The sequence below is a fragment of the Saccopteryx bilineata genome, chromosome 1 (genome assembly GCF_036850765.1).
Source record: "Saccopteryx bilineata isolate mSacBil1 chromosome 1, mSacBil1_pri_phased_curated, whole genome shotgun sequence".
Taxonomy (NCBI): Eukaryota; Metazoa; Chordata; class Mammalia; order Chiroptera; family Emballonuridae; genus Saccopteryx; species Saccopteryx bilineata.
In genome coordinates, this window is record NC_089490.1 from 41155831 (window position 1) to 41227919 (window position 72089).

General features: G+C 35.4%; 1 non-coding gene and 1 pseudogene across 1 annotated transcript; one reads left to right on the forward strand and one right to left on the reverse strand.

Moving 5' to 3' along the window:
* The first annotated feature begins 11476 nt into the window (after positions 1-11476).
* LOC136319200 (ubiquitin-conjugating enzyme E2 W-like) lies at positions 11477-12152 on the forward strand (annotated as a pseudogene).
* A 25457-nt stretch (positions 12153-37609) lies between these two features.
* On the reverse strand, positions 37610-37716 carry LOC136321606 (U6 spliceosomal RNA). The gene has a single exon (XR_010728753.1). It is a non-coding gene; the product is annotated as a U6 spliceosomal RNA (small nuclear RNA).
* Positions 37717-72089: the final 34373 nt, after the last annotated feature.

Sequence of the window (72089 nt, forward strand, 5' to 3'; positions counted from 1 at the left end):
TCTTATTAAGAAAATGAGTTCTTAATAAGAAAACTAGTTCTATTAAAAGAAGGAGGAGGAAGGACTGTATTAGAGAGAAAAACATAAACAAAAATATTATAGTAGATTTGCAAAGGCTGGTTCTCCTCTAGCTTGTACATGAAGCACCATATTCACTAACATAGGCTTTTGTATTTTAGGATTTATTTGACCTCAAGTTTAATCTTCTACTTATCTTTTCTTTCTCATTTGATTGGGTGTCCACTGGCCATGCCTGTGGGGTTAGAAGTTGATAATGCCACTCATCGGCATAGAAATAGATTTCAGCATTTGAGTGGTGGACAAAGGATGAGGACAGTGGTGGCAGGACACCTATAAACTTAATTTACTATCTCTATGATATATTACAACTTCTAAAATGAGACTAGCCACCAAAAGTAGTTGGAAGGTATGTTAAACACGTAGTAGTCATATTTATCTGGAAACAATGAAAGATATAATAGTAAGCTATATTATTTTTAATTAAAATCATTTTTTAAAATATAATGCTTCATTTAGACACTAAATGTCATAGTATACAGTTCCCATTACCTGTTCAAATTTTTCTTTCCCCCTTCCTCTAAGCAGGATATATAAAAAGGTCAGGAATACCAGATGATCAGCATTATTCAGGGAAAATTTAATTCCTCCTTCAGTCAAATGAAGTTAGAAAGGGATGGTATTTAAGTCCTATATAAATTTGTAATTCTTCAGCCATTAAAGAAGCAAACATATTTCTAGCCAATAAACAATAGGCGTAGCTACCGCTTTTAAAAGCATCATTTGTTAATGGTAGTATTTGCATTGACAAAAATATCAAACAAATAAAAATAAAACCATTGTCTATATTTTAAAACTAATTTTAGTGCATATAGGTAATAGATGAGATAAGCAATGTATTTGCTTAATGAATCATAGAATTCTAAATTTAAATGATTAAAAGCACTACTCTATTTTTCTAATGTCTTCAGAAAGAAATTTTTTACAACTAAATAATGTCTATTTGAAAATCATTATTCTATAAGGTAAATAGTTCTAGAATATTTTAAAATACATTTTTCTTATCAGGTTACTCTCCAAAGGTCACTTGATAGGGAACAATAATCCCTAGTGCTGTGTCTCACATGACGTTTTTTCTAGTTACAGGAACAAGAATGATATGACCTCTTTTTGTTGTTCTAGCATACAGTTTTAGAAAAAGTTCCATCCAGGGTAGTGCAGGATTTTTCCCAAATGGGAGTATCAGGACACGAGAGAAAGCTCCAATTAACCTAAGACATCAAAGGTCATATAGTTCAAGGAAAACAATTTGTATTCCAACTAGGGCATAAATCCAGCTCGAGAATAGAATATCATGAGTATCCTAATGCATTCACATCCATTCAGAATACCTGGTTTTTTTCTAAAAGATACAGACAGAAAATATTAAATTGAAAGAATAATTTTAAAGTAAAGCTTTAATGAAAAGTCAGAATTTGAAAAGAAGTCACTTCTGTTGGAAAAAAATTTAATATATTGCCTGCTACAGGATTCTCTGATTAAATTTTAAATGACAATATGGTTTGGTATCAATAACTTTAAATTCTTTGGGTTGATTATCAATAAATAATTTATACTTTTAGATAATCACTAACATTTCTGGAATAATGTCATGTAAAACACAACAATAACTTGTTGCATGGAAATTTGTCAGCAGAGTTCTGTCTCTATTAGAAATATGTTTAAAAATAATATCACTTGAAGTGCATGTGTATCTTATATTTAAAATCTAGAACTTAATCTTATAGTAATGAGGTTGGTCACACTTAGTTATGACTAATTTATCTTTCTCTGCCCAAATCTCTTCTTGACTTTATCCGATTTTTTTTAATTAAGTGAGAGACAGGGAGGCAGAGACAAATTCCCACATGTGTCCCAACTAGGATCTACCCAGCAAGCCTCCTAGGGGGTGATGCTCTGCCCATCTGGGGCTGCTGCTCTGTTGTTCCGCAACTGAGCTATTTTAGTGCCTGAAGCAAGGCCATGGACCAACCTCAATGCCCAGGACCAACTTGCTCAAAGCATTTCAGCCATGGCTGAAGGTAGGGAAAAGAGAGAGAGGGGGGGGGGGAGAGAGAGAGAGAGAGAGAGAGAGAGAGAGATTGAAAAGGGGAGGAGTAGAGAAGCAGATGGTTGCTTATCCTGTGTGCCTTGACTAGGAACTGAACCCAGGACTTCCACAGGCCGGGCCGATGCTCTACCATTGTGCCAACCAGCTGGGGCCAACTTTATTAGATTCAATAGTAGACAAGAGAATTCTTGACAGGACCACTTAGAACTTATTCACTTTCAGTTTTAATCACTATTATTTTACTCAATTTTTTTGCTTTGTTATACTAAACATAAAATAAAACTAATATAAAATGTAAAAAGAAACTAAGAGTGAATAAGGCGTTACCAGTTTATGCCCTTTTAAGACAATGCTTTATGTTTTAACTGTGTATCAGTACCATGTGTGAAGTCATGGGATTAACTATATTTTACATAAAAGGCCACTACGTAAGGCCTGATTACCAAGGTATAATGGGTTTACTCCCTTTTCTGATAACACCATTTGTCAACCTTATCAAGTCCATATGTGACTTATGTTTGAAGTATGGTGATAATGTAACTATGATGTGATGAGTGGCCAAACCAGATAAAAGTAGCAGGTTTTACATCACCCACCACAACTATTTGTCAATTGCCATGAAGCACTCTGCCTCTCCAAGCAAGTTTGTTCAGGGTCCCACTGAAGCAAGGACCTAGATTTACCTGGCCATTCATCTTAACCGTGAGTGAATTAAAGTTTATGTTATTTAGCATTCTATGAGTGTCTTTGCCTATTCAATTGATTTCTAATTACCTTTATATTACATTGTGAACTAACAAACCCAACTATAACTTAATTATAACCAACTAACTAGTTTATCATGACACTCTTCTTCAAGACTTCAATCTTTAATAGTTCTGTTAATCTTCAATATGCCTATTAAGCTCCAATAACTACTCTATAGTGATCTTAAATATATCAGACGGCTAAAAAGGGGCCCAGCTGTAGAGAGTTCTGTAGAAAGGGAGTGAGACTTTGCTTGGAAGAATCATAGGACTTTAAAATAGAAACATAATATTTGTGTCTCGAACTGCAATTCTTTGGAGTAATTTTCATTTGGGTTATAATGCCGCATATCTTATATTACTTGTATACCCCAAAGTTTTTAAACAGGTATAAAAATTAAAACTGTAATTATTCAGGAGACACAGAAATACTCTAAATATGGGATGGCATAACCAGCTTTAACTCAATATCAGTTATGTCTGCAAGGGATGGATTGAGAGACTAGATACATAGATGAATGGATATAAAGATAGATATAGATAGATGATAGATGATAGGTAGATAGATAGATAGAGGATAGATAGATAGATAGATAGATAGATAGATGTTAGATAGATGATAGATAGATGTTAGATAGATGATAGATAGATGATAGATAGATAGATGTTAGATGATAGATAGATAGATGATAGATGAAAGAAAGAAAGAAAGAAAGAGAAAAAAATTTAAAGAAACAATGTTCTACTATCCAAGCTGCTCCATGAGCTCTAATTTCAGAATTTCAGTGCAGAACCATACTTATCTGGGCTACATGGACTACATGTGTATGTCTTTAACTAGTAAAGACAGCGTCACTCCCATAGTAGAATCAAGCAAGTGTCTGCTATTTTTCTAAAACCACTTTCAAATCTGAAAGCACACTACTTCAATTATATAAAAGTCAAACCCACTAGCCTCAAGAAAATGGAGACATAATTTCATTGTCTCCTATAAGATTTATAACTGAGCTGAGCCTGGCCTCTTTTACAGCCTCTGTTTCAGTTATGATGCCTTCTTCTCTTCACGTGATACCTTATGTGTAATAATCTAGAAATTAATATTTTTTCATATTACAATAAGTTTTTAAAAATTCAATTCCAAAGTTGGGTCAGTAATTTAATTATATCATCAAAGACCAAAAGCCACCTCCCTTTTTTTTTAAATACTTTGATCATATCTACACTAATGGCACCTGCAGTAAGAAGTATTACATCCACATAGGATACTTCTTATGCAGCAAGATAGCTGATGATGCAAAAAGAACATTTTTTTTTCTGTTTTTTTTTTCCCTTTTATAAGTAAAAGAGAGACAGACAGACAGGGACGGACAAGAAGGGAGAGAGATGAGAAGCATCAACTCATAGTTGTGGCACCTTAGATGCTCATTGATTGCTTTCTCACATGTGCCTTGACCAGGGGGCTCCAGCCAAGCCAGTGACACATTGCTCAAGCCAGCGACCTTGGGCTCAAGTCAATGACCACTAGGTCATGTCTATCATCCCAAACTCAACCTGGTAACCCTGTGCTCAAGCTTGTGAGCTCATGCTCAAGCCACCAACCTCAGTGTTTTGAACCTAGATCCTCAGCGTCCCAGGCCAAGGCTACATCCACTGCACCACCACTTGGTCAGGTTGAATGGATATAAACCTGTGCTTGATTTTACTAGAGAAAAAACTCCCCATATCACTACCCCCCCACCCTCAGCAGACTTCCTTTTACATTTTATTGATTGGATCTGGGCCATATGCTGCTCATAGACTGGCATAAAGAAACAGGATTCCACCAATCAGGATTCATTTTCTGGGGCTGGGCATCTTTACTTATGTCCTACCCCTGCCTTTTTTAACTTTCAATCTCAAACTTGCTAATAGGACAAATAAAAAGAAATGCTAGGAAGACAGTACATTAAAGGATTGTTCTCGTGAAGTAGTGAGTAGAAAGGAATCTGAGGAGTTAGAAACTCGTGGAGTTTTGGCTCTCTGACTCTCCCAACTCCATAGAAATAAGGGAAGCAGAAGAATTACATAAATATATAAAACTGGGGTAATTAAACTTTAAATTTGGTATATGTATAAATAATGATCTATATAATAAATACATTTTTTAACTTGTTATAACCCTTTTCCCTGGTAAGGGCTTTATTTGCTCTATAATTCACTCTTAGTTTTACACCAAAAAGAAAAAAAATATCTTGGTAATCTTGGTATCCTCTTAGAATATGATGAATGGTGCATTACAAAGGTGAAGCAAAAATATATTTTAGATCACCTTTATTTTAGTTAATAATGGGACACAGGAAGAAACTATGGAAAGTCTTTTAAGAAATAAAGAATAGTTTGCCTTCCAAAGGCCAAAATCTTTTCCAATGCTATAATATAGAAAAAAATAGATTTATAAGCATTACAAATATCTGGAATACATGAATTAACAGTTTTAAGAAATAATTTAGTTTTACTAAGAAATTGGTTATAAAAATACAAAAAATTTGAACTGTTCTCATAAAATGTACAATTTTTCAAAAAAAAAAAAAACTGATAGAGGTTATATCTTTCCCAGCTACAATTATTCTGTGGAATAATAGAAAGGTGTTTAGAGCTGAGGAGAGTGAATTGGTAAAGTGGGCTCAGGATATATTGGAATAGAAGATACACACACAGGTACACAAAACACCATCCTACTGCAAAGTTGTTTCATAGTTGATGCACTGACTCTGAATTACAAACTTGGAATATGTTTTTCATCTTCACCTGCTGAATGAAGCAAGGTCAGAGAAGCTAGATAAATGTCTTTTATTTCCAGAGTTAAGAGCATAACAGAAAAATGCCAATTAAGGAGATTCTACCCCTGACCTTTGTAGACAATATTTTAGACTGATATCTAATGTCACTTAAAATAACCATCGTTATGGAAGCAGTCATGTAATTCAAGTTCTAGAGCAGGAGTCAGGAACCTATGGCTCATGAGCCAGATGTGGCTCTTTTGATGGCTGCATCTGGCTTGCAGACAAATCTTTAATTAAAAAAAATAATAATGTTAAAAATATAAAACATTGTTCATGGTTGTGGGTGGCTGGAGCCAATCACAGCTGTCCTCCGGGATAACACCAAATTTTTATTGGATTATGTCTAACGTACACGGGTCGTTGTATGGCTCTCACTGAATTACATTTTAAAATATGTGGCCTTCATAGCTCTCTCAGCCAAAAGGGTTACCGACCCTTGTTCTAGAGAAAGTGTAATAATAAAGTGGTCATGGATTAGGCTGTATATCAATGGATTTGGCAAAGGAACCATCTTATATTATTAGCTGAGCCTTGACGTGAGAAGAAACCTTTCACCATCAAGGAGGGGGGTTAGTATTTTTATTACATAAAGGGCTGTTTCCTTGTTTCCATGATTCAAGCCAGGAAATGCAGTTGCCTTTGAATTAAAATAAGAATCAAATCTTGACCTTTACTCTAGGTGAAGCAAGGATTCATCAGAGCAAGAATTCTAAAATATGAAAAAAACAGAAGTCCAATGATTCAGACCCAATAATCAGCCTTGTCAGAAACATGACTAATAGGAAAAAATATATAAGCCCTATTTTGGAGTACTGGAAGATTTCTGTTGAAAGCTCAAATACAGTAGGTATTTCAAAGGTTTCAGCTGCATTAGCTATAGCAGCAGAAAAATAAAAGAACAAGAAGATTGAGTGGGGTTTGGAGGAACCTCAGCACAGGCACGCCTGGGGCACTGAGCTGAAGAATGAGTAAAATACTTGGTAAGCAAGATGAGGAAGTGATAGTTTCTGAAAAGGAGAGCAGTTGGTGCTTATATAGAAATAATCTGTGACTGTATTTTGTGGTAGCAGGTTGTATTGGCCAAAGACATATGAGCTAAATGGTAATCTCTCACAAAATACTATCTATAACCCCTTTTCTATTTATTTTTCTCCTTAATTAATATCAAACACGATATGAATTTTTATAATTTTTTTATTTATTGTCTAGTTCCACATTGCAATATAAACTGCTTGAGAGTATGATTTTTTTTATTTATTCATTGCAGTATTTTAGCATCGATAACAGTGCCTGGAACAGAGTAAGTGCTCAAATACTGTATTTATTATAAATGAACTACAATGACTTAAGGGGCTAGAATCTGCATCAAAGTAGGAATATATCTTTTTCTCACCAGACCCATAGTAAGACAACAATTTAAAACAAGAGGATGGGAGTGAGAAGAAAAGGAAGCACATCAGCATTCTCCTATCTTCTCAAAATTACAATGCTTTCTCAAAGAATTGAAAAAAAAAAAAAAAAAGGCCCTGAATTTAAGTAGAGAATGAGAATGATTCTGGTTCTGATTAAAGAGTGGAGTAATTTATATTAGACAAGCCAATCTTCAGATAGCAATTATAAAGTTTGGTTATAATTAAGACACAAGACTAAAAATGACCCAAAGTAAAGAGAATCTGCCAGAAATTATACTCTCAAAATAAGTTTGATATCGAGCTTTCCTCAAAAGGTTATTTCTTGGCCCATTTAGCATGGAATGGCTGGGACTTATTAAATTGGAGTCATATTGCCTGGAAAGTAGAAAGCTATATTTGGGATTCCCAGATTGATCATAAATTTTGTGGGGGGTGGAATTACGGAAAGATGGTCATAGAAGAGCTAGCCCCAAAATACAATTATAAACTTTCCTCAAATTTTTAGTTTACTCCTGAACTGAACATACATGGGAAAAATTCCAAACAACTCAGGTGGAAATATAAGTGGCAGAGATTTACTATGGCTCTTAACAGTGAAGATAGGGTTTGAAGTTTGATGCCTGGCAAGTTTGACGGGTTTAAAATACATCATGAGATTTATACTGAAACTCTAAAAGAGACATACCTTAGGAATAAAACAAATATCCCAGTCTCAGAGAGTCTCCCTAGGACTATAGAAAAGCCAAAAATGAAGCAGTAAAATAAAATATTTTGTACCTTCAAGAGTTAAAGTGATCTACTATTAATTTAGCCTCTTATATAAAGCATAAATCCTTTCAGAGAAAGATACGAAATGAAAATAAACAATAAACTGTAATCTACAGTCAAGAGAAGAGTAAGTCAGTAGATGAAGATCCATAACTAAATAATCAAATGTTAAAATATAGCAGATAGGAACTTAAAATGATGACAAACATATCAAAGTTTATAAGTAAAGATAGATATGATATAATGAATAGAAGAAGAAACTGAAAAATTTAGTGGAGATTTTTAAAACAATGTATAAGAATCTATGCAATATATGAAATTTAAAAACATATTACATGGTAGTAATGGCAAATTACACCCTAAAGAAGAAAGGACTGCCTGACCTGTGGTGGCACAGTGGATAAGGCGTCAACCTGGAAATGGTGAGGTCGCCGGTTCGAGGCCCTGGGCTTGCCTGGTCAAGGCACATATGGGAGTTGATGCTTCCAGCTCCTCCCCCCTGTCTCTCTCTCTCCTCTCCTCTCTCTCTCTCTCTCTCTCTCTCTCTCTCTCTCTCTCTCTCCCCCCCTCTCTCTATCCTCTCTAAAATGAATAAATAAAAAAAAAAAAAGAAGAAAGGACTAGTAAAATTTGGGGAGAAGTATGTGAACCAATTCTAAAGTGAGTTTCAGAGAAAAAAGAAAAATGATTTGTGCAACAATGTAAAAAATTCTAACATATAATAATTAGAATCTCCAAAAACAAAAGATAGAAAATGGAGCAGAAGAATATTTAATGAATATCTTCACACTAAGTGAGATAAGTCAGAGAAAGACACATATTTTATGATATTATTTATACATAGAACCTAAATAAGTTAAATTGATGGAAAGTGTAGAATAGAATAGTGGCTGTCAGAGGTAAGGTGGTGAAGATATTGGAGAGATGTGGTCAAAAGATATAAACTTACAGTTAAAATATGATTAAATTCTGGGGATTACTGAATAGCATTACAATTGTAGTTAACACTGTACTTCAAAGTTGTTAAGAGACTAGATCTTATATATTCTCACCACAAATAAGGAATAATAATATAAATAGATGAAAGCGTTAGCTAAGACTTTGGTGATAATCATATTGTAATATATAAATGTATCAAATCACCACATTGTACACCTAAAACTTATACAGTGTTATATATATATTGGTTATATCTCAATTTAGAAATACAATAAAAATCATAACAAATGAACATTTATACTAATATTTTTCAAATGTAAAAAAAATGAACTAAATATATAAGGAATTCAATGAACTCCGCCCAAAATAAGTATAAAGAATATTACCTCTAGGCACAATCTAATAAACTTGCTAAATAACAAAAGCAAATTTTAAAAACTTTAAGAGCAAAGATAAAATTAATAATGGCAGCTGACTTTTCATCCAAAAAATATGTAATTCAAAATACAGTGGATAACATCTAGAGTATGAAAAGAAAGCAAGTCAACTTGGAATTTTATATTGGGTAAAAAATATATGTCAAAATGACAGATAACATTTTAAATATATAAATAAAAGTTAACTTAGGGTGGTGTGCAGATAATGCAATATGTAGACCATATATCATAGAATTGTACACTTGAAATTTATATAATCTTATTAACTAAAGTTACCCCAATAAATTTAATTTTAAAAGTAGTTGTTTATGGTATGTAAATGTCAAATAACTATGCTGCATACCTGAACTAATATAATATTGTAAGTCAACTAGAATTAAAAAGTAAATTATAGTAAAAGTAATAAAAGCTGAGAGTATTTGTTGTCAACAAAATCTCAAATAAAAGATAGTTAAAGAAAGTTCTTTGAGATGAAAGGAAATGAGACAAGCTGAAATTACAGGTTTATAGGAAGATGAGAACTGGAAATGGTAAATATGTAAAATATCTACTCTTTCTCTTCTCAAATCTGTTATAAGTCAATTGCCAGTTCAAAGCAAGAGCTATAAATATATATTTAGTGTTTATAACATATGCAGAAGCAAAATATATAGCAATAGCCCAACAGATGTAAGTAATATAAATTATATTACACTGTTTTAAAATTCTTACATTGTATATGAAATATATATTAATTCAAAGAAAGATATGGCTACAGCAATTAATAAAATAAAAACAATATAGCTAGAAGACAAAAATTAAATATTGAAAAATACTTCATTAACTTAGAAGAAATGAAGAAACAGAAACAATAAAGGAACAAGTGGTAAACTTCATATCAACACTTATGTAAATTAAAATGGATAATTACTTTAATTAAAGGGCAAAGGTTGTAAGATAAATACAATAATGATATCCAATTTTCTGTGTTTTATAATAGACACATGTAAAATATAAAGACAGACAAGTTACCTGACCTGTGGTGGCGCAGTGGATAAAGCCTCGACCTGGAAATGCTGAGGTTGCCAGTTTGAAACCCTGGGCTTGCCTGGTCAAGGCACATATGGGAGTTGATGCTTCTAGCTCCTCCCCCTTCTCTCTCTCTGTCTCTCTCTCCTCTCTCTCCCTCTCTGTCTTTCCTCTTTAATAAAAAGTAATAAATAAAATATAAAAAAATAAAATAAAAAAAGATAGACAAGTTGACAGTAAAAAGATGGAACAAATAATGTGCTAAGTAAAACCTAAACATAAGAAAGCTAGGCTGGCCAGGTTAATATTATGGTGAACTTTTACAAAAATGTATTACTGAGATAAAAAGGATCATTTCTTAGTGGCAGGAGTGTTAATACAACATGAATTTAAAAATATGTGTACTTCAACAGTGTCAAAATACAGGAAATAAGGATTGACATGACCAATGAAGAAATAGGCACAAATATATATATATTTGGAAATTTTAGAACCTTTGCCTTTGAGATTAAAATACCGGTCAAATATTAGTAAAGTTATAACATAAATAAACAATAATGTCAACCAAGTTAATATTATTGCTTTTATGAAACACTATAGCCAATAACTGCAAAATGCACATTCATTTTGAGGGCACATAAACATTCAGCAAGACAGACCATATACTCGATCATAAAAATGTCTCAATAAATTCCAAAACATTAAAATCATACAAAGCATTTTATCTGACCCTGGTAGTGTTAAACTGGAAATCATTTTTAAAATATCTGGGACATTTTCAAGCATTTGGAAATTAAGTAACACACTTCCAAATAACCTATGAAAAAAGAAGAAATCACAAGGGAAATTAGAAAGTATTTCAAGCTGAATGATAATGAACACACAACCTATTAAAATTTGTGGAATGCTGCCAAAGTAGTCTTAGAGGAAAATTTATTGCTTGAAATAGTTATACTAAAAAAAAAAGAAAATTGTAAAATAAAAGACTTGCCTTACATCTTAAGGACTTAGTATCATAGTAAATTCAAGGGACAAAGACAGTCTTATTGACTGAACTTTAGTCAGGCTTTTCTAATGCCTCTTCCCAGTCAGATTTCAACCTTGTGCATTAGTTTCCACAAATGTTGGGTCTGCATTGCCTGGTTTTAGCAAATATCTTGCTAAGTCTTTTTTGGAGAGAATCCTCCACGCTCAAGATCAAAGTTTTCATTCTATTATGGCATCAGTGCAGAAATGGCTGCAGAAAGAACTCTTGGCTTTGCCAAATGACCCACCTCATGGGATGACTTTAAATAAAAAGAGTGCTCAAAATTCAATTACACAGTGGATTGTAAGCATACCAGGTACCTTCCATAAAGGAAAAAATAATTCTGCGGCTATTTAAGTTTAGTAATCAATATCCTTTTTTTTTAAATTTATTCATTTTTAGAGAGGAGAGCGAGAGAGAGACAGAGAGGGAGAGAGAGAGGAGAGAGAGACAGAGAGAGAGAAGGGGGGAGGAGCAGAAAGCATCAACTCCCATATGTGCCTTGACCAGGCAAGCCCAGGGTTTCGAACCAGTGACTTCAGCATTTCCAGGTCGACGCTTTATCCACTGCGCCACCACAGGTCAGGCTAGTAATCAATATCCTTTTGATTCTCCTCAGGTCATACTTAATGTTGAAAATTCTCCCGTTCGTACTCATGTTTGCAGCAACAGTCATATCTGTTTTATCATTCTGACAGAAGACTGGTCACCAGCACTCTCAGTCTAATCACTTTGTCTTTGAATTATTAGCAAGTTTTCCAGCTGCAAAGAAAAAGGTTGACCACCAGATAATTCTTTTTATGTTCGAACATGTAACAAGAATCTAAAGAAAACCAAGTGGTGGTTTCATGAAGATATTCGTTAATACTATTATTATCATCCTCTTAGCCAAAGATAGTCCTACTGAGAAAGGGAGCACTTTGATCATTCAGTCTTTAAACTTTAACCTTTGACTATATGTGACCTATAGGCAATAAAGAATACCTTGTTTTACTGCATTTTTACCCATGTGTATTCTGGGCACATGCTGATTATTGGATTAGTCCAGGCAACTGATGATTTTGTTAGTCATACAGTAATAATGCAGGTTTAAGAAAATGTCAAATATAACTCCATTATTTTTACTTTTATCTTTTTAAGATTTTGGAAAAGATCCAGGTCTTCATGTATTGTGCAATAACAGTGACTTCCTTGGCAGTTTTGAGACATTCATTGCCAGCAATAGTCCTTGTAACAAAAACAATTTTCATTAACTCCTGCCACTCAGTGATTAATGCATTATAGGGCTATGGAATAAACTTACTGTTTCTAGTGGGATTATAAATAAAGTGAGGAATCCAACATAACTTTGGAAATCACCCAAACTTGTTTCTGTTTGGATTCTATGCACTGTGATTCTAAGGTTAACAGAATGAATTATTGTGCATATTTAAATGATTGTAATGAGATATCACTGCATATTTATTGAATTGTTTATATCTACTGTCAAATTGTCTTGACATGGAAAGTTTTCAAGTGACATTGGCAGAAAGGTACAATATGCTATCCTTTTGGTGAAAATAAATTTATTGTATATAGTTCCTTAATCTCTAAAGTAATGGTATAAGTAACATAGGGCATGAATTGTTTAATCAAGATTTTATTTGGGAAGTAAGAAAGATGGCAATGATGATTCAATTTTTTCAGTCCATAATTTGAGATTTTTGGACATTGATTTTTTAAAGTAGAGTTACTTTCTGCTAGCTATCAGTATGAACCCTATTGCCTAAACACTATTTCATTCACCTATGTTTGGAATATCTATAAATCTTTTGATTGCAATTTTGTTTCTTTTTTTATTTTTAAGTCAATTTTGAATGTTATAATACTTTTTGTGGCAAATTTTCTTTACTTGTATCATCATGACCTTCAATCCTGTGTCTTAAAATAAGAAATAAATTTTTTGAAAAAAGCTTAATGTTTTAATAAGAGTGTAGACATTTTTATTTTAATATGTAGGCAAAAATACAATATAGAATTTCATGTTTGCTTATTTGTTTCACACAATCATAGAGTTACTCTTGCAGAGATTTGTTTTGTTTTGTTTTCTTGTTTAAAAGACTTTGTTTACAGCCAGATAAAATTTTTTTATAAAAAATAATTGAAATAATTGTTGAAAAGTCTAATTCTTGGTACCATGTAAATTAATGAAATAGCAACTAGATTTTCTTTTTAAAGAGCGAATAATCACCTGACCAGGCAGTGGTGCAGCAGATAGAGCATCAGCCTGAAATGCTGAGGACCCAGGTTCGAAAACCCTGAGGTCATCAGCTAGAGTGCGGGGCCATCTGGCTTGAGCAGATAGGGTGGCTAACTTGAATGTAGGATCACAGACATGACATCATGGTTGCTGGCTTGAAGCCCAAGTTTACTGGCTTCAGCAATGGGTCACTGGCTCAGCTGGAGTCAAGGCACCCAGTCAAGGCACATATGAGAAAGCAATCAATGAACAAGTAATGTGCCACAACAAAGAACTAATGCTTCTCATCCTCTTCTTTCCTGTTTGTCTGTCCCTCTCAATCTCTCTCTCTCAAAAAAAGGGGGGGGGATTAATTTATTTTATAAATTACCTTTCCACATATGCAAAATCTGGTTTTACAATGTTATTTTTACTAATACATACTGACACACTCTTTTTGACATAACGCAGTGAATTTATGAATCATATTAGGATTAAAAATAAAGCTGAAAAGTGAAATATATACCCCAGCAAGACCATCCAATTTATAATTGGCAAAGACTATTTTAAAATTTGTTTTTAATTTCTGTATAGATGACATCTGGTAGCTTTGTACATATTGTTATTTAAGAGCATATAACTTTAAATTCTAAAGTATAATTGTTGAACTCAGGGGTGGGTAGATTTCAAAAAAAAATGTTGGCTTTTGAAATAACTTGATCACCAGTTTGATTCCCTAGTCAGGGCACATACAGGAGCAGCTCAATGTTCCTGTCTCTCTCCCTGCCTCTCTCAAAAAAATTTAAAAATAATTAATTAAATAACTTGAAAAATTTAAAACTATAGCCAGCCACCCAATTGTGAACACTATTTATACTGCTAATTATCAACTACCATTGTTTAAAATTAAAAGCAGTTTATGTTATAGCTTGTCTAAGAATACATAAATTCTCACAGTAGTCTCTATTTTACTTGTTGGCCTGTTTAATCAAGACAAAAAATGTTGCCTGACCTGTGGTGGTACAGTGGATAGGGCGTCGATCTGGAAATGCTGAGGTTACCAGTTCAAAACCCTGGGCTTGCCTGGTCAAGGCACATATGGGAGTTGATGCTTTCTGCTCCTCCCTCCTTCTCTCTCTCTCTCTCTCTCTCTCTCTCTCTCTCTTCTCCTTCTCTATAATGAATAAATAAAATCTTAAAAAAAAAAAAAAAGACAAAAAATGTTTTCGGAGATGCTTTGAACTACTCTTAGTTTTTAACTGCCTTTTTTTTTTTTTTTACAGAGACAGAGTCAGAGAGAGGGATAGACAGGGACAGACAGACAGAAACGGAGAAAGATGAGAAGCATCAGTCATAAGTTTTTCATTGCGACACCTTAGTTGTTCATTGATTGCTTTCTCACGTGTGCCTTGACTGCGGGCCTTCAGCAGACCGAGTATGCCCTCGCTCGGTCCAGCGACCTTGGGTCCAAGCTGGTGAGCTTTGCTCAAACCAGATGAGCCCACGCTCAAGCTGGCAACCTCAGGGTCTTGAACCTGAGTCCTACACATCCCAGTCTGACGCTCTATCCACTGCGCAATCGCCTGGTCAGAAAGTTTTTAACTGCTTTTTAATTTGAAAATTACAGCAGTAAATTATGTATTTTTTATATTTTATATAACTGCTCTAAACTACTGATTGACTCGAATGTTTTCAGGGGAGGAGATGGGGGAGTTTCTCTTCATTCTCCTTGTTCTCTTACTAAAATTCCTTTATTAAAAAAATTACAACCTGACCAGGTGGTGGCGCAGTAGATAAAGCATCGGACTGGGATGTGGAGGACTTAGGTTTGAGATACTGAGGTCGCCAGCTTGAGCACGGGCTCATCTGGTTAGAGCAAGGCTCCCCAGCTTGAGCTCAAGGTCGCTGGCTTGAGCAAGGGGTCACTCAGTCTGCAGTAGCCCCCTGGTCAAGGCACATATGAGAAATCAATCAATTAATAACTAAGGAATCACAACAAAGAATTGATGTTTCTCATCTCTCTCCCTTCCTGTCTGGCTGTCCCTATCTGTCCCTCTCTCTGACTCTCCCTATCTCTGCCACGCACACACACACCCACACAAAAAATTACATGTGACATTTATTCAGCATAAGAATAAATGTACCAAGTTAAAGATTAAGAATATGATACTATAGATTGATGGGGCATATATAGCCTCAGTTGAGTTTTTAACTACGAATAACAATATTTTAACATATCTCTCTCTTTACATAGAGATATCATAAAAATTAAAATGAAGCAGAAGAATGTAAAGGAAGATCAAATAATGTCAGTGCATTTTATGATTTAAAGAGAAGAAATTAAGATGAAATATCTTAAAATATAGAAACACTAACCATTCAAAATTTGCAATCAGATAGCACTTTATTTCTCTCTTGAACTTAGGAATCATTGAAAAATCTTTCACACTTAGATTTAACTAGTTAATTTTAAATGTAAGTTACATTTTTTTGAAAGATATGTTTGCCTGAGTCATTATTCTAGAGAAGGCAATTAATCACTTTATACTAATAAAATGAATACTTCTCTGTGATATGTTGGTGAAGACAACCAGGATACCAAGAAAACGTACATAGAAGCATGCTTCTCCCTCTTTCCTGCTGCCCCGCTCACTGAGTCCTGCTAAGGCATACAGAATTAGACTTTCGTATTTGACAATGTGTTCTTTCTTTCTTTCCTTTTTCTTTTTTTTTTTGTTTTGTCTTCCTTCCTTCATTCCCTCCTTCCTTCCCTCCTTCCTTCCTTCCTTCCTTCCCTCCCTCCTTCCTTCCTTCCTTCCTTCCTTCCTTCCTTCCTTCCTTCCTTCCTTCCTTCCTTCCTTCCTTCCTTCCTTCCTTCTCCCTTTTTTCTGTTACTCCTTCATTTCTCCCTCTCCCTTATCTCTCTTCTTTCTTTCTTTCTTTCTTTCTTTCTTTCTTTCTTTCTTTCTTTCTTTCTTTCTTTCTTTCTTTCTTTCTTTCTTTTTCTTTCTTTCTCTCTCTCTCTTTCCTTCCTTCCTTCCTTTTCTTTCTTTTTTCTTTATTTCTTTCTCCCTTCCCTCCCTCCCTCCCTCTCTTCCTCCCTTCCTTCTTTCCTTCTTTCTTTCTTTCCTTCCTTCCTTCCTTCCATCCATCATTCTCATGGTTTGCCAAATTGTTAAGACAGTTATATATTCAATTCCTTATTTTGCATGCTTAGATCCAGAACTTGGTGCCCTTTCAAAAAAAACTATATGCCAAGTAGGTATTAATGTAAATTTTAAATAGAAAATATGGTTATCAGTTTTCCAAGATAAAATTTTAAAATTTTTATGGACATTCTCTTAAGGAACTTAATATTCACCTCTAAAGAACTTTACTTGTTTTTTTGTTTGTTTGTTTTTGGATTTTATTTATTTATTTTAGAGAGAAGACAGAGAGAGAAGGGAGGAGGAGCAGGAAGCATCATCTCCCACATGTACCTTGACCAGGCAAGCTTAGGGTTTCAAACTGGCAACCTCAGCATTCTAGCTTGATGCTTTATCCACTGTGCCACTACAGGTAAGGTGGACTTTACTTGTAACACACATATTCTTTTAGCTCATAGGGAAATAAAGCACTTTTTACTCCCCAGGAAAACTGGAATGTAACCACATATTACTTTTTCTGGTAACCAAATTTTTTTTTTTTAAAAAAGCCTATTGTTTTTGAGAATTGAGATATTTAAAACTTGTTAAAGCTTCTTCCTAAAAATGGAAGAAGTACCATGTATTAACTTTATTTTTAAATAAAGAAGTCATGTCACTAATAAGTCTGATAAAGGGTTAATAGCAAAAATTTGTAAAGAACTTATAAAACTCAACACCAAGAAAGTAAACAATCCAATAAAAAAAATGGGCAAAAGAACTGAGTAGATACTTCTCCAAAGAGGACATACAGATGGCCAACAGGCATATGAAAAAATGCTCAACATCACTAATCATTAGAGAAATGCAAATTAAAACCACAATGAGATACCCCCTCATACCTGTCAGAATGGTGTTCACTAACAAAACAACACACAGTAAGTGCTGGAGAGAGTGCAAAGAAAAGGGAACCCTCCTGCACTGCTGGTGGGAATGCAGACTGGTGCAGCCACTGTGGAAAACAGTATGGAGATTCCTCAAACAATTTAAAATGGAGGCCTGACCTGTGGTGACGCAGTGGATAAAGCGTTGACCTGGAAATGCTGAGGTCGCTGGTTCGAAACCCTGGGCTTGCCTGGTCAAGGCACATATGGGAGTTGATGCTTCCAGCTCCTCCCCACCTTCTCTCTCTCTGTCTCTCTCTCCTCTCTTGCTCTCTCTCCCTTTCTCTCTCCTCTCTAAAATGAATAAATAAAATTAAAAAAAATTTAAAATGGAAATGCCTTCTGACCCAGCTATCCCACTTTTAGGAATATATCCTAAAAATATCAAAACGCTGATTTAAAAGAAGAAATGCACCCCCATGTTTTTGGCAGCATTGTTTACAATAGCCAAGATCTGGACACAGCCGAAGTGTCTATCAGTGGATGGGGGGATTAAAAAGCTGTGGTACATATGTACAATGGAATACTACATGGCCATTAAAAAGGAGGAAATCTTCTCTTTTGCAACAACATGGATGCTAAGTGAAATAAGCCAGGCAGAGAAAGAAAAATATCATATGATCTCACTCATATGAGGAATTTAAAGAACAATGTGAACTGAGGAACAGAATAGAGGTAGAGGCGGGATCAAAGGGACCAGAGGAAAAGCAGTCAGAGGAAAAAGAGAGGAGAAGATGGGATCAGAGAAGGGAAAGGGATTAGTGAAATTATATATACATAACAGAGCGGTATAGAGAGAGGACAGTAAATCCCGAAGGGAAGGAGGGAGGGCATTGGAAGGAGGAGTCAAAGGGGGTATCAAGGGGAATATGGGGGTGGGGGGGAGGGAGATATATTTGGTGGGACACCGGAATCCATGTAAGCACAATAAATTAAAATCAATAAAAAGTTAAAAAGAAATTCAGTGTCACCAGATCTAAGGCTTTATGTTTCCTGCTGCTTATATTTGTCAATCTCACTTTTATTTATTTATTTGTGTATATATTATAGAAGAATGTTTTAGATTTATAATTGTGTATATAAGTTGGTTTTTATAAAGAGCTGAGGCTTAACCTTTCGTATCTCTTCTGAGGGTTCATTATTATCGAAATCAGCTGCTGTATATTCTGTTTGGCTAATGCAGATTAAAATCTAAGAAGGCGTCTTTTAATTTGCACCAACTGGCCTTAGTCCTCTTTGCAGTTGGTTTATTTTGTCTTGTTCTGTGGGTTTTTTGTTGTTTTTTTTTGTTTTGTTTTTGACAGAAACAGAGAAAGAGCCAGAGAGAGACAGATAGGGACAGACAGGAAGGGAGAGAGACGAGAAGCATAAATTCTTTGTTGCAGCATCTTAGTTGTCCATTTATTACTTTCTCATATGTGCCTTGACTGGGAGGCTACAGAAGAGCAAGTGACCCTTTGCTCAAGCCAGCGACCTTGGGCTCAAGCCAGCAATCATGGGGTCATGTCTATGATCCCTTGCTCAAGCCAGTGACCCTGCGCTCAAGCTGGATGAGCCCACATTCAGGCCAGATAAGCCCGAGCTCAAGCCAGCAACCTTGGGGTTTCAAACCTGGGTCGTCCGCATCCCAGTCCAACACTCTGTCCACTGCATCACTGCCTGGTCAGGCTGTTTTTGGTTTATATTTCTCTTCTTTTTTTTTTTTCCTTCCCCTCTCTTCACAGACGTGTAGTGTGTTGGTCTTCAATAGTTTCTTTTTTTAACATCTAAAATTTTTCCCTTTCTCCTTCCCTTTCTTTGTTATTCCTTCTTTTCTTCCTTCTTTTATTCCTCTATAGCAGTGGTTCTCAACCTTTCTAATGCCGTGACCCTGCAATACAGTTCCTCATGTTGCGGTGACCCCAAACCAAAAAATAATTTTGGTGGCTACTTCATAACTGTAATTTTGCTACAGTTATGATTCAGAATGTAAATACCTGATATGCATTATGTATTTTCCAATGGCTTTAGGTGCCCCCGCCGGGGTCGCAACCCACAGGTTGAGAACCTTTGCTCTATAGCCTCATCCTTTTCCCTTATTTCCATTTTCCTTTTCTTTTCTTGAAGTTAGGCAATACAGAGAAAAAAAAGAGTATTAAAATTTCTACCTCTCATCAGAATTTTTTAAATAAACAGGTCTTCCTACAAACAAAATACAGACTTTCTGATAAACAACTTCATTTTATCGGAGGCTGGCTAAATTTGTTAAATAATTGACTGCTTGATAAATGAGTTGTTATCTATAATTTAATTCTTAAATCCTAACAGTAAGGGAATTTTATTTACTTTTTGGATGGTGACTCTCCTAAAACCTAATTATTGCCCAATTGAATTAAATTACTTATTTTGGTAAAAGTGTATTTCCATTTAAGTTTCTATAACACTTTGAGATTTGGAACTCTCTTTTAAATATAATAATCTGTGGAGACTTCTGCTTTCTCAGCATGAACCATGCATCAATTCATCATGAGAGGCTCACAGAATTAAACACATCTTTCAAACTAGATTTCTCTTCTTCAAGTTGAAGTTCTGGCTCTATGGTGCTGATTGTGATTTTAATTCTACAATGTTAGTATTGAAACTTATATTTGGGGATGAAGCTCCTGAATGATTACAAGAATATATTTTTTTAATGAAAACTTTTTTGTTGATAAAAGAACTTTAACATCTAAAGTAATGGTGAATAACTAGAAGAAATGCCAGAATCGAAGCTGGCATATCTTAACTAACCTAAAGTACTCTAGTCTTGCAAATTGAGTGCAGTTAACTGGGAAAAAGAAAACAGTTCTTGTTCTGATTCTTGGCACATACACTGTCAGGTTTCTGAGAAAAGTTTGTTTCTACAATATTTCTAAGCTGTTTTCGGAAAGGCAAAAAGCACAATTTCAAACATACTGGGTTTTGGCTTATTCGATCATCACTTGTCAGATGTCCTGATTCATGAAAGATTAAATAATTCTGTCTCTATAATTATAAAGACTGAAACAAGACTAGTGAGGAATTGGTCGATTGTGTCAGGTACCATGAAAATGCAAGTCTCTTCATAGTTAATGGTAGATTGTTTACATAAATGAAAATTAATTGCCATGCTGGAGGTAAAATAATTATTTGACTAGATTATTAAATTAATTAACTAGTAGCTCAGACTTAAGTGCATGTATTTGTCAAAATGGATTTGTTGTGTTTAGTTGGTATCATTTCCTCTCAATATTCAGAAATACAGATTGTGTGTTTTATTAATAAGAATAAAAGCTAGCTTTTGAATATTTGAATGAGGTGGATGTATATATTTTACAAATCCAAGTTGTAAAATATCTAAAACTATTCCTTTCAAAATAGAATATAAATGTTAAAAGACAGAGAAAACTTAGATATCATTTTAATACATACATCAAACCTTTATTAGTTGAATATAAATTGCATTGTGTACTTCATGTAATTCAGTAACCTTTAATAATAATGCAGTTGTCATTGAAAGAAAACAAAACAAAACAAATCAAGGTTTTATTCCTCTACCATCTCTAGGTGATATCTGTTCACCCTGGCCAGCCTTTTGCAAGAATTATGTTAAAGTGATTTAACCAGAATCCCCTCTTCCCCTGATGTTACTCCTCAAAATGCATTCATTTTATATTATTAAATTACATCTCAATTAAAAATAAAATAGGTGTGATCAGTGAAATCACTGAACTGATTTAGTTCCAGTCACTTATGAGTATGACTACTTGAGTCTGCTATCCATGTCAGATACATGTGCCACTTGGCTTTAAATGGAACTTTCCATGAAACCGAGCATCTCTAAGGATCGGATGCATATATCTGTAGAGCTGCTAGACCCTGCTTATGAAAGTTTACCCCTTTGATATCAGCAGCTATTCAAACTAAGCTCAATTTTACTACATTGGACCACATTGTCCCAATTTTATTCTCCTCCACACCTGAATTATATAAACATCTCTCATTTCTATTTACTTATTTAATAGCACTAGTGTGTCATTAAGATATCTTCTAAAAATTCAGTTAAGTTACAAGTAATCGTGAGGTGAAACAGGAAGGTATTAGTCATATCAAAATCACCCTCAGCCCTGGCCGGTTTGCTCAGCGGTTGAGCGTCGGCCTGGCGTGCGGGGGACCCGGGTTCGATTCCCGGCCAGGGCACATGGGAGAAGCGCCCATTTGCTTCTCCACCCCCCCCCCCTCCTTCCTCTCTGTCTCTCTCTTCCCCTCCCGCAGCCAAGGCTCCATTGGAGCGGGGATGGCCCGGGTGCTGGGGATGGCTCCTTGGCTAGAGTGGCTCCGGTCACGGTAGGGCGACGCCCCCGGAGGGGCAGAGCATCGCCCCCTGGTGGGCAGAGCATTGCCCCATGGTGGGCGTGCCGGGTGGATCCCGGTGGGGCGCATGCGGGAGTCTGTCTGACTGTCTCTCCCGTTTCCAGCTTCAGAGGAATACAAAAAAAAAAAAAAAAAAAAAAAAAATCACCCTCAATCTCAGATTACCTAGCAGCCCTTCTGAGTTCTAGAGCCCAAATAAGTAACACTTGTTTAATCAACGCATCAACCTACTTCTTATTGAGTCTGGCCAAGTGATAAATTGTGCTCTCCCAGTGATGTTTTACACACTTCAAGTGATAATAGTTTCTTATGAAAACAGTAAAACAAACAATTCCTCAGGCTGAAAAACAGAATTGACACCACAGAAACAATATAATATTTGTTGATCAGTAATAGGTCTTTGTCATGATTCATAAATCATTCCTGTAAATAATAAAAGTACTTCTCAGCCACATTTTGAACCTTTTAGATACCATTTGACATTATCTCATTTGGCCCTCTTAACAACTCTAAGAAATAAAATGTCAAATACTGCCTTTATTGTTCCGTTGAAACAAAGAGCCTCAGCGTTATTATACAACATCACACAGCAGGGCACAAGCAGCCAGGGAAGGTCCTGAGCCTTCAGATTCATAATCCAGTAAATGCTTTTTCCTTCCCATCACAGAGCACAAACCAGACACCCTTCAGCTATATCAGGCCTGCAGGCCTATTTTTGGCTCCTACAGTCTTAGTAAACACTTTTAAATTACGTGACACATTCGGAGATTTTGACCTAAAAATCTAACTGTCATACCTCTTTGTTGTGTTCACAACTTTGGGTCTTCCTCAGACAAAATCTGCAAATGGCCCCCAAACGCAGAGGGTGAGGAGAGACCAGAGAAAGATGCACACCACCCCAGACTGGTAAGTTGCAGGTTTAATTAGCAAGGGAACTCATATACGTGGCTTGTCTTCAGCGGGGGCAAGAAAAATAAATATTTGCACCCATGGGCCAGAATTTTAAAAGTTTATATAGAGGCCTTACCTTGGTTCAGTCCCGTGAACGTCAGGATAATCTCAACAATAGCTCTCTCCAGGATTTTGTGTCCTCAAAACGGCTCCCTCTGTGGGAAAATTGGGTGGGACTTAAATTCTTAGTCAAGCAAAGTGCCTGAGGAACCTCCAGTTGTGTGGGTTTGGTTTGCAGGTTAACTGACAGTCACAGCTTCTTAAAGACCTGCTCCAATACTCTCTTTAATAATAATAATAATAAAAAATCTGAGAATGCCTATCCTTTTATAGAGCAAGAATTAGTTGAGTGGAGTAGTGATTGTACTTTCAGGTAGATTGATTGATTTCCAGTTTGCCATGGGCACTATTAACTGGCCCATCCCACCTCCCTTAAATACGTATAGATCAGCCTGGTGGTGTGAACATACACAGTTTGGGATGTTGCCTTAGATTGTATTACCCTTTAGAGACCTAACCTCAAGCCTCAGCATTCTTTCTTTCCTTATCATACTTCATCTTTAAAATTCTTCTATTGTTTCCCTGCCATAGCCTGATGCTCAGGGGCAGTCCTTTCAGTGTGTGCCTCCATTTTGGTGAAAGACTTCTTATGACAGGACATTTCAGATTTCCAGGATTTTCACATAATTTCTGCAGCACTTTTATACAATTACAACATAACAATGTTAAAAAAAATTCGCCTACTTGAAGGAGATAGCCAGGAAAAATTAACCTCAGAAACTGTTGGTGCTTTGGCTCTGCCTCTTCTATTATTCTTTCCTTTTATTTTTTTTTTAGTGAGAGAGAGAGAGAGAGAGAGAGAGAGGCACAGGCAGGAACAGACACACAGGAAGGGAGAGAGATGAAAAGCATCAGATCTTGGTTGTGGCACCTTTGTTGTTTATTGATTGCTTTCTCATACGTGCCTTGACCAGGAGGCTCTAGCCAAGCAAGTGACCCATTGTTCAAGCCAGTGACCTTTGAGCTCAAGCCAGTGACCTTTGGGCTCAAGCTAGCAACCATGGGGTCATGTCTATGATCCCATGCGCAAGCCAGTGAACCCAACTCCAGTTTTCGAACCTGGGTCCTATGAGTTTCAGGCTGATGGTCTGTCCACTATGCCAACACCTGGTCAGGCTGCCTCTTCTATTATTCAAAATCATGTTTTTCCAAATAGATGACCATTCTAGGCTAAAAGAATCACACCCCTTCTTGAGTAAAAAGTACTTCACAATTTACTCACATTTATATCTTTTCTAATTGTTTCTTAAAAATGTTTTTTTATACATTGTGCTGTTTTGCTACATGAACATCATAGCAATAAATGTTTTATGACAGCAAAATCTGTGTCTCATTTCCTCTGTGATTCTAGTTCCTAAAGAGGACTCGGTACACCATAGACACTCAATAGCAAAATTATTAAGGAATGAAATGTTTCTTCATAACCTTGAGTCAGAAATTTTCTCAGCAAGATGGTATGTTTTAGTAAAAAAAAAAAAAATCTAAGATTTGAATACAAAAATTCAGTTTCAAAATTTAGCATCTTTGTGACTTTGGCATGTCAGATATATCATTTCCCCTCTTATAAAATGATACTATATGCCTTAAAACTTTAGTTAAGATTAACTGATAACTTAGAAAGCATTTTTTGACTAAAGTGCTATGGGAATATGTATATAATGGTTTGTATATTGTATGTTCTCCTCTGAACTCTCCCTAGTATGAAAATGTACTATATAGTCTTAGTGTTCCTCATTAATAATTTACTTTTTCAAATAACTCAAATGAAAACTCTTTGAGTTAGATATTCACATCCATAATAGCATTTTATTTGGGGATTATAATTTATGTCACAAAAATATAAATTATCCAAGCCCTCAGGAAATCAGGTGTGAAGAAGTGCTTCTACCTATTTTTGTATTATTTTCTGTGGCCACTACCAGTGTTCATGATGGAGACCTGACCAGAGTGGGCCGTTATTAACGATCACAGACTCTCCTCAGTTACTATAAGTTTATCTTCACTACTAAATCACAAACTGTAGGGAATCTGCTAGGAATTTTGGCTGGGAAAAATATATATATGTCATAAACAGAATATGGCTTCAGACAGAAAATTTAACTTTATTTTTAAGGTAGTAAATTAATCGACCATTCTGGAGCAGACCCCTTAGCTTGCACTGTAAGATAGCTAGATAGATTCTGGTAGTTAGAATTTTCAATAGATGGCAAAGAGAGTATAAATTAGATGCCCAAAAGAACAAAACACAACAACCTATCTTATTCACTCTGTTTTTCTCTCGCTCGTCTCTCTCTCTGTCTCTTCTATCTCTTCTATTCTATTCTTGGTTAATCTTCATGAAGTAAATTTTCTAGGTAAGTAATTTTTTTTCCTATCAAGTTCCATATCTCTGTCTGGTGAGTGAGTAAGTAGGTCACTTCCCCCAGTTGCATTCTTGATTCAATTGAAAGCCCGAGGCTCACTTTCAGCCTCAGAAGATGGTAATGCTCCGCTCTCTAAGAGCACACTGCTGTATCCCTAAAATTTTAAAGACTGAACATACCACGCTTTGCCTGCAGCATTCTCTCCCTCCAGAGCCCTCACATACCCTATTCTTTGCCTCCTCAGGCCGCCTGTGCCTTGACCCATTTCGTTTTGCCCAGTTTATCAGCCCCCTCCTTCTGGGTTCTTTTCCTTTTCTAATCAGTATGGATCCCAAGGTGACCTCACTCCCTCAAGCAGGGTTAGTTTCGTGCTCTTCTAACACACTGACCTTTAAATTTCCACCTCTGTCTCAATCCAACTATAGAGTTTCTTATCTCCTGAGTTACTGGGCATCTTGAAAGAAACAACAAAAAAAAAGCCATGTAACTTTTTGGACTGATGCTAACACAAATCTGTGGTTTCCAGCCTACGATGGATTGTCTTTGCCACTCTACAGAACTTTACTTTTTTTCCTCCTCGTTCCAGTTGCAAACCTGTAACATCCTCCTCAAGCTCATTCCCTATACTTTGCACTATTTCCCTCAACAATATAGGCCAGCAATTTTCAAACAGTGTGGCATAGTACATAGGTGTGCCACCAGGATGTTTAAAACGTGCAATGCCTGACTATTCAGTCAGAGGCACTGACCTCTTTTACCTTAAATTTTGTCAAATAGAAAAATGACAACAGCCAACACAATAGTCCTATAGAGTGACTGAATCAAAATTTTCCTATATTTTTGTCATATCTACCACATTTTTCAGTGTGACACATAATTTAGGTAATTAGTTTATGTGTGCTATGAGAAGGTTGAAAATCACTGATGTAGGCTGTCATCTCTTAGTTCCTAGAGTTAAATGGAGGACCCGACTAATTCTTCTCAACTTCAACACTGCTTAAGAATACATCTAAATCCTCCTGTTTGCTCCCTGCTTTTACTAATTTTAAACATATATATATGTAATACCTTTTATTAGGGTCTATCAGAATATTAGAGAATACATTAGAAATATATTAGAGCAAAGAATCTGTTGCCCATTATAAGCCATGCTTACAATTTTTTAAAACTAACTCTAAAATCAATTTTATTTAGACCCAATCTACACAAACAATAAACACAAAAAATTTGCTTACATTATGATTCTCTTTAAAGCATTTATGACTCCTCACTCTCTTTCACAGCCAATCTGAACTTATCGTGGCCCTTTCAAATGTAGCTCATTTTATTTCTTCTGTATTTTCCACTAAATTGTATTATACAGACTTGGAGTCAAAGATATTTAGGAGAGATGTTGAATTTTTAATTTCTCTGAAGCCCCTGAATTTGCATGCACCACTCTTAGGTAGGTGATTTTTAAACAATAAAATATATTAAAGTTAATGTATATCCATTAAAATGAGTTTTGAAAAAAATACACACTTGCATAATTACCACAACAATTGATATACAGAATATTTTTGTCACTCTAGAAAGTTTCTTCTATCTCTTTGCAGTCATTTCAATGCTTGGTCCCAAGTAACTTCTGCTTTATTATCTGTCATTACAGCTTAGTTTTGCTGATTGCATATAAATAGAATTGTACACTATGTATTCTCATATATCTAGTTTTTTATTTATTCAGCATAAAGTTTTTCAGATTTAGTTATATTGTTTTATCAATAATTAACTTTGTGTGGATGTCCTGGGTTTGATTCTGAGTCAGGGCACACAGGAGAATTGGTCATCTGCTTCTCCACCCCTCCCCGTCTCCCTTTTCTCTCTTCCTATCTCTTTCTTCTCCTCCCATAGCCATGACTCCAACAGAGCAAGATGGCTTCAGGTGCTAAGGATGGCTCCGTGGCTTTACCTCAGGCCCTAACATGGCTCGGTTGATGAGGAATGGAGCAACCACCCCACATGGGCAGAGCATAGCCCATAGGGGGCTTGCCATGTGTATCCCAGTTAGGGCACATGCAGGAGTCTGTCTCTCTGCTTCTCTGCTTCTCACTTAAGAAAAATAAAATAAAAATAAAATAAAATAATGACCTTCCTCTTTATTGTTAAGTAGTATTCTCTTATATGAATAAATGGTTTTGTGAATTTTTTGTAAAGAGTGTGTTTATAGTTTTTTAAAATCAGATTCTTAAAACAGAATGTTAGCCAAAGACATATAAAAGTAAATGTTTTACACAAACTTGATGGATCCCCTCCCCTACTTTATACCTGGAAGTCATCTGCTATAATTTAGCAAACTGTGAAGTAGGTCCTCTATAAAATGCGGTTCACAGTTAGTCCTCTGGCCTATGTACTGGGACTTTAATTGGCAAACAATTTGCATTTTTCTTTTGCTCTTGTCGGCTACTATGGGCTCTATCTCACTTGGAATACAGACTCTCATTGGGGAGGCAACCCCCTCTTCCATACTTGAGAAGATGAACATAATCAAGCAATGGCCAGGGGTAGTTTCTTAAAGTAAAGCAAGCTTCTTTTTTCTTTTATTTATTTATTTATTTTTGGTCAGCTCCTGAGATAAATGTTGATAATCATTCCTAGAAATTCATATTGTTCAGTTTAGCACATTAGCAAAGGACATATACATAAAAGGAATATAAGATTCATAGCTTAATATTAAATTAAGTATATATTAGACTAGGATGTTTTCTGCAATAAACATAACTCTTTAAAGTTAAAGTGATGAGAGTACTACTCCCTATCAAACATCAGGAAATTGAAAATTTAAGAGAATTTAGTGATCTTGAGTGAGCCCTTTTTTATACAAAGACTGATACTGTTCTAAAGTCATCACGTCAAAAGTCACCCTTCTAATGCATTATATCCAGTGTAGTCTTATAAACATAAAAGATATCTAAAAATATTATCAGTTGATATTAGTCCTTCAGAGATTTTTATGTCACTAAAAATATGTTTAAAATTTTTTTTTCCTTTTTTTTCCCCAACTTTGGAAATCAACCCTAAAGGAAATTGCCTACACTCCAAAAGGCAGCCTCGAAATTTTTCACTTACCTTTTGTAAATGATGAATGGTTTCATCAAAATATAGTCAGTTCATCTCTAGATGTAAAAAATAAATAAAATAAAAACTAGTCACAGACTGTTTCAGCCTTGCTTATTATTCTTCATATTGAAAATCCTTCCCTTTGGATATACTTATATTTCTCATGCTATCCTTACAAGCAACTCATTTTTTCTCTCATTTTAGACGTGATAAAATTATAAGGAACACACATGTATAATACAGTGGTACCTTGAGATATGAACAGGCCAACATACAAATATTTTTTAAAGATACAAGCTGTGACTCGGTCCGTATTTTTCTTCGAGATTTGAACAAAATTCCTAGATATGAGTCATGATTCAGGAAGCTGCAGCTAGTTGGCGCATTGGCGCACAGGTCCAGTGTCGGCAGTTTGATATACTAGTTGATTGACTTACGAGCTCGGTTACAGAACGAATTAAATTCGTACCTCAAGGTACCACTGTATATTTAAAGAGAAAATTTAAAGGGGCTCTGCATTTTCTCTATAGCTATACTCATCTTTTCTTCTAAGTTTGCAGTATTATTATTAGACTACATATGATCTGCAGTACTTCAGTTATCTCCATATTTCTTCTTGTTTCATTTCTGAAATAAACATATTTGTAGATTAAAATTTCTATACTTTAAATTGGGTAATTTAGATTTGAAGGTCAAATGGAGTTCTCATTACCTAGCTACCAAAGATATGATTATACAAAACATAAAACATGAAGTACTTAGGTCTTTCCTGAATAGTTTTTGCAGGTTAATTAACTGATGTTGTGCTCCTAAAGTAAGAAGCTGTGAACGTTATTGGATATCAGAAATATAGTATTTTACACAATTTTCTTGGTTGCTGAATTACAATGTTCTCCTGTCTTTGAAAGAGCACATTACTTTCTAGTATACAAAGGATAGTCTTAATTACAATTATTGTTTTACAGAGTTTTAAGGATATTGTATTTCTTAAACACCACTAAGTAATGATATTCATTTCAAATTTTTGAATGAGTGTATTGCCACTTGTTTTAATAACATTATTTAATGAGGAACTACAGTGATACAGTTCTTTTAATTTTTTAATTTATTGTGTTGATATAATTTCAAGTATCCCACTCAATATACCACTCTCAGCCCCCCATATTGTGCCCCCCATGTCCTATGCAATGTCTCTTCCCACTCCCATTTCACCCCTTTTGTCCCCCCTCCCCTTGGAACTACTCTGATATTAAATAATATTTATATAATTAGCAGTCCAACCCCAATGTTACTCCACCCATTACAGAACATACATAATTCAAATTACTCTAGCTATAGAATGTAAAAAAAATTTTAAACAAAGCAGATTAAAAGTGTACATACACAGATATCGGCTAAGGCATAGAATGTGCAGCTAATAGTATTCATCAAAGGAAGGCATAAGAACACAAATTTAATATTGTGGAGTCAATTTTTAAAATGGGCTGGGAGAGCTTCTGAAGTAGGAGTAGGAATGTTTGCTCCTCCTTGCTCTTCTGTCTCTGTGGACAAAGCCCTGAGCAGAGTGGTATTAAGAGGCATTACTTTAAGGGTGAGACTAGAGAGTCACATAAGAAAGAAAGTAGAAAATTTGATCCCCTCATAATCACACAGGGTTTATGGTAGTCTTAGTTCTAAAACCTGAAGCCCATCAAATTGGACCAGAATTGTAGTAGCTAGGAGTTATACAATTGATTTTCAAAGATCTGATTCTAAATCTGATTTATAAGGCTGTTTTTAGATTTAGAATGATCTCTCACTGTACTTTCAGTTATTTCTACTATCCAAAAAGTACATTCACAACGCTTTCTTAAAATATTTTTTCTATGTATTGCCTCCCTCAGTACGTCCCTGTTTTAAAAGAAAGTAAAACTTTGCAGTGTACCCTCCTTCAGTTCACTGCACCATCCGCTTCTCTCATCACTGATCAGAGCTGCTATCTTCTTACAACCAGGCTTCATTTCGTCGGCTGTGCCTCCTGGCTTCTCAGCAGCATTACGTGTCCTAGAAGTTTTGCACACACTGTTGAATAGTTACTGATAGCTTCTCTATGTTCCCTACAAGGTCTATGTATCATTGTCAATTAAGATATACATGTCTTTTTTTTTTTTTTCTGGAATATCTATTGGATTTTTAATGTGTATATAATCCTTTGTAAAAGTTACCCCTGTTGTTTTTCAAGGGCACAAAGTTAGCACCACTAAATGATGTCTCTAATAGCCTGAATGTGAGTGACTTATTTATTTATTAGAAGGGATTAAAAGAAAGAGTAATTCACAGTAATATGATTATAAATTATGTATAAAAATGCGTGCACACACATACAAAGAATAAGTATGTATATTTAAATTCCTGAATATATTAATATAGATGTATTTTATGAACATGCTAATATATGTGCTATTTTACAATGTTATTTTAACTATTTTCTAACTCTTTGTAAGTATACTTGAAGTGGTATAAGAAAGAAAGGTAGTAATAAAGTGAGAATATTTGAATTGTGGTCTTACCTCTTCCCTTGGCTACTATAATTCATTTTTCTGCTTTCCCTAGAGATTCCAGCCATTCATTTTCTATTTTCTTTCCAAGATTATGGTTATAAAAAGGTGGAACTCTTCCAGATCAGTCTAAATTCCTGTCTTTTTACTTTATACTCCCTCCATATATAATTCCATCCACAAACAGACCTTCAATAACCAACCATGCTCAGATAATTAGCTTTTATATCTTTAGCACAGATGTCTCCTCTGAACTCCATACCCATATGACTAACCACTTGTCTCAAGGGAATTTCAAACTCAATTTAATATATTCTGCTACAACATGTTCTTTAGTGAGAATTGGCTCATACAAAATTGTCATATGAGGGTGATGTAAGTTTAATGTGCAAGTCATGTTGGTTCATATGTGATGTTTTTCAGCATGATATAATTTAATTAGTAACAAGTACTTTACAATTAAAAGGGAAGCCTTAGTAAAATATGAAAATCTTAAGGAAAAGCTAAAAATTTTGAAAAAGTGCAATTAATGTCTAGCTTGATGATTTTTAAGAATCTCTCAACTTTCCACAGCATTATGCTGGCAGAGCTGTGAGTTCAGAATAAGATTTAGTCATTTTCCCCTGTATTAATAATAAGTGTTGAGATATAATCATGAATCAGATTTTCAATTTTAAAAATTCTTTAATAACCTCTTGAAATAAGAAACACATTACTCCATATTTCAGACTACAAGCGACCTGCTGACTAAGAATTTTAATATCAACAAAAAGCTTTAACCCTGTTTAGAATTGTATCAGAATTATTTGACTTTTATTTGTTTGTTTGATGGTGCTTTAGTTACAAATTTCATAGATGATAAGTAGTCTTCTTTAACTTATTTTTCTGGAAATATTATTATTTCTACTGCATGATTTTATAGAATGCAAGATATTTTAGTAAGCATTTGTGGCATCTCTATGTCAAAAAATATATATGATTTGAGTCATGTCTCTTAATCTGGTTCTCTTCCAGAGTTCTCTATAAGAATAGCAACTAGGCCCTGGCCGATTGGCTCAGTGGTGGAGCGTCAGCCTGGCGTGCAGGAGTCTCTGGTTTGATTCCCAATCAGGGCACACAGGAGAGGCGCCCATCTGCTTCTCCACCCCTCCCCCTCTCCTTCCTCTCTGTCTCTCTCTTTCCCTCCTGCAGCCGAGGCTCCATTGGAGCAAAGATGGCCCAGGTGCTGGGGATGGCTCTATGGCCTCTGCCTCAGGCGCTAGAGTGGCTCTGGTCGCAACAGAGCGACACCCGGATGGGCAGAGCACAGCCCCCTGGTGGGCGTGCCAGGTGGATCCCGTTCGGGCACATGGGGGAGTCTGTCTGACTGCCTCCCCATTTCCAGCTTCAGAAAGATACAAAAAACCCCCACAAGAATAGCAACTAAATAACTTATGTATATCCTATAAAAATGACCACTAGCATCTTATTCAAAAGGTAGTCTTTCTTTACTTTTTCACTCTGTCAACTACAAGTATGTATACTACTAATATATTAACTGATTCCACTGATTGACTAGATGCATATTATTCTCAACACCTAACCTAGTTAAATATTATTTGTGATCTTCTGTGTGTGACAGAGAAGGGGTTTGAATGTTTTTATTGGACTAAATTATTCTATTAGTGTGACAACAGTTGTTTTTTTTGTTTGTTTGTTTTGGTAGTTGATTTTTTTTCTGTATTATTTGTCTCCAGAGTGCCTCGTACAGTGTAGGTGCTCAATAAATATTTGTTGAAAATATGTTGAATGAGTACATAGTTACCACAGAGACAAGACTGGGGGAGAAGATTGTGTAATTCATGACTTTGACTTACTGAATTCTGGATCAAAAATAATAGCACCACATAAATAAAATTATGACTTTATTTTGAAGTCAGTTAATCATTTAATCCTAATATTAATTTCCCAGTGATATTTTATCTGCACTTTTCTAGTCATTAGGAATTAGATAAAAAAATTAAATAATTATAAAATATTCAGTTATTTAAGACAACATTAAACCTATATAATAGAAAATCATTACATTAGAAGTTAAAAGAACTTTTAAAAGATTGTGAGTTAATCAGGAAACATTATCCGAATTAGAAGACCCAGATTTTAGAAATAGCTTTATCATAATCAAAGCAGTAACTGATCACTCTCAAGGTTAGTTCTATTTATAAAATAGGCAGCTTCGATACATGTGTCAATGTAAGAAATTTCTAAGCTTGTAAGAATTTTTTTTTAGTTTATTTGAGCCAAACTGTGGACCATTGCTGGGAAGTAAGATCTCAGTGGATTGAGAAAGTGCTCCTGAAAATGACGGTTTAATCGCTTGTTTTATACATTAGAATCAGAGGGGAAGAAGTAAAGGGAGTCACATGAAATTGATTGGTAACAGATTTAGGAGGCTGGAAAAAACAAAGCGAGATAGGGTAATCTTTGGAATGGGATGAAAAGTAAAAATGTACATGCTGAAGCTTCTTTTACACAGACAGGAACAAGACAGTTAACAGTTAACGTTTCACATGATAACAGTATCAATGAGGGAGTGTGTTGGTTCCTGCTCTGGTGGGATGTCTGCTGAGAGGGGTCAGGAAAAGAAGATCACCCTTACATTTTAAAGGCACTTTATAATCAGGTACTTATCATAGTTGCAAAAAGTCAACAGAGAGGTTTGATTAAGGTAAGCTCTAACCTTTGTTTAGAGAAAAATACCTCCTTAAAGTATGACTACCCACCATGAATTGCTTTCAGTTAGAAAATTTTAATGTCAGACCATCCTGTGTGGTTACTTCAGGTGTCTTGAGTTTGCAAGACCATTGTGCAGAGCTCACCTGAGCCTGTCAGGTTTCATTTGTGGCCCCATCTTTGATTTATTTCATCCACACCTGATTGATTATAGCTTATTATAGCTTTAAAATTATCTAAAGTCAAAAAGAAATAAAACAATTTTTACTAGACTCCTTTTCATCAAACTTTATTTTTTATTATTTTTTTGTATTTTTCTGAAGTGAGAGGCGAAGAGGCAGAGAAACAGACTCCCACATGCACCTAACCACGATTTACCCGCAAGTCCACCGGGGGGGGGGATTCTCTGCCCATCTGGGGCGTTGCTCTGTTGCAACCAGAGCTATTCTAATGCCTGAAGCGGAAGCCATGGAGCCATCCTCAGCACCCAGCCCAACTTTGCTCCAATGAAGTCTTGGCTGCAAAAGAGGAAGAGAGAGACAGAGTGATAGGAGAAGGGGAAGGGTGGAGAAGCAGATGAGTGCTTCTCCTGTGTGCCCTGGCTGGGAATCAAATTGAGGATATTCACATGCCAGGCTGATGCTCTACCACTGAGTCAGGTGGCCAGGGCTTTTCCTACATACTTTAAAACAAACCAGGAAACAACAGTGGACTAAGGAAGACACTATAGGGGGCATAAATGGTGATAGATGAAGAATAGACTTTGGGAGGTGAACCCATAATATGATGTACAGAGATGTGTTGTAAAACTGGGCACCTGAAGCCTGTATAATTATGTTAATCTGTGATACCTTGATAAAATTTAATTTAAAAAACACAAATAATTTTTATATTATATCAAGGAGGAAAAAATTAATGCTGATATACTTCAAAGCATATTTACATCAAAATGTCTTGGCCAATAGTTAAGAGGTGAGTTAGAATATCAAAGCTAGGTAACATTTAAAAGGAATAGGCCTAGGCTCTGGCCAGCTGGGTCAGTAGCAGAGTGACGGCCCTGAAATGTGGATATACAAGGTTTGATTCTGGGTCAGGACACACAGAAGAAGCAACCATCTGCTTCTCCCTTCCCTCCTCTCCTTCTGCACCTACAGCCATTGCTCAATTGATTTAAGCACGCTGACACTGGAGCACTGAGGATGGCTATGTGGCTTCTGCCTCAGGAGCTAAAAATAGCTTGGTTGCTGATTAATAGAGCAACCACCCCGGGTGAACAGAGCATCTCCCCATATGGCACTTGCTGGGTGGATCCTGGTTGTGGTGCATACAAGAGTCTGTCTCTCTTCCTCCCCTTCTCTCACTTAATAAATAAAAGAAAGAGTAATCTTAGAAGAAAAAGCAAAAAGTAAGATGTGGAGAAAATGACTATGTAGTAGTCAATTAAAAATAAAATTGCATAGATAACATATGACTCATTTTTTTAAAGTTTTTAAATACAGACATAAACATCTATGCTTGGTGTTAAAAGAAATATAAAGAAACAAACAGAAATTTAGTGAAACAGTAGCATTTTTAATATGATGCTCTTATATTATCAGCTTGCTTTGGATCTTAGACAGACCAAAACTTAGTTTTGTCCAGTTTTCTTTAGATATCAGATAACTAGTCTGAATTTCAAATAAACAATTTTAGCTAAAAATATGTACATACAATGGACTTTTCACTACTGTGATAGGTGTTTTATTAAAATAAACTAATAAACTAATGAATCTTTACCCTTTAGTGTCCTTCTGTCTGTCACACAAGTGAATTTATCAAGGCAATTGACATTTGGGAGATATACATAAAATGTTGTTTTTTAAATTTTTATTATAAAAAATGGCAATTATATACAAAAGTAGAGAAAATGGTATTAAAGATAGTCTACATTCTCATCATGTATTCAAAACAATGATCAACATGTTACCACAGTGTTTTATTTATTTCTTCTTCTTCTCATCCACCCTCTAACAGGGTAATCTGGATGCAAAGGAAGCATAGGAGGGTGGTCTTTGAACCAGAAATATCAAGAGTGAGTTAGGTTTGAAAGAAACTAGAAAATCTTGACAAAACCTGGAGAAGCTGAAGCAGATAGAATACTCAGTGCCAATTTTTGTAAACAACTAGAGTTAACCCTTCTCTACAGTAAAGTATGCCTCTTCCTCCTCCCTCTTTCTCATGATGTAGATAAATAAATGAATGAATGCTTTATAAACCACAAAAATAAAGAGCAAATGACTATTAACTTCATCTCAGAAGTATTTGTTTCTTTGTTTTCAGTAAAAACAAAATGTAGGCTGGGTTTGGATATTATACAACCCTGAGAACCACAAAAAACATAGTTCTAGTAAGGACTCTAGTGTTTCCTACAAAACTAGTTTAAGAATAGTACATATTTACTGACTTAGGCAGATTTATACCATGGTGGTATAATTAATTAAAAATAAAATAAAGATTACAGTCCTGTGTAGCTCTTAAATATTTTGCTTCCACCACACTGAGGCTATGTTATTTCCTTTTCCTCTGTAAAGCCAGTAGCCCCAGCCATTATTACAGCCACCTGGCCCATGCAGGTTTGCATTTGATTCGGACAGATGGTAATGAAAAAACGGAGCCAAGAACTGGTGGGCCATTAACTTTAATCCTAGCTCACACTTGGCGGGCGAGAAATACATACAGTGGGAAAACACTTCCCTTTCCATTCAAGGCTCCCAAAGCAACTGACTTGTCCGAGTTTTCTAGAATCAAACGTTTGTACCTCACCAGACTTATTCATCTTTGTTCCTCATCTCCTTCTCTCTGCACAAACTATGCACAAACTGGCTTCTCCTTCAGGATTCCGCCATCTTGGCTGCTTCTCCTCTCCTCCATGTGACCTTTCTCTGCTCTCCTCTCTAATGCTAATCCCAGAAACTGAAAGAGAGCAAGCTCCTGGTCTGCCCCATTTTATAGTGTAGAAATCAAAACCTTTAATTTAATATACAAACAAGGAAGTTTCTAATACAAAGTCATTTATCTGAGGCATAATGGTATTCCTCATGAGAGTGCACCACACCACATCATGCAATCAGTCAAGGGTGTGGGGAAAAGCTTAGTCTTAAAACTAATCCTTAGGCTATAACCACCCTGCCTGCATACAACCTGCCCCCCACACCCAATGCAAACTATAGGCAAGCAAACAGACATATCATACTTACAAACATACTTGACCAAAAAAAGTATTTTACTTTAATCTGCAGGTTATACCAAGTCCAAATGAATTTTTGAGGAGTTTATTAATTAGCTGGCTAGCTACATGGGGCACAACCCCAAATCGTGTAGCCCTCATACAATTCTTGGCTGATTTTATAGACCAAATCACATACCAGTTGGGGTGGGTAAGAAGGAGTTCATGATCCCTTTGTCTAGAGGTATATGTTACTCTCATGACGTTAGGGTGAGTCCGAGTATAGGAATTCTTAATTAAGGTACTTAAACATTCTTTCCTAAAGGCTTTTAAGAAAAGAGAAGTGAAGGGACTCTCAGATAAGTTTTATCTTCCTTGCTCTGTAGTTTAATTATGACTTATCTGACCCAGTTGCCATTGCATGCCAGGAAGCTCCTGCATTCTTCTCTTTCCTTTCTCACAGAAAGGAGGGGGTGATAGGCCTGACTTTTCTTCTTTAAAATGGCATTGCTAATGCTAACTTTTACATTCCTTGACACCTTATCACCTGTAGTTGAAGAATCAGATGAGGGGCTTTGGGAGCCCTGCTAAGACTGGTGAGGCCTTTGATTCTAGGAGGAACCAGAGAAGACTCTTCTGGTTGTGGAACCTGGAATGCGTCTGGGCCTTGTGAGCTCTGAATGAAGAAGGAAGTGTTTTCTCTGTGTGTTTGCTCTTTGGCCGGTGCAAGATTTTTTTTTTTTTTAAATATGGAATGCTTTACGAATCTGCGTGTCATCCTTGCGCAGGAGCCATGCTAATCTTCTCTGTATTGTTCCAATTTCAGTATATGTGCTGCTGAAGTGAGCACCGGTGCACGATTTTAATAAAGGAATGGCCCACCCTTTTTTGGCTCCACCATTTCTTTACTGTCTGCCTGAATCCAATGAGAACCTGCATGTGAATGGACATGATGGCCACAACTACTGGCCATACTCCTTGTTACAATGTTAGGATATGATTATGTCACTGTGGCAGAGACATTTCTATAGTAGAACAGATGTGAGACCTCTGCCCCAAATTTTAGACAATATGTTCTCTGTAGTTTATAAGTATACATGAGCTTATAACTTTATAGAGATGAGGATAAAAGCTTTAGATAAATGAAGTATATAGCACCGTGATGGCGAACCTTTTTATAAAAACCGCCAACTTTTGCAGTGCTGGTCAACCTGGTCCTTCCCATCCACTAGTGGACGTTCCAGCTTTTATGATGGGTGGTAGTGGAGCAACCAAATGGTGCTGGGATTGGCCCACTGTAAAGCCAGTAGCCATGGCCACCATCACAGCAGCCTGGCCCATGCAGGTTCACATTGAATTCGGACAGTCGGTAAAGAAACAATGGAGCCAAAAACTGGTGGGCCATCATCTTTAATCCTAGCTTGCACCCGGCAGGCAAGTAAAACACATACTGGGCTCCAAAACTCACTCACATTCAGTGCTCACAAGGCTACTGACTTATCCAAGTTTCCTAGAATCAAAGGTTTCTAGCTCACCAGACTTATTCACCTCTGTTCCCCATCTCCTTCCTTCTCCCTGCACAAACTGGCTTCTCACTCAACACTCCACCATCCTGGCTGCTTCTCCTGGCCACATGGCCTCTTTCTGCTCTCTGCTCTGCTCTCTCTCCTCTCTCATGCTAATCTCAGGAACCAAGAGAGCAAGCTCCCGTTCTGCCCCTATTTTATAGTGTAGAAATCCAAACCTTTAATCCAATATACAAAATAGGGAAGTCTCTAATACAAAGTCACATATCTGAGTCATGATGAGATTGTACCACCCCACATCAAAAAGGGTGGGAAAGGCTTAATCCCAAAACCAAGCCCCAGGCTACAAGGATTCTGCCTGCCCACAGCCAGCCCCCAACACACATTAATATCACCTGGGCAATGGCCTCCACATGGGCAGCGTCATCTTTAACAAAGTGAGCATAATATATTTTATCTGCCCAACACCCACCATGAAAGCTGGAATGCCCACTAGTGGGTGGGAGGGATGAGGTTGACCAGCACTGCAAAAGTGCGAGGTCTTTATAAAAAGGTTTGCCATCACGGGAATAGCAGCATAGAAATCAACTTGCAACATAACTTGTTTCTTCTTATGTTAATAATCTAATTATCTTAATGTTTATGAAACTGTTAACTTTCACTACCCTGAAGCACATTCAAAAAATTTAGCAGTTTTTTTTTCATTTGAAACAATCGTGTAACACATTATACATTTTAGTTTAAAAATCTAAACATAGATTTTTAGTTTACATATAAACATACATTGCTTATTTCTTAATGGTTACAAGAAAAAATTACCTAGAAATAAGTTTAAAAAGAAATGTAGATAAATTATATTTAGAGAATTTTAGAACACTACTGAGAGTTCTAAAAGAAAGTAAAAAAATACAAAATTATTACATAATATAGAAAAACTGAATACTGAATTCATCATAACTATTATAGAAATATGATATAAACAAACACAACATTATTTTCTCATAGGCATCTTAAAATTATACTCAAGTATATAAAAAAATTAATGGGCAGGATATTATAAAAATGAAAAAGAATTTGTATAAATTGTGAATTTGCATCAATAAAAATATATGGTCAAATATGAATGGATGAATGAATGAATTAACAAATGAATGAATGAATAAGTGGATGTATCTTTTAACTGTCTCTAGAATGTTTTTCTGAAAGCAGGGCCTGCTTATAACCCAAGCAAGATCACCTGGATTTTCCTAATATTATAGAATTCTGTGCTCCACTTCAGAATAACTAAACACAAGTCCTGGACAAATAAACAGACCCAATTCTTGTGCTCCTAGAGTTTGTGTTTTCTCACTTTCTTCCAGAGACAAATATTTGTAAGAAGTATAGATCATTAACAAAGTTTAAAGGAAGCTGAAATCCCCAAAATTGAAATTCCAACCTTAGTAACTTGTAATTAGAAATGGTGTAAGCATAATATAAAATATAAGATAATAATTATAATAATAATTATGCTGATAATCAGAGGCAATATTTAAAGTACTAGCAAGTCAACATTCTAAGAATTTTATTTGTATTAGCTTACTTAAACTTTATGACAACCTTAGAAATTTACTACTATTGTTAACCTCATTTTAAAGATGAAAAAGCAAGGCCTAGAGATGTCAAGCTACTTGCCCAAATTAGATTATAATTAAATAAGAAAATAAAGCAATAATCCTTCACTGGCTATCCCTAACCTAACCACACAATTGGTTTAATACTTTTTTTTCTCGTCTCTTTTTTTTTTTTAATTTTAATTTAATTTATTGTGTTTACATAGATTCTAGTGTTGCCCCAATTGCATCCCAACTCCCTCGTCTTTCCCTCAACATATCCCTTGCCACTCTCCCAACAGCTCCCTCCCCCCTTCCCTTCAGGTTTAATTCTGTTCCTCAGTTCACATTGTTCCTTGGATTCCTCAAATGAGTGAGTCATATGATATTTTTCTTTCTCTGCCTGGCTTATTCCACTTAACATAATAGTTTCCAGGTCCATTCATGTTGTTGCAAAAGATAATATTTTCTTCATTTTCATGGCCCCATAGTATTCCATTGTATATATGTACCACTGCTTTTTAATCCACTCGTCCACTGACGGACACTTGGACTATTTCCAGATCTTCACTATTGCGAGCAATGCTGCCATAAACAAGGGGGTGAATTTCTTTTTTTGAATCAGTGATATGGTGTTCTTGGGATATATTCCTAAAAGTGAGATTGCTGGGTCAAAAGCCAGTTTGATATTTTAATTTTTTGAGGAATCTCCATACTGATGTTTTCCACGGTGGCTGCACCAGTCTGCATTCCCACCAGCAGTGCAGAAGGGTTCCCTTTTCTCCACATCCTTGCCAGCACCTATTTGTGTTGTTTTGCTAATGAGTGCCATTCTGACTGATATGAGGTGGTATCTCATTGTGGTTTTAATTTGCATTTTTCTAATGATTAGTGATGTTGAACATTTTTTCATCTGTCTATTGGCCATCTGTATGTCCTCTTTGGAGAAGTGTCTACTCATTTTTTTGCCAATTTTTTGATTGGATTGTTTGTCTTCCTGGTGTTGAGTTTTACAAGTTCTTTATATATTTTGGTTATTAATCCCTTATCAAACGTATTGTTGAATATGTTCTCCCACTGTGTGGTTTGTCTTTCTATTCTGTTCATATTGTCTTTATCTGTGCAAAAGCTTTTTCATTTGATATAGTCCCATTTGTTTATCCTGTCTTTTATTTTACTTGCCTGTGGAGATAAATCAGCAAATATATTGCTGTGAAAGGTGTTGGAGAGCTTATTGCCTATTTTTTCTTCTAAGATGCTTATGGTTTCACGACTTATATTTAAATCTTTTATCCATTTTGAGCTTATTTTTTGTGACTGGTGTAAGTTGGTGGTCTAGTTTCATTTTTTTGCAGTTAGCTGTCCAATTTTCCCAACACCATGTGTTAAAGAGACTGTCTTTACTCCATTGTATGCTCTTGCCTCCTTTGTCAAATATCAATTGTCCATAAGGTGTGGGTTTATTTCTAGGTTCTCTGTTCTGTCCCATTGATCTATATGCCTGTTCTTATGCCAGTACCAGGCTATTGAGTACAATAGCCTTGTACTATAACTTGATATCAGGAAGTGTGATACCTCCCACTTTATTCTTCTTTTTTCAAGATTGCTGAGGCTATTCGTGTTCTTTTTTGGTTCCAAATAAATTTTTAAAATATGTGTTCTATATCTTTGAAGTATGTCATTGGTATTTTAACTGGTATTGCATTGAAGTTATAAATTGCTTTGGATAGCATAGATATTTTGATGATGTTTATTCTTCCTAACCATGAGCACAGTATATGCTTCCACTTGTTTGTGTCTTCCTTGATTTCTTTTATCAATGTGTTATAATTTTCCAAGTACAAGTCTTTAATCTCCTTGGTTAAATTTATTCCTAGGTATTTTATTTTTTTGTTGTTGCAATAGTGAAAGGGATTGTTTTTTTAATTTCTCTTTCTGACAGTTCATTTTTGGTGTATACAAATGCCTCTAATTTCTAAATGTTGATTTTATACGCTGCCACCTTGCTGAATTCATTTATCAGGTCCAGTAGTTTTTTAACTTAGACTTCAGGGTTTTCTATGTACAGTATCATATCATCTGCAAATAATGATAGTTTTACTTCTTCTTTTTCAATTTGGATGCTTTTTATTTCTTCTTCTTGTCTGATAGCTGTGGCTAGAACTTCTGAACTATGTTGAATAAGAGTGGTGAAAGGGGGCATCCCTGCCTTGTTCCTGAACTTAGGGGGATTGCTTTTAATTTTTGCACATTAATTATTATGTTAGCTGTGGGTTTTTCATAGATGGCTTTTATCATATTGAGGTGTGTTTTTTGTATTCCCACTTTGCTGAGAGTTTTGATCATGAATGGGTGCTGGATTTTATCAAATGCTTTTTCTGCATCTATTGGAATTATGTGATTTTTCTTCTTCATTTGTTTATATGAGAATCACATTGATTGATTTACAAATATTGTATCATCCTTGCCTCCCCAGAATGAATTCCACTTGATCATGATGTATGATTTTTTTATGTATTGCTGGATCCGGTTTGCTAATATTTTGTTAAGGATTTTAGCATCTAAATTCATCAGGGATATTGGTCTATAGTTTCCTTTCTTTGTGTTGTCTTTGCCTGGTTTTGGAATCAGAATTATGCTCGCCTCATAAAAGGAGCTTGGAAGTCTTCCTTCCTCTTGAATTCTTTAAAATAGCTTGAGAAGGATAGGAGTTAGTTCTTCTTTGAATCTTTGGTAGAATTTACCAGTGAAGCCATGTGGCCCAGGGCTTTTGTTTGCTGAAAGTTTTTTAATAACTGTTTCAATCTCATTTGTTGTAATTGGTCTGTTTAGGTTTTCTGATTCTTCTGGATTAATTTCTGAAAGTTTATATGTTTAAAGGAATTTGTCCATTTCACCGAGGTTGTTTACTTTTTGGCATACAGTTCCTCATAGTATTATCTTACAATCTTTTGTATTTCTATTGTGTCAGTTGTTATTTCTCCACTCTCATTATTAATTTTATTCATTTTAGTCCTCTCTCTTTTTTCCTTGGTGAGTCTGGTTAAAGGTTCATTGATCTTGTTTACCTTTTCAAAGAAACAGCTCTTGGTTTCATTGATCCTCTGTATTGTTTTTTTTTTTTAGCCTCTATGTCATTTATTTTTGCCCTGGTTTTTATTATTTCCTTCCTTCTACTCCTTCTGAGCTTTACTTGTTGTTCTTTTTCTAGTTCTTTTAGATGCAGGATTAAGTTGTTTTTTTTGAGCTTTTTCTACCTTTTTAAGGTATACCTGTAGTGCAATAAACTTCCATCTCCATACTGCTTTTGCTGTGTCCCATAAATTTTGAGTTGTTTTATACTTGTTATTATTCATTTCTAGGAATTTTTTAAATTTCTTCTTTGATTTTAATGTTAACACATTTGTTATTTAATATCATGCCATTTAGTTTCCAGGTGTTTGAGTATTTTTCAACTTTTCTGTTGTGGTTGATTTCTAGTTTCATGCCATTGTAATCAGAGAAAATGCTTGATATAATTTCAATCTTCTTAAATTTGTTGAGACTGCTTTTGTGCCCTAATATGTGGTCTATTTTAGACAATGTACCATGAGCACTTGGGAAGAATGTATATTCTGCTGCTTTAGGGTGAAAGGTTCTGAAGATATCTATTAAATCCAGTTGATCTAGTGTGTCATTTATGTGTGCTGTTTTTTTGTTAATTTTCTTTCTTGAGGATCTACCTAGTGATGTTAGTGGGGTATTTAAATCCCCTACTATTATAGTATTGTTGTTGACCTTGCCCTTTATATCCATCAAAATCTGCTTTATATATTTAGGTGCTCCTATATTAGGTGCATAGGTTTTATAATAGTTATATCTTCCTGTTAGATTGCTACCTTTATCATTATGTAGTGACCTTCTTTATCTCTTACTATAGCCTTTGTTTTAAAGTCCATTTTGTCTGATATAAGTATTGCTACCCCAGCTTTTTTTTTCATTTCCATTTGCATGAAATATCTTTTTTCAACCTTTTACTTTCAGTCTACATATATCTTTTGTTTTGAGGTGTGTCTTTGTAGACAGTATATATGTGGGTCCTGTTTTCTTATCCATGCAGCTACTCTATGTCTTTTGATTGGATATTTTAATCCATTTACATTTAAGGTTATTATTGATATGTAGTTGTTTATTGCCATGTTATTCTTTAAAGCTTTATTCCTCTTTTGCTATATTCTTTTCCCACTTTGATCTGTTTACAACAGGTTCCTTAACATTTCTTGCAGCATTCGTTTGGTTGTAATAAATTCTTTGAGTTTTATTTGTCTGCAAAGCTTCTTATTTTTTTCAATTTTAAATGATAGCCTTGCTGGATAAAGAGGTCTTGGTTGTAGGCTCTTGTTCTGCATTACTTTGAATATTTCTTGCCATTCCCTTCTGGCCTCAAGTGTTTCTATTGAGAAGTCAGATGTCATCCTTATGGGAGCTTCTTTGTAGGTGATAGTCTTTTTTCCTTTAGCAGCTTTTAATATTTTCTCTTTATTTCTTAGCTTTGGTATTTTAATTATGATGTGTCTTGGTGTGGATTTCTTTGAGTTTCTCTTTAATGGAATTCTCTGTGCTTCTTGAACTTGTGTGACTTTTTCCTGCATCAATTTAGGGAAGTGTTCAGCTATGATTTGATTGAACAAGATTTCTATCCCTTGTTCTTTCTCTTCTTCTTCAGGAACCCCTATGATGAGGATGTCATTTCTCTTCATGTTGTCACAGAGCTGTCTTAGATTTTCCTCAGACTTTTTGAGTCTCTTTTATTTTTGATGTTCTGCTTCTGTGCCTTTATTTATCTTGTCCTGTAACTTGCTGATTTAATCTTTAGCTTCATCTACCCTGCTTTTAATTCCTTCCATTGTGGTCTTCATTTCTGATATTGTATTTGTCATTTCTGATTGATTCTTTTTTATTATTTCAATGTCCTTTTTTATACTTGCTATCTCTTTATTTAAGTGTCTGTTATGTCCATCAGTTGTTGTTCTAAGATCTTTGAGCATCCTGACAATCATTATTTTAAACTCTGCATCCAATAATTTGTTTATATCTGACTCATTCAAGCCATTTTCTGGGGATTTATTTTAATTCAATTGGATTGCATTTCTCTGCCTTCCCATTCTGTCTGTGTATAAGAAAAATGTGGCCACTCTAGTTCAATGGTTGTGGCCTCTGTATTTCTTAGGTGTGATCTGTCTGCAGGCCTGCCACCCTCTCTGATGCAGCCTCAGGTGTTCGTGTATGGGCGTTGCTGGTACCAGCATGCTGCAGCAGTCATTGCAGTTCCACCTCTCCTTCATGAGCAGGGCTTTGTTCATGTGCCCAGGCTACAAGCCCTGGTGGATCCTGGCCTTTGCTCTGACCCCTCAAGTGGAGCTGCGTGCCGCACTGGGGCCACAAGCCTGGGCACAGTGGGTGCACCTGCACAGCTATGCTCAGCCACGGGTCTCCTACTGTTCCTGGCTTTTACCCTGCCCCTGATGGTGGGGCTGCACTCATGCACTGGGTGCTAGCCCTGGCTCCTGGGCAGGGCTGAACACCATGGCTCTCCTTGGGTTCTCTGGCTTTCGCACGGCTTTCACTTTGCCTTTGTGGGTGGGATTGCAGGTAGGACTGTTCTTGCTCATCAGGCCCACAGTCAGGTTGGACTGTTTTTATGCACCCCTTCTCTCCCCACCGGGCCAGACTGAGCTCCCACAGGGCCTCAGTCATAGCCAGCCAGCTTCTGCCCCTGCCGATGGGACTGTATTTCTGCGTCCTGCTGCCACCTACCCTCCAGTGAGCCCACAGCAGTGTGGGTGGGGGTGCTGCAGCTCAGACCTTAGCACTCAATACTGTATTCCTGAAGGCTCCCTCCTTCTAAGTGACTCTTCTGAGTGCCTAGGGAGAGCTTGTTTGGCTGGTGCCCTGTTTCCCTTTGCTGGTATTGCTGGTCCCAAGGGAAATATTCACTTTAGATTTGGGGAGTGACTCAATCCAGAGGTTAGGATGGCTGTCCTTCAAAGTGTTTCTTTCTGTGCCTCCTAGATTACTCTCTCTTCCTGCTATTCCAGTCCTCTCATCTCTTCCCATCTCCCAGAGTCCTGGGTGAGTGGTTGTAAAAGAGGTTTTCTGTGCGATCTCTTTAAGAAGAATCCTTGGTCTGAGAAATCTCTCTTTCTTACAAACAGTATCCTGGCTTGTTTTGCAGCTAAATACTGTCCATATACCTCTTCTAGTCTTTGGGGGCTATAGGCTGGGGCTTTGTTCCTGAGGCCCAGGATCTCCCCTCTCCATTAAACTTACTTCCTGCCACGTGAATCCTTCCAGGCTGCAGTTCACGTTCTGGAACTGGGCAGCCCTCTCTGCATTTCCACTTTTTCTACCAGTCTCAGTGTGGCTTCTTCAGTGTTCCTTGGTTTAAGAGTCCTCTTAGTTTAGTCCAAAATTGGTTTTTCCAGATGATGGTTCTTAAAATTAAGTTGTAATCCATTTTGGTTCTAGGAGGTAGAAGTTGGTACGTCTGCCTACTCCAACACCACCTTGCCGCTTCTGGTTTCTTAGTGATACTAAACATCCTGGTAAAATAGGGTGATTAAGACAATAATGATCTGGACTTTTATTGTATAAATAAATTGTATAAATAACCCTGAAAGTGTGAATTACATTGGATTATTAAACCTCTTCTGTTAATAAGAAGATGGTTATTTGGGGGCAGGAATCACAAGAGGACTTATCCCCAGATAAGGAAAAATGATATAATTTATCTTATTTACTTTCTCCTATGGGTGAGCAAATAAAGATGGAGATATATTAAATTATGTCATGGTCCAAGAGGAGTTGTTAACATAACATTGATCCATCCACACCTCATTCAGGCTAAGGGGAATCATGTTTTTGAGAAAACAATGCCTTTGAGAAAGGGTTAGAATGCTGTTAAAGGCAGAGTGTTGCCTCTACTTGATTCTTGCCCTTTTCTCTCTTTCTCTTCTATTCTGGTGGTAAATTAACATTTATGTGTGGATTTGTGAATATTGACATAAACTATTTAGCTAATTCATGAACAATTTACTAAATTATCTAGAAATACAAAATGCTTATGTATAACAGACACTAATTAACAAATATAGATTTAGCTTCTAATTTTCAGGCCTTTCTAGTTACTGAGACTAAAAAATAAAGAATACTAAACTAATTCCTCATCTTTCTTCTTTAAATAACTGTTTGCTACATTACTTTCTCTGTTATTACTTGGCACAGTCATTTTATGGGAAAATGTTCGTATATTTTCAGTCCTGGGTTCTCAGAGAAAATTGTCACTTAGAAGATCTCTCTTACTAAATGCTCAAATATTTTCATTGATTTCTTTCAGAGAGCCCCAGGCATGTGTTTCATTTTTCTGCAGTTTTCTTGGCCTTTTATTAAGACCTACAAGTAATCTGCCATACTGGATCACCCACAGAATGTCTGCAAACCACCAAGGCAGAGGCACAAATTTTAAAATTCAAATTATCTCTTTTATTTGCAATTTTGCCTCCACCATGTGCCTATATAAAACCCAAATATGTTCTTCATAGTTTTATTATTTTTATATTTGCCAGTCTTTTTTTCTTAGCCATCAAATGTTACCTCCAACCATATTCTTTTATTTCATATTACTTTCAACTTTGCATTTGTTTCCTTAAAATCCATGAATAAGAGTCAAATAATATCTCCCATTTTTATTGGTGTTTTAGCTAATATAATGTTGGTAATGATGAGAAATGAGTGAAAACATATATAATGTAGCCTTATAGCTTCAGGCTTGCCAACATTGGTTAGAGTAAGAACCAGACCTAGTATTCCCTTTAGTGACAAGTGTATTTCTTGGCATACAGAGTAGAAGCTTAATAAATAGAGCTAGTTGTTTTAACTCACTTTTTTTCTGCAATTTTTATTTGATTATTTTAATGGTTTTTGGGGGGCCTATTAAGTTATTTAAAAATTAATAAATATTAAAGGGTCAAAAGGAGGACTCTGTAAAAAAACAAAAAAAAAGGGAAAAATGGGGATATGAAAGTGTTTAACCAAAACTATATAAAACAAGACAGATGGCAATTCTGTCATTGACTTAGTTTTCTCACTTGTATTTTTTTCTCAATTGAGTTTATCATCAGATAACCTCCAAAGTAACAATCTTAGTGCCTAAATGTTATTGCTCTTTATATCATCTTTAAAACATCAACATATTTTTCTATCCATTCTTTTAGTCATATTCTTATTCTTCACTATTTATTTCTACATATTAAATTGACAAATGTAGTAGCCTACAATCCATTGTAACTCTTGAATAATATTTAAGCACTTCATAAACAAAATTCTAAAAACAGATACTAAATAAACTTGGTTCAGATACTTGACTTCCAGGAATATGTTTTTGTTGTTTGTTTGTTTTTGGCCTAAGCAAACAAACAAAAACAGAGAAATTATTTGTTAAGTTATATCATTATTAATTGTCATCATGGAGTATAGGATTGCTTCCAATGTACATGGATAATTTATTCATAGTACTCCTGTAATCAACACACAAATTTAAATTCAATAAAAATAGTATATTTGCATTCTTCCTATTATTACTCTTAATATTAAGTCAATTTAGCAAATTTTCAGTATACAATACAATATTATTATATATAGCAATCATGTGAGTATATATCAGGTGCTCTTACCACACACACACAATCAAAGGTAAGTATGTGAAGAGATAAATTATGTTAATTAACTCTTCTGTAGTAATCATTTTAGTTATGTGTATGGATTTTAAGGCATCATTTTGTATGCTGTAAATATAAACATTTTTGATATAAAAATACTATATTGTCTTTATATTATATAATTAAATTATAAAATCTCAAGTATTTTAAAAAATTAAATGTTGAATTTGATGAAATTTTATAAAAGGCCAAGACATTTTTCTTACTATTTTGTTTATAATTTTTATAGCTTACCTCTTAAATATATTCTAGAATATGTCGGACTATTTTAGTTAACAAATTCTAAATGTTATTTTTTAAGAATATTAAAATTTTCTAATTACTTATGCACATGCTCTTTGCTTTAATTACCTTTAATTTGACTAGTTCTTATTTTTTTAATTAAAATATTTCAGAACAACTTTGATATAATGGTAAGTGAAATAAAACAAAGATTAAAAAATCAAATGAAGAAGAATTGCAAAGGAAAGAGGACGATTATGTGGAAATAAGATGATCTTGAAATCATATTAGATCAATTGCTCATATATTATGCACAGAAAATTATTTGTATGACTATTTTTAAATTATCTTAAGAATGGCATGTAACTAATACCATGTTAAATGCATATGAACAATGAACTCATTACATACACAGCATTAATGCACAATTTCTTTAGGGAAAATGGTTGAGAAAGATGTGGGGGTCAATCCTGAGCTAGGACAGATCATCTTTCTTCCATATCAGCTGTCATTCTCTATCAGGGTATTTGGTCTCATTACTGGAAAAGGCCCCACAAGAAGGGAGGGGCAAACTCCAGTGAAAACGTACTGTTCAAGCCCATGCTTGTGTCACACTGGCTACAGTTCCATTTGTCAAAGCAAGTCACATTGCTCTGTCCAGATAGTATGGCAGGGCACTATAAAAGAGAAGAGATACAGAGAAAGGACTTAAGTTGGTCCTTAAAGAAGGAAAAAAAAAACCAATGGCATTATGCATGTAAATTCTTAATGTAAATAGTTAAATAAAATTAAACCATTGCTGATTTATTTAGGCAAGGTTTTCCAATTTTTATTTAACTTCAAAACAAGTTTCCCAGGGGACTTTAGCTACTTAAAAAGTCCACTAATTTTTCCATGAGGTGAGGAGTAGAGGGTTGTACAAGGAAGATGTGTTTCCACTCAGTTGAAAATAGAAGACTTAAAAAACTTCAATGATATTTATGTGCTTTATATCCATTACATGTAGCACATAGTATATGAAGTATTTATGTTGGACTATATGTAACTCTTTCATTAAAATACATTCTTGGCCCTGGCTGGTTGGCTCAGTGGTAGAGTGTTGGCCTGGCGTGCAGGAGTCCCAGGTTCAATTCCTGGCCAGGGCACACAGGAGAAGCCCCCATCTGCTTCTCCACCCCTCCCCCTCTCCTTCCTCTCTGTCTCTCTTTTCCCCTCTCGCAGCTCCATTGGAGCAAAGTTGGCCCGGGCGCTGAGAATGGCTCTATGGCCTCTGCCTTTAGGCGCTAGAATGGCTCTGGTTGCAATGGAGCAATGCCCCATATGGGCAGAGCTTCGCCCCCTGGTGGGTGTGCTGGGTGGATCCTGGTCGGGTGCATGCGGGAGTCTGTCTGACTGCCTCCCCGTTTCCAACTTAAGAAAAATTCAAAAAAAAAAATACAGTCTTTTAAAATAAGTTCAAGATTGTGATAACTGAAGGGAAGCTATCATGTGACTAAATTTTTAGTGGTGGTGAAGTGAATTCTGGATGATGGAAGCTGTGTGGTTTAGCAGGAGCCTATAGGACATACAGGGGAAGCTGCTTCTCATGAGAACACAGACAAAAAGTCAGCCCAAGGTGGTGGCCTGTGTCCTCATAGTAGAGCCTGAAAAGATCACTGAATAGAGACCTGAAAGTATACAAATGGGCAGACATTGAGATGTATTCATCTCAATAAAGTTTAGCTTCAGTGTATTAACAATGACCACAAAGCTAATTGAGATGATTAATTTTACTGTATTAGTAATATTTACCTCCATGACAGATTAGGGACATACCCACTGAAGACATGGCATAATATACTTGGATAGGCTGTGTATCCCAGAAGATGAGGTGCATGTCAGAATAAGCTTAAACTTCAAGTGTCTCCACAAAAAGACCTGCAAACAACGTTATTCAGCTCTCTACTGTTGCAGTACTCTATGTGTGGTCAAGCAGCAATGTACCAATGTAACTGGATGGAAGGAAGAAGGGAAAGAGAGAGGAAGAGAAAGAAAAAACACAAAGGGAGCAGGAGAAAACAGGAAAAAGAAGGGGGTAAGGATGACAAAAGCTAATTAATTAATTAAAAACAATTTTTACTCAATTTATTTGGGTAACATTGTTAACGAAATTATACAGGTTTCAGGTGTACAATTCTATAATACATCATTTGTATATTGCCCTGGGTGTTTACCACCCCGAGCCCAGTCTCCCTGCATCCACATTGTCTCACTCTACCATCTTTCACTTTCTCCCACTCCCTTTTTCCTCTGTAGTTCTACACTGTTGTCTGTATCTACATATCTTTTCTTTGCTTAATACTTTCACCTTTTTCACTCAGTCCCTAACCACCATCCCTTCTGACAACTGTCATTTCATTCTTTGAATATAGGAATTGGTTTCTATTTTGTTTGTTAGTTTATTTTGTTCAATAGATTCCACATATAAGTGAAATTATACAGTACTTGTCTTCTTCTCTTTCTCTGACTGGTTCATTTCACTTAGCATAATAAACTCTAGGTCCATCCAAGATTTCCTTCTTTTTTTAAGGCTGACTAATACTCCATTGTGTAAATGTACCACATGTTTTTTTTTTTTATTCACTCATCTACTGATGGACACTTTGGATGCTTCTAAATTTTGGTGATTGTAAATAATGCTGCAACGAACATAAGAGTGCACATATTTCATCAAATTAGTGTTTCAGGTGTTTTTGAATATATTTTCATAAGTGGAATTGCTGGGTGATGAGGCAGCTATTTTTAGGGGGGGGTTTTTGTTTGTTTTTTGAGATAACTCCATTCTGCTTTTTATAGTGGCTGCATCAATATGCATTCCCAACTGTATATGAAGATTTTCGTTTCTCCACACCCTCACCAACACTTGTTTGTCGATTTATAGATAATAGCCATTCTGACAGGTTTTGAGGTGATATCTCATTGTGTTTAGATTTGTATTTCTCAGATGATTAATGCCATTAAGTATCTTTTCATATGTCTATTTAGGTCTTTTGCCCATTTCTTAATTGGATTGTTTGCTATTTTTGGTGTTGAGATTTATAAGTTTTTTGTAAATTTTGGCTATTAAGCCTTTATCAGATGTATCATTGAGAAATATGTTCTCTCATTCAGGGGATTATTTTTATATTGTTTTATTTTTTGCAAGGTATTAGCTCATAGCATAATTCATTTGAAATCTTATCTCATACTAATCCCTCTCAAAAAAAATCTAACTTCTTTTTAGACAATTGGTGGATATTCATGATAAATTCTGAATATGATTCATAAAAATTTCAGTTAAATTTACTTACAGACTAACATTAGATGACACAAAACTCACAGGTAGAAACATCTATTTGTTTGCTTTCCTGGGGGAAAGAAATGCCCATGAATATTTCCAAGGTCTTGATCATTTTCTTGTTTCTAATCCCTTAGCTATGCATATGAATACACATTTTTTTCCTTTACTCTTTCCCATAAAATAAGTTAATTTAAAAACAATAACTACCACATTGCTTAAAAACAAAATTTTTAACTTCCAGTTTATGAAATTTAGTGAGTTAGGTCCTAAAAAAGATGAAAACCTCAAAATATCAAAAGTTAACATTTTGTGTTTCTTACTGGTAGTACTTAGTATTTATGGTATGTTATTTTGCTTTAATCCCTCTCTTTCTTATATATGATAATTAGTACAAAGAAAACTCACAGGTTATTTATTTAGACTCTCATCAGTGAACATTTTTCCAATCTCAGTTTTTTTTTTAATACCAGGAGGGATGCAGCCTCTAAGAGTAGCATTTACATTCAATTAAAACACCTGAGGTTATTTCCAAAAAAGTTTTTTAACACAGGAAACACTTTTTAAAGCACCTGCCTGATACTCCAATAACTTTAAAGGCTGACATGGCATGCATTGTTCAGAGTCTTAAAACTTTTATTGCTTGTCTGTTCATGCCAACTCTTAGAGTTTCTTCCCTGTAAAAATATAGAAAGCAATAACAAACCTAAGAAAAAAATTCAAGGTGACACTGACTTGGAATTTTATTCTCAATTATCAGAGGCATCAATTTTTGTAATTAACAGTATTTTAAGTTCAGTACTTTATGTGCCACTAAAATCATTTTGCATAGTTCAGGCTATCATAATACTCCACCCCATATCATTCTATTTCTATTACTACTTTTTATTATTCCTAGGCCTTCATTTTTAAGGCCAGATCCATTACCAGCACTCATCATTTTCTTTTTTGTATTTTTGGTGACAGAGACAGAGAGAGGGACACATAGGGACAGACAGGAAAGGAGAGAGATGAGAAGCATCAATTCTTTGTTGTGTCACCTTAATTGTTCATTGACTGCTTTCTCTTATATGCTTTGCCTGGGGCAGGGAGGCTACAGCAGAGCAAGTGACCCGTTGCTCAAACCAGGAACCATGAGGTCGGTCATGTCTATGATCCCACGCTCAAGCCAGATGAGCCTGCGCTCAAGCTGACAACCTTGGGGTTTCAGACCTGGGTCCTCTGCAACCCAGTCTGACACTCTATCCCAGAGGTTCTCAACCTGTGGGTCGCGACCCCTGTGTTTTGGTCGTTCGACCCCCGCCGGGGTCGCGACCCACAGGTTGAGAACCGCTGCTCTATCCACTGTGCCACCACCTGGCCAGGCATATTTGTCACTTTTATCCCACCCTCACTGTTATCTACATAGTGTGGCTTCAAAACCGTTTTCTTTTTATATAATTTTTTTTCTTTCTGTATGGCTGGACTACTAATGGACTAAATTCTAGTCTCACTTCTTAACTGTCAAGTTTCTTAAATTCTCTGGGTTCAGGCGTACCTTTCTTTTTTTTTTTTCTTTTTCTTTCTTGGGTGAAAAGAGGGTAGATAGTGAGGCAGACACCCACATGTGCCCTGACCAGGGAGTGGGATCCACCTGGCAACCCCTGTCTAGTGCCAACGCTCAAGTACCAAACTATTTTTAGCATGTGAGGCTGATATGCTCAGACCAACTGAGCTAGCACCCAGAGCCACACTCATACCAATCAAGCCACTGGCTGAGGGAGGGGAAGAGGGAGAGGAGAGGGGAAGGGAGGGAGGAGAAAAAGATGGTCACTTCTCCTGTGGGCCCTGACTGGGAATGATCTGAAGACATTCACATGCCATGCTGATGCTCTATCCACTGAGCCACCAGCCAGAGCCCAGATTTACTTTTCTACTTTGGGTTCAACTACTACTTAAACCAGTGGTGGGCAAACTGCGGCTTGAAAGCCATATGCAGTTCTTTGGCCCTTTGAGTGTGGCTCTTCCACAAAATACCACATGCAGGCGCTACCTCGATAAGGAATGTACCTATCTATATAGTTTAAGTTTAAAAAATTTGGCTCTCAAAAGAAATTTCAATCGTTGTATTGATGATATTTGGCTCTGTTGATTAATGAGTTTGCCAACCACTGACTTAAAGGGAAGTAGATTGTCCAATTTTGCAGAGCCTAGTCCTAGTTTAAGGTAACTGAGAGGCCTGACATCTAGGTGCTAGAGTACAACCAAGGAAAGGAATTCAGAAATGTCTTTACATTAAAATTTTTTTAAATAATTTTTTTTTGGTAAAGCAATTGTACTGTTTTCATTCTTTATTGTTATTTGTCATATATATATATATATTTAATTCTAAAGTCAATCACTCAAAATTATTATCTTTCTAGCCATTACTGACTGATTAGTTATAATTTGTGGTGCAAAGTATCCTCTAATAGTTAGAAAATAAAAGACATATGAAATATGCTATTTCTTAGGAGTCTAGAATTGTCTTTTGCTGATCATATCAGTTTACTTACAGGTAAATATAAACATAAAGATTTACAATATCAGTGCATAGAAGGTGTTTTAGGAGGGTAATAGATGATGTATTCTCTGTTATTTAACTTTTGGCAAGCTATTTCTTCAATAGGACATTAGGGCTCTGATGTCCAGGGCCAATTTTTTTACAAGAAAGACTTGGGGCATTCAAACAGGTACTGAGTTCTTGTATATAAGGTCATTCTAAGTATTAGAAACAGATTTCTTGTGCTGCTATAAATTTCTTTTATTTACCTTTTATTAACGCTGCATTTAGTGTTCTATCTGTCTGAATCCTCTTCTTGATGAAAATTTAAAGCCATCTGCATCCAGTAACATGTTAACTATTAAGACTGAAACTTCAACCACTGATGTAAATATCTTAAATCTTTATTTTAGACCAAATTTTCCCAGAAAGATAAAACGATATAGTTTGATTCAAGACACTCTTGAAATCCAATTTATTTGTATAATATGTTAATCATCTCAGTAGGCTTCTTAAAACGATAGGTTGTTCACTGGGGAAATAATTGCACTCCTCTACCAAGTGTTCACTTGTTAATTTGCTTCAAGACTCTCACCTTGCTGTGTCCATCAATCTTAAATTATTATATTACAAACTCTGCTTAATCACAATTAGATCCTTATATTTTAAGATATGCCTTTAAGTTAGTTGGGTCTATAGCCGAGTCTTATACTCTATCTCCTCTCCTATGCTTCTCTACTAAACATTCCGCATTCTGAATCTCTCCTTTACTACCATAAATTAATAAATCTGACTCTGAACAAGTTAATCTGGTGATTCAGCATTCAACATCCCACATAGCCTTACAGTTTTTTCTTTGTTTCAATCAGATCTATGCCAAATGACAACTCCTTTATCTAAAATCACTGTGGTCTTCATTCACTATTATAATGGTTTCTATTTTCTGTGAAGCACCTATCACCACTCATGTTTTTATTGTCTAAAATAATGTGTTTCACAAGATCAGAAAATTTTACTTTTGGTTATTGCTCTATGTCCAGCAGCTAAATTAGTAACAGACATATAATTAACATATATATTTGTAGAATAACTTTCAGCTAGTCAATAAACTTTATGTGAATTAGTCTAAATGCCATTTTATCTACTATTCAGCAATACTTATACTCTATGAATTTTGCTTTGAAAAATTCAGATACCTTTGACCATTTTGCTCTAAATTATTACCTTGTGAGAAACATAATTTTAGAAACTATCAAATTTCCATACTCTATAAATTAAATTTTAAGTTGTATTTTTTACTCTTTTGAACCATAAGGTAAAATTCCTCAAATTATTTCACAACAACAATGTGTAAAGTATGATGCTAGTCACTGTGATTAAAATTAAACATAAGAAACAACCTTAACTTTAAAATTTATCATAAAACCTTTAAGAGAGTTTTATGAAACTGATTCTTATTCAGAGAAATCCAGGTAAGAATTCTGGAAAACAAAATCAATCTAAATAATTTATTTACAGTATCATAATATTTTATCAAAATTATCAATATTATTGACTTGATTCAGAGATTTGTTTCTTCTGTCTAGACAGTTTGGAAATACAATGTAAAATATCTGATCTCATTTCATAAAAAAGAATTTTATATGAAGTCTATTTATTGACAACATCAGTGAGCATTGCACAGCAGAATACCTAAACATAATAATAGATATTTTTCTATATAATGTCTATCATTTAGACTATGGCTATTAGTATATATAATTTATTTGAGTAAATAAGCAAAATTAAATATATATTTTGGGACTTTTTCAAATAAGACAAATTTCTAGAAGAAACTATGTTTATGTCATATTATTTTTCTCATAAACTCCTGTATACACTCATAAAAAATACCATATAAAAAAATAAAGTGGTTACCAGGGGGAGGGGTTTGAAAGTGCAGTTAGGGAGGAGGGGAGTAAAGAGGGACAAATATATGGTCACAGCAAATGATTTGACTTTGAGTGATAGGCACACAACACAATCAACTGTTGAAATGCTAAAGAAATGTTAACCTGAAATCTATGTATTCTTATTGATCAATGGCACCCCATCAAATTTAATTTTCTAAATAAAAATTTTAAATAATAAAAAATAAAAATAAAATAAATAAGCACGGGCTGGTTGGCTCAGTGGTAGAGCATCAGCCTGGCATGTGGAAGTTCTGGGTTCGATTCCTGATCAGGGCACACAGGAGAGGCGCCTATCTGCTTCTCTACCCCTCTCCCTCTCCTTTCTCTCTATTTCTCTCCTCCCCTCCTGCAGCCAAGGCTCCATTGAGCAAAGTTGTCCCGAGCTCTGAGAATGGCTCCGTGGCCTCCACCTCAAGGACTCTTGCTGCAATGGAGCAACGCCCCAGATGGGCAGATCATCACCCCCTGATGGGAATGCCAGGTGGATCCGGGTTCAGTGCATGTGGGAATCTGCCTCCCTGCTTCTTACTTCAGAAAAATACAAATAAAATAAAATAAAATTAATTAATTAAAATAAATAAAAACACCCTGTACCATCAAAATATTACTTAATAATCACGCTCTAATTAAAAATGTTTAAAGCTGTGTATAACTGCAAAATGCATCTTTTTTTTAGTATTAAGAAAAACTGATGTATGAATAGGAACACATTATAAAGATATTTAATAAGTATAATGCCATGCATTATTTTTTTCTCTATGTACATCACTTTGAATCCAGTTTTAAAGAAGTTTTAATAAATACACTCTGAATTCCATCAGACAAAGAAAGTAGATCTAGATTTCTTTTGAAACCTTAAAACATGTAAGCAGGTGCAATTTAAAAATTATTTAAATTGGAGGTATAAGGTATATTCCTGACAGAATAGTAAAAGTCCACTAAACTATTCTTACCTGCCCACAGGTCATTTCAATAATCTTACCTTGATCAGAGTGCATGTAGTAAAGAGCCCTATGGTAACTAAGAATCCAAAGCTACATAGTCTTTTAAATTTTTTAATAAAAAAATAAATAATGTGAGATTTTGATAAAGAAAGATAAACTGAAAACTTTAAGATATGACTGTGCGTAAACTATTAATGATCACTAATGTCAGGTCCGTAGAGAAAGGATGGAACATGGTTAAAAAGTTAGTTAACTGTAAAGAGAGACATAAGGACAAGGGAAGGGTGAAAAGATTCCCTGACACCTTCTCACATACAAACTTGATATCCCTGTGCGCCATAAATGGCCTTGATGCTGGTGAGTTTGCAGCATCTTTAATAGAACTCAATTCATTAGCATGGCTTCAATAAGTTTTGTTTTCTGAATTTGGAAGAACTATGAAAATAAGATGCTTACCAAAGATTTCCTGAACTATTTCTCTCCAAGCACTTTGGAACCCTGGAAACCATTTGTGCAGCAACTACAGGGAAACCTTCAAGTGTTTGCAGAGAAAATAATCAGTTTTTTAGTGGAAAAAGATTTTATGAAGATAGTTTAGTAAAATTGATGGAAAAAATAACTATGCCACATGCTGCTGTTTCTGTCTCCCTATCTTCATTACATTTTCACTTTATTCCTCAGTTTATGCTATTTGATTTTACACTCAGACATTAATTTGAATTAAGAACCATGAGTTTTGTTTTTTAAAGAGTGTCAGCTGGGTTGTAATATGGCAAATTGTACTCCAGTATCTGTTCTCACCGCCTTCCTTGGAACTGGTTCATACATATCTAATTATAAAACATATTTTTCTTGTAGTTAAGGATGGACCTCCATCTACATTCCAGCCAAGAGGATGTAATGTGAAGGAGTAAGTATACATTCTGGGCCATACATTTTAACAGGAAAATTGCTTGTTCTTTACTCAGAATGGGAATTTGGTAGCAGTGAGTCAGCTTTAATCATAGGGAGGGTGACAATATGTGGAAGACCATATGTATGACACAAAAGAAAAAAAAATCAGAGTGCCTGGTTGACCATATAGATGATCTTTGTTGAACCTGTCACCTTTGAAATGCTAGATAAAAGAAAAATAAGTTCCACCTTTGTTGTGCCAATATATTTTGGGTTATCTCTGTTAAAAATTGGCAAAATTTTGTATTTTTCTTCAATTATTTTCTAAGTAGTTTTTATATCACCTTATTGAAATAAAAAGCACTTCCTCCTTTTGGGTAGATCTAATATCCTGCCTAGAAATATGTTATGGAAGTCCCATGTTGTCCAGAGTTTAAGGATACATTTCTGTTCATAATTCAATTGAATTAGGTAAGCACACAGGATATAAATACAATACATAGCATGATATAAAAGAAGACATAAGTGAACAATAGTGTAATTTAGTCAAGCTTTACAATAATAGTAACAGTAATTGAAAATACTTCTATAGTACCTCATAAAAAAACCTGTTGGAATTTATTAATGCTATCTATGTTTCACAGATGTCAGAAGATTGAAAAAGAGGTAAGTGATAGGGCCAGGATTCAAACTCAGCTGCCTGTCTCCAAGCTGTGTTCCTCAACAAAACCCTCTGCTCCCTCTCACTTGGCTGGCTGCTTTTTTTTTTTTTTTTTGTATTTTTCTGAAGCTGGAAACGGGTAGAGACAGTCAGACAGACTCCCGCATGCGCCCGATCGGGATCCACCCAGCACGCCCACCAGGGGCGATGCTCTGCCCCTCCGGGGCGTCGCCGACGCTCTACCGCTGAGCCAACCGGCCAGGGCCTGGCTGGCTGCTTTTTATAATGCTTATAACTTTGACCCTATCACTAACCCTACAAACTTGGCTCAGGAAAATTTTTAACATGGCTAAGGCCGCACGACATATCAATCACACCATTAGAATTCCCAAATCATTCTTGTATCTCCTACATTCCCATATGCCAATGGATCTGAGCTGCTAAATGAAAGGTACAGGCGGAAAAAGTATAATTAGATGTAGAGAAGGAAGAAAATAAAGCCCTCAAATAAATGGTCATATAAGATTTGAAAATAATATTTAGAGGAATGCCTAGACTGGCTAGCTAAGACTTTTCATTTTTGTTTTCCTTTTTCAAACAGTAAATCTCCTTGTATGATTAATGTTAGTGTTCAAATATATAAAAACTCACAGAGGCTGCATCAGAATTGGTCCTGAATTTGTTCAGTCTATTTTTCTTTCTGCTACATACTTTCTTATTTTTATCTTTAAAGTGAGGATAATAATAGTGCCTGGACATTGATACCCACTTCAGAGTATAAGATGTTCTAAATATAAAATGATATAAATATTAACACATACAGAATAAGAATCTCTCTCTCATCTCCGTTTCTCATGTATATATATGTATATAGTATTATTACATATTACATATTAATATATACATAAAAAATGTGAAATGCTTGCCAGTCCATTTATGCATTTAAGATAAAAATCTCATTTTATTAGTAAGACCCTTACACTTTCCTCTCAAATATGGCCAAAAAAATTATTATATATGTACATACAGAAAACAATTATAATTTGGCTTTACATGAATGAGTCTAAGCATAGTATACAGGAGGTCCTCGGGTTACAAAACAGTTCTGTTTCTACAACAGTGACATACCTGAATTTTGGTGTAAGTTGAACACACCCTATCCTAAGTCACTTACCTATCCTAACACAGTTGTAAAATCATAATCTAGAACATAAAACACAACTAAGCCACAGAAAAAAGAAACGGACATAAATATACTGTACTGTGTACTGTACTGTGTGTAATAACAGAAAAAAAATGACTGAAAATGAGTGTTTAAAAAATTTCTTACCTTTATTGCTGTGGTTGGCTTGCACACTGGAAGGGGCATTGCAAGGTGGGAGAGAGTGACCTACTGGGAGGAGGAAGCAGGAGAGGCAGGAGAACCTGCAGAAGGTGCTGGAGATACTGGGTCAGGTGAATCAAGGTTACCTAAGGATCATGCAGGAGATCCTAGAGATGATTCTACCTGCACTACACATGTGTCATCTCAATAAGCAGCTGATGCAGAGGGTACAAGATCTGTTGCAGGCCTCTCTACCTTCTTAAAGAACTGTTCCAGGCTAGTCTGGAATGTTGATGACTTCTCTTCCAAAATTTGCCTATCTCAAGGCATCCATAACAGCTCTGTAGACTTTACTGAATCTGGCATCACTAGGGTCCTCAGCCTGAAATTTTGCCAAGCCATCCTCTACCAGAGTAAAACCTTCTGCCAAACACTTGGAAGTAAATCTCTTAGGTTCTGGGGTTCCTATCTCTTCCTTTTCAATCAGCTGCTTCTCCAGCTGAATGAGGTCCTCAGCAGACAGCTCCTCTCCACGTGATGCCAGTAACTCTGACTTTCATTTAGGAGCCATGAAAAAGGCCAAAGAAGTTGCCAAACAAGGCAACACAAATGAAACACTTGTGCTTTTAATAGTCTAAAGTGGAGTAGGTAAGCGTACTGGGGGACACCAACTCCCTCACTCATATACCATGTTATTGTGTATTCTTCCACTGTGTGCAACCAAACTAGTTAGCCCACAGAGTCTGTGAGTACAATGCTAACAGTGTAAGCCAAAACACTAAGGTCTTAATTTTTTTTTTAAGTTTTTCTGGGAGTGAGTGTTGTAAACTCGAAACATTGTGTATTGATACCATCAAAACCAGAGAACCTTCTGTATTATGGAGTTTCAGAGTTATCATAGTATTAAAATAACAATATTAAAACTTATAGAACTGAAACTAATAGGCAATTATATTAACCAGTACATAATAATATTCCATAGATTTCTTGGAAGGGAACATAAGGATATAGAGATGGCCTGTTTTCAGTCAATGAATTATCACCTTACTATTTTAGATTAATTAACCAAGGAGATTAAATCAGAAGATTTTTTATTATTAAATAAAATAGCAATTTGTTTTATTTTTCCAAACATGTTCATGTAAAATAAAAATTTAAATTTATTTAGATTTTTCTAGGACATTTATAAGCTTAACTTATACTATAATTAGAAAGTCATATGACATTACAATGTACACAAAAAGAACAATAGTAATAATCCTATTTGAAAAGGCACTTACATGTTTTTGTGTTTATAATTAAATTGTATAAATATTATTATTTCAATAAATAATAAAATATTAAGTGAATAGATTAAGGTGTATAATGTTGTCCCCGGAATGATCTAGAAAGTCCAAGTAATATATCTTAATTTTACATAAAACATTTGATTAATGGAAGTAAAAAATGATAGCCTAGCAAAAAAAATCCCTTAATTAAAATTTGGCCTTATGAGATAAATTTGCTGAGTCTAATCTTTCAGGAGAGGCAATGTAGCCAACACATATATTGCCACACAATTGAATCATCAGTCCTATCTCTGACTGATTGCACATTCTTATGGGTTGCTTAAATTAATTAATATGAACTGAACTCATAATAATAGGATAAAATTTTGATATGAAAGTTTTTCCTCATATAAGAGACATATAAACTTTAAAAATTAAATTAAGATAACTTCCCTGAATTTAACAACAGTTAAACATTTGTTGAAAAAGAAAAACAGTATATATCAAAGCCAGCACAGAGTCTGTAAATAATCAGGCCAGAATACTTTATAAACTGACAGCTGCTTGCAACCATCCATGAAATACATTTATTCATTAACTAAATAGATATGCATTGTATTTCTGAATAAACCTGTACATAATTGTTATGTATTCATATTATAAGATGCTTAAAGTAATCTATGGAATAAAGCAAGATATAAATAATTTCACAGACATTTATTTATTAGGTATTTGCTTTGTATTTTATTTAAAACTCAAAACAAGACATTATGTTATACTATTCAAACATATTATTTAAAATTCAAGTGAAATTCTTGCCATTTAGCTCAGTGGGTTAGAGTATAGTTCCCATATGCCAAAGTTGTGGGTTTCCTTCCTGATCAGGACATATACAGGAATCAACCAATGAATGGATAAATAAGAGAAAGAACAAGTCAATCTCTCTCCTTGCTTTCTCTCTTCTCTTTCTTCCCCTCTCCCTTCTTCACTTTCTTTAAAAGCAATTAAGATTTTTTAAAAATAAAAATAAAATTTAAGTTGAAAGTCATTAAGAAAGCACAAATTTATATGAGGAACAAAAAATTATAGCATGTACTTAGAAGAAATAAATTATGTGCAAACTGTGTTTAAGATTTTCTTAAGGATATAAAAGAATAATTCACTGGGAAACAATTTTTTTTTCATTTTCTATTGCATGAGGTTTTAGAACTGAGTTTATATATTTCTGCATCACTGATTCCAAATCTAAAATCTGTTTTTTGGTTCATGCTCTAGTTTTTATGCAATTTTAACTTCTTTTTGTTATAGATAATTGCATGCATTGGTTTTTAAATTGGAGTTAAAGGGCAACAACTCTTGGACTGAACATAACCACAAGGCAATTAATGTTTTACAAACATCACTTTTACACAATTGTAGTTGTTTTTAAATGTAAAACATTCTTATCTGATTAAAAAAAAACTCTGTTATTTTGTTTTAAGATGAAATTATGGCTTCTTCCAGTAGGTGTAAATGTAAGAATATTCCTGATACATTCTGTTATATATGTGGCTGATACACACTTCAACATCAAATGCTCAATATTTCATTATTTGAGACACGTGCATATATTGTCTATTTTCAAGTTCCCCTTGGCCATCAAGACAAGAATTAGGCTCCTCGTATTTGTGTTATAATTGTGAGGAAATGCTTCAAAACTGAACAAAAGAAAAATGCAAAGCAATGTCTTTTGGTATTCCTATGGTTTGGTGTGAATCTAAGGACCACAGCAGTGACTGTTATTTCTGTCTGATACTTACAAAGGGCATCAGCAAGAAAAAACAGCATATGATTGCATATCCTAATATGCTTTCAGCAATACAAACTATCCCCCACTCTGAAACACTCCCGGTTCCAGTTTTCAATGGTTTTGTTTCTTCTAAGGACAAAGAAAGTGAACATGGTGATCAAATGTATTTTGATAAGATGCATGAGGGAATGGTTGTTGAATCTGAAGAGTCTTCTTCTGATGCCAAGCAGTCATTAACCCAGGGGTTGGGAACCTGTGACTCGCGAGCCAGATGTGGTTCTATTGATGGCTGCATCTGGCTCACAGACAAATATTTAATAAGAAAAATAATAATGTGCAAAATATAAAACATTCTCATGTATTACAATCTATTCATTTCCTACCACTCATGTTTATGGTTGCAGGTGGCTGGAGCCAATCACAGCTATCTTCCCAGGACAACACCAAATTTTTATTGGATAATGCATAACATACACGAGTTGTTGTATGGCTCTCACAAAATTACATTTTAAAATATGTGGTGTTCATGACTCTCTCAGCCTAAAAGTTTCCCAACCCCTGCATTAACCCCTCAGCAGTTTAGCCAACCCAAATTGAATGATTTAGAGATTTGGGCCTATCAAAGAATGCAGCTGAGTTATTAGCCTACTGGCTTCAAGAAAAGGATGTACTTCACCGGTCAGCTAAAGTATCCCATTTCAAGAAGCGTGAACAAATTTTTGTGGACTTTTTTTCCAAAGACAAACACTTTGTTTATTGTCATGATATCAGTAGTCTTCTCAGCCAGCTAGGTGTTACCACTTACAGTCCAACAGAATGGCGGCTATTTCTTGACAGCTCTAAACAGAGTCTGAAATGTGTTCTCCTACACAATAGTAATGTTTATGCAGCAGTTCCAACTGGTTATTCAACTCATCTGTGAGAAGATTATAATGACATAAAAATTATCCTTGACTTTCTGAAGTATGAGGAGCATAACTGGATCATTTGTGTGGATCTTAAAATAGTAAATTTTCTGCTAGGACAACAGAGAGGTTTTACAAAGTATCCTTGCTTTCTGTGTTTGTGGGACAGCTGAGCTCGGGAGAAACACTGGACACAGAAGGAGTGGCCAAAACGTGAAGCTCTGGAAGTAGGGATGCAAAATATTGTGAATGAATCTGTAGTTAATCGAGACAGGATCATTTTCCCCCACTTCACATGAAACTTGGCTTAATGAAGCAGTTTGTTTAGGCTTTGAATAGAGCCTATAGAGAAAGTGAATACTTTCAACATATTATTTCTGGTTTTCCTGCCTTGTCTTTAGAGAAGATAAAAGCAGGTGCATTTGATGGACCTCAAATTCGAACCCTCATACGTGATGAAGAATTTGTCAGGAAGATGAATAAGGAGGAGAAAGCAGCATGGCAGTCTTTTGTAGCAGTTACAAAAAACTTCCTTGGCAACAAAAAATCAGAAAACTATGAACTTCTGGTTCAAAGGATACTGTTGGCTTTCCACGACATTGGATTTAACATGAGTGTTAAGATTCACTTCCTGAGCAGTCACCTTGATAAGTTTCCCGAAAATCTTGGAGCTGTTAGTGATGAGCAGACTACTGCTGGAGCATCAAACAAGATTGTCTTCAATAAGTACACAAACGCAAGGGCTACAAATGCAAATTTTTGCCTGAATAGAATTTAAATGAGTTTTGTGCAAGTTTTATGATTAAAATAAGTATATTAATATATTCTATTTCAAAATTGTAGACAAATTCTAATGCAATTATATCTTTTAGTGTATTTACTGCATTATATAAATTATTATATTTTTACAAAGATGATGCCCAAGAAGACATTCTACTTCATTATGTTAAACTAAATGTTGAAAATTTTACAATAAGATGAAAACCTAAAATCTTGAATTGCCAAAAACCTGTAACTTACAGAGAAAAAATAATGTCAGATTTGAGAGTAGCACACTTGAATTAGGTAAGAGCAAGTGTTTTTGTGGATACAACAAAATTTTTGTTCCCCAGTGTTACTTACCAAATCATAATCAAATTGGTATATTAAACTATAGTCATGGCAGCAAGTAAAAGGAATAAATTTAAGTTTATTATATTCCTTTTAATGTCATTTTTTCTACAATATTGTGTCCAAAATTAAACCTAAAACACTTTTTTTGTAGTGACATACCTCTTCAAGAGACAAAAAGTAGAAACAGTTCATATAAATAGACTATTCCATCATGTTGGAATGTTTGGAAGGCTATACTTTTAAAATTAAGGAAAAAATATAGAGTGTCTTGAAAAAACAAAAGTGTCTTCTAAACAGATTTTGAGATCTCAATTTATTCTGCATTTACAGAAAATATAATTTTAAAAAATACCATAAATTCTTATTAGAATCAAATTAAAAATGTTTGTCTCTCTCAATATTTTATTCTCTCTGTGATATATACACATACACAATGCACATTTACATGTATATATTTACATACATGTACATACATACATACAGAGCAAGACATATATAAGTTCAGTTGCTGTTGCTGTGGCCATGTAGGTCTTCATTGGATTTGGGGAGACAGTAAAGGGACAGTAGAGACAGAAAATGATGGGCCATTTCATTTATTAGAGTCTCATAACAGCGGACAAGCTAACAGACAAGGAAGACCACTTCCCTTTCTTTCTCTGGACTCACTCCAGACTCATTCTTCGACTCCCAGATTTATAGGCCCCCCACCAGTCTCAACACTACCCTGCAGAACAGGCTGGGCCGAAATCTCAGGGCTCCCAAGCCTCTCAGCACTCCCCTTCTCTCTCTCTAGGATAAACAGACTGGAGAAAAAACCCTTCTCTAGCAAACCACTGTTCCTCCCAAGCAGGAAGGCAATCCACAATTTGCAATCTGCCACCCTGAGGGCAAGCATCCACAGCCTTTCATTGACTACAGACACATTAGTGCTGCCGCCTCCCCCCTCCCACTAATGCAAAATACAGTGAGCAAACCTGAAAAACACTTTACAAATTTGAAACACGTTGGTTTGCTCAACAGCACAAATATTTCTTCTTTCTTTATAATATTTATTTTTTGTAGTATGTTCTAGAAATTTTATGTTACCTCCTTAATCAGCCATTATATCTAAATAAAATAATTATCTATTTATACAAATATGAATAAAGGTCTCATGTAAGATATATAACTTACTTAAAGTCACAAAATCTGTAAATGTCAAAGTCAGACTGTTAATCCCAATTCATATATATATGAATATATATAAATGAATGAGTAATATATATGAATTTTGAAGAAGAAGTAGCCCTAGTTTTTGTTCCTGGCTACAATGTTCACATCAGTGTCCACTAGGGTTAGAAAGTTCACATATATAAGCCATATATTTTTAACTTCAAAATGGAGGCAAAAATACCTAACTTGAAAGATTATTATAAGAATTAGAATCAGCATATACCAATTGCTTATCGTTTGATATTGTCCTAATAAACAACAGATATTATCCTTTTTATTATTGCATAATTACTATCTATGATCGGTATGTGTATACTATCTGCTGTTTTTTGTTATTTTTATTTCAATGAGGAGAGAGAGATACAGAGAGACAGAGAGAGAGAAGTGGGGGAGGAGCAGAATGCATCAACTCCTACATGTGCCTTGACCAGGCAAGCCCAGGATTTTTTTGTTTTTTGTTTTGTTTTGTTTTTTTCAGAGACAGAGAGAGAGAGATAGACGGGACAGACAGACAGGAACGAAGAGATGAGAAGCATCAATCATTAGTTTTTCGTTGTGCGTTGCGACACCTTAGTTGTTCATTGATTGATTTCTCATATATGCCTTGACCGCGGGTCTTCAGCAGACTGAGGAACCCCTTGCTCGAGCCAGTGACTTTGGGTCCAAGCTGGTGAGCTTTTGCTCAAACCAGATGAGCCCACGCTCAAGCTGGCGACCTCGAGGTCTTGAACCTGGGTCCTTCGCATCCCAGTCTGATGCTCTATCCACTGTGCCACCACCTGGTCAGGCAAGCCTAGGTTTTGAACTGGTGACCTCCAGGTTAACACTGCACCACCGCAGGTCGGGATTAACTGTGTTTTAAGAAGTAACTCACTCTTAGAGCTACAAAGACATCTCTTTTTTTCAGAGCATAAAGTTAGTTATGATACTATAAGCTATGTATTAATTTGATATAACAACTTGAGTATTAATTTTATACACAGTCTAGCAAATTCTTTCAAATTTATCAAACAAATTCTTTCTAAAAGCGTTTTGTCTTTAATAAATGTATAATTTATTTAACCTTGGCCTTCATAATAAAATCACAATGAAACAATCACTTGATAAAAAAGTTAACACAAATAAATGATTTAAAAATTTTTACTTTTCTTTGTAAAATTGAACTCATATTCTACATTATATTGTTATAAATATTAAAATTGTACATAGATAAATGAGATGGTTCATTTTAGGCAACTCATTTATTATTAATGGCAATGTCAAGATTTCCAAGAATATCAGGCTAAATTCAATCTAATAAAATAAATATGACTAGAACATTCATTATAAATGTCTACATAAATAAATATATACTCTCCATAGCTTGCTACATTCATTTTGATATGAATTTGTGACATATTCCTGAAGGTGTTCATTTCTAATATGAAAGAAACACAGACTTTCTGATCAAAGGATTTAAAGTAATTCTCCTGTGTCATCTGAAACAGTTTTGAAGACATAGATGGCAAAGATTAGTTCAGAAAATATGTTATTATAAGAACCATTACAACTGTGCTATGCCCACTTATCTCTAAAAATTAGAGTTAAAAAGAAATACAGGCCCTGGCCGGTTGGCTCAGCAGTAGAGCATCGGCCTGGCGTGCGGGGGACCCAGGTTCGATTCCCGGCCAGGGCACATAGGAGAAGCGCCCATTTGCTTCTCCACCCCCCCCCCCGCCCTCTCTGTCTCTCTCTTCCCCTCCCGCAGCCAAGGCTCCATTGGAGCAAAGATGGCCCGGGCACTGGGGATGGCTCCTTGGCCTCTGCCTCAGGCGCTGGAGTGGCTCTGGTTGCGGCAGAGCGATGCCCCGGAGGGGCAGAGCATCGCCCCCTGGTGGGCAGAGCGTCGCCCCTGGTAGGCATGCCGGGTGGATCCCGGTCAGGTGCATGAGGGAGTCTGTCTGACTGTCTCTCCCCGTTTCCAGCTTCAGAAAAATACAAAAAAAAAAAAAAAAAAAAAAGAGAAATATAATTATGTAAATTGAATGCAAATGATAAAATTAAAAACTAAGATTCTCCATTGTATACAAAGATATAAGAAGCTAAAATTTAGTTGCCAATCTTTATGTTTTCATGAACCTTCAGAATATATAATTGATGTCATTATTTACATGACTAAACGTGGTCTCTATTCATATAGAAGTTTTATATGTACTTTCTAAAATCAGACATAATATTGCTATTTTTTTCTTCAAAAAACATTATTATAACAATTATAGTAACAGAGTATGTATTTTGGCTAACTATGCTAACAATGAACATTGTCAAAGATAGAGAAATGGTGCACTAAGAAATTAGTATTTTGGTTTTACTCTTTTTGAATTCATGTTTTCAAATTCTGGATTTACACACACTAAATAGTTGTGTCAATTTGCATTTTATTAGTATAGGCCATATAATAATTAGATGTATATATTTTATCTAAATTCAAAACTTATAAACAACTTTCATATATTTATTATAGTTTTCTTTCATAAAAGTCAGTTTTTATTCTTTGACAGAAGAATAGATGGAAAAAATGACTCTCTTGTGGACACTTTCTAAATTCTCCTGTGAGATAGAAAATCTAATTATGCTGTAATTTGCCTACTGACAGAGCTGGTCTGTGTGCCATCATCATGATACTGTGTTTGTAAACCACCAGTTTGATAACATGATTTGCCTCACTAATGTTTGTCTATTTCTGTTAATTTGCGATAAACGTGAGGGTGATGGTGTGTTTCAGGGTGAATTCATTATGACAATGTCTGGTAGTACCTGTAAAAATTTAAAATATGAGTTTAGATGAATCCTCATTTAATGATTTTATGACACTTTTAACATCTGTTGTAACTATTTTATTTTGCAACACAAAGTTGTCAAATGCCAATTACTAGTGAATCAATTCTCTTTTATTTTTAAATTTTAATTTTCCCATTACCATACTCCTTTATTTATCCTAAATATTAATGTTGCCTTATTCTAGATGCTTTAACTTTATTAGATTGCAGTAAAACATAAAAAGATATAGAAAAATAAGCATTTAAATTTTTAACTAATAATGTTACATAAATGCTTGTCAGAAAAGAAGATATAAAAATATCTGAGGGAGAACACATAGATTTATTTTTTTCAAAAATAATTTTCATTTTTATTCATTTATGTCATAACCAGGTATATTTTAAGCTGATATTTTTAAAGGGTTGAATTCCATTCTATCTGAAATAGAAATAAATATTAGTTATGAATTTTCACAGAAGTGATTTACAAAATAAAGCAAATTGTCTGATAATATTCTATGTATAGAATAACATATTATCTTACACTAAAAGAAGCCCTTATGAGACCGGAAGTTTTTCTCTGCTCTTGTCTGTTGAATCCTCTACGCCATTAGAACTGCCTAGACTAAATTATAATAGGTAATCAAGAAATATATACTTCTGTATCAAACAAACTGTGAAGCAGGTCTACAAAGTAAATAGAGTTTGTTTTCAGATTCCATGATGAAATATTTTCACTATACCCCCAAAGAGTCAGACTTTCTCTTTTACAGTGGTGACCCACTAAAGGGCATGCTCAATTTTAGAACATCTAAAGACAGTGCTAATGAGCAGTATTGGGATCATTCAAATAAAGAATCTGTGACCTGGAAAAAATTGGAGGAAGCTGAGAACTTTAATTCAAATTGTGATTAAAACAACAAATTATTCTATGAAGTGATATTGTAAATTGGACAAATGTATGAAAGATACAGAAAGAGATTACATATCATGAGAGAATATTCTAAGCCTTAAAGCTATAAGAAAATTTGCAATATTTCATCAGTTTCTGTTACTCAGGGCAGCTATGTACCTTACTATGAAATATCTTGGTTGTTTGTGTAAATAGACTAGTTTATAACATAAGCCTCATAATATGTTAAGTTTTAAACTTTGTGAAATGGAACATATCTGTGAGCTTATATTTTTCTATTTGTTAAAAATTTTCATTTTTAACTTATTTTTAATTATTTATTTATAATTTTTAGGTGAGAGAAGGGAACAGAGTAAAGCAGACTCTCACATCCACCCAGACCGGAATCTATCTGACAACCCCCGTTTGGGACTGATGCTCACTCAAATCACCCAAACTATCCACAATGCCTGGTGCTATGCTCAAACCAATTGAGTCACTGGCTGTGGGAGAAGGGGAAGAGAAGGGAGGGAGGAAGAGGGAGTGAAATGGGCAGAGGAAAGGGGAGAGAAGAAGATAGTCCACTTCTCATGTGTGCCCCTGTAAAGCCAGTAGCCATGGCCACCATCACAGCTGCCTGGCCCATGCAGGTTTGCATTTGATTCGGATAGACGGTATGACAAAACAAAGCCAAGAACTGGTGGGCCATTACCTCTTATCCTAGCTTGCACCCAGCAGGCAAAAAATACACACAGTGGGAAAACATTTCCCTTTCCATTCAGGGTTCCCAAAGCCACTGACTTATCAGAGTTTCCTAGTGTTGGGCAGATAAAATATATTATGCTCACTTTGTTAAAGATGGTGCTGCCCACATGGAAGCCTGTCACCCAGGTGATATTAATGTGTGTTGGGGATGGGCTGTGGGCAAGCCGGATCCTTGTAGCCTGGGGCTTGGTTTTAGGACTAAGCTTTTCCCACACTTTTTGATGTGGGGTGGTGCAATCTCATCATACCCCAGATAAGTGACTTTGTATTAGAGACTTCCCTATTTTGTATATTGGATTAAAGGTTTTGATTTCTACACTATAAAATGGGGGCAGAACAGGAGCTTGCTCACTTGGTTCCTGAGATTAGCATTAGAGGAGAGAGAGAAGAGAGCAGAGAAAAGCCATGTGGAGGAGGCCAGGAGAAGCAGCCAAGATGGTGGAGTGTTGAGTGAGAAGCCAGTTTCTGCAGAGTTTGTATCTGGGAGAAGGAAGGAGATGGGGAACAGAGGTGAATAAGTTTGATGAGCTAGAAACCTTTGATTCTAGGAAACTTAGATAAGTCAGTAGCTTTGTGAGTACTGAATGTGAGTGAGTTTTGGAGCCCAGTGTGTGTTTTTACTTGCCCGCTGGGTGCAAGCTAGGATTAAAGATGATGGCCCGTCATTTTTTGGCTTCATTGTTTCTTTACCGACTGTCCGAATCCAATGCAAACCTACATGGGCTGGGCTGCTGTGATGGTGGCCGTGCATCCTGGCCATGCACCTAGAATCA